General features: G+C 30.4%; 2 protein-coding genes and 1 long non-coding RNA gene across 5 annotated transcripts; 1 reads left to right on the top strand and 2 right to left on the bottom strand.

Annotated features, from left to right (window-relative positions):
- Positions 1-2,365: 2,365 nt before the first annotated feature.
- Positions 2,366-4,632, top strand: LOC129975351 (alpha-tocopherol transfer protein-like). Its single transcript, XM_056088414.1, has 3 exons — positions 2,366-2,604; positions 3,534-3,724; positions 4,588-4,632. Exons 1-3 carry the CDS (start codon positions 2,370-2,372, stop codon positions 4,630-4,632), a joined length of 471 nt encoding a protein of 156 aa, XP_055944389.1. The 5' UTR covers positions 2,366-2,369.
- Positions 4,633-19,256: 14,624 nt separating this feature from the next.
- LOC129976166 (uncharacterized) lies at positions 19,257-22,407 on the bottom strand. 2 transcript variants are annotated; one of them, XR_008785094.1, is made up of 4 exons: positions 21,993-22,407; positions 21,738-21,891; positions 20,914-21,221; positions 19,257-20,303 (listed from the first exon to the last, which is right to left on the bottom strand). It is a non-coding gene; the product is annotated as an uncharacterized LOC129976166 (long non-coding RNA). The 2 variants fall into 2 exon arrangements; XR_008785093.1 differs by having other exon boundaries at positions 22,005-22,407.
- Positions 22,408-32,689: 10,282 nt separating this feature from the next.
- Positions 32,690-57,546, bottom strand: LOC129976142 (organic cation transporter protein-like). Of its 2 annotated transcripts, none has more exons than XM_056089553.1 (11): positions 57,481-57,546; positions 53,099-53,375; positions 49,764-49,890; positions 46,643-46,746; positions 45,709-45,863; positions 44,252-44,420; positions 42,597-42,744; positions 37,543-37,631; positions 36,005-36,219; positions 34,885-35,066; positions 32,690-32,882 (listed from the first exon to the last, which is right to left on the bottom strand). In XM_056089553.1, the coding sequence occupies exons 2-11, from the start codon at positions 53,371-53,373 to the stop codon at positions 32,739-32,741; spliced, it is 1,608 nt and encodes a 535-aa protein (XP_055945528.1). In that variant the 5' UTR covers positions 53,374-53,375; positions 57,481-57,546; the 3' UTR covers positions 32,690-32,738. The 2 variants fall into 2 exon arrangements, with proteins under 2 accessions (XP_055945528.1, XP_055945527.1); XM_056089552.1 differs by lacking the exon at positions 57,481-57,546 and adding an exon at positions 53,468-53,544.
- Positions 57,547-72,089: the final 14,543 nt, after the last annotated feature.

Raw genomic sequence — 72,089 nt, 5'->3', positions numbered from 1 at the left:
GATATTTGTCAGCGAATTTCAAAAATCATGTCTTAAAGTCACAAAAGATAAACTCGAAATATATGCAAGCATTGCTCAGAAACTGTTTTGTATATATCGAAGCTGTTTATTTGGAACAAGTTTTTAAGAACTCCAATTAATGTAATATTTGATTATTTTTAAAATTTAATAGCACTTAATGAATGCGTTATTCGTTTCTGATTATGCCCTTTTAATAATTCGTCGTGATATGTTTATTATTCCTGAAAATTTTAAATAAAGTTTCGCACAAACATCACTCGGATGTATTAAAATAAAGTCTAAGTAAAGAAGTTTGACTTTTAAATCGCTTGCGAAGTTTACAGATAGAAGCATGAAGCTTTGAATCTTATGAAAAAGTGTACGAAAAACATTTTAATATATCTTCTTTCCGCTACAACTATCAGAAAAATGCTGTTTTCTCTTTAGGAATAAACAAAATGAATGAAAAGAGTTTGGACAAAATTTCAACTTTTTCTAGGCATAAGTCAATTAATTTTTCATTTTTATAAAGGGTTCTTCAATTTTATAATATATATTATGAGCTACAGAGAGATTCCTCTGGATAACAGATAATAGGTACAAATATCCGAAACTAGGAATAATACCTTTTATGAGAATACTAATTAAAATTAACAAATTTTAGACAATTACACACATATATTAATAAATTACTAGCCTTAACTACAAATATGAACAATTTGTAGAAAACGGGCCATTACAAACTTTCAAGACAAATGCAATTTTTATAAGCGAGATTTATTCTTACCTAGCCCAAATACCTGCTAGATTTCATAAAAATCGGTGAAAAATGCCGCCACCAGGTCACAAGCCAATCTAGTCTTCAGCCTGTGTTTCGTTAATTAAAAAAAATAATATATATAAAATTCAAAGTACTGAATGCAAGACTCTATAAACCTCCTGAACCCCAAATATATACAGTTTTCCGACAGATTCCGTGGTCAAGACGAACCGACAAGAAATATTTTAGGATTTTCTTAAAGTAGATATATTTAATGATGCGCTTAACATTCCCTGTAATTGAGAATTTTTAATGAAAACCGGATGTTATGTAAAATAACAGGGTATCACAATATCAGTTGATGACGTACCCTAGAGAAAAAAAAAATATTGTTATGGAAAAAATGAAATTCAGTGAAAACTCTACGGGTTTCACCTGCAGTAGGTGTAACACAGTCAACAGGCCTTAGTAACAAATAACGATGTTTATTAACACGAATGCACAGACAACAAATACTCAGACGAGACGTACACATGCAATACACAGCAGCACACTTAGAATAAACAGAGGCCCACAAATAGTAACCGAAAGTAAATAATCACAACAACACATAAAGCGGCCAGACAGAACTCAACAGGAATAGAGAATCCACTTAGCTAATCCCTAAAGTCTCTCCAAACGCCCGCTATTCTTCACTGTGTCCTAACTTTAGCTGTACGCAACTGCTGACTCACTTCGATACGACTGGCGACTCCACATACGACTCAGTACTGCCTTAATAATAAACTCCAAGACACGTCGCGTAGCTTAATTAACAATCCACGAATTGCTTGAGCTCCAGTCAGTGCTTGCGCTGCTCTGTACTGATCCAACTAATTCATCTTTGATTCACTATACGGCTGTCCTCGGCATGAACTGCTGAGCTTCTATAGTTTCTGGAACAGGGCAGAGAAGGCTGTCGAACAATCAAGGATAATTCGAATGCTATTGTTCCTAACACCAAAATTTTTGAATATTCTAACATCATCCATTTTGTTGCAGAAGTCATGAAATGGTCATCAAGTTTGTCACCAAGCCCGGGGTTTCTATAGTTTCCACAATTTCCGGAATAGGGCAGAGAAGGTCCTCGAACAATCAAACATAATTCGGCTCCTATTGGTCTTATCGCCAAAATTTAAAAATATTCAAGTATCATTCATTTTATTGCCAAAGTCGCCAAGAACGGAGGTCATTGATCGGATACCGGATCAGTACCTAAGAGTTGATAGTTAAACGTTCTTTCCTACGATTGAACTAAATGTGCTGGAAAGCAACAATACAGGTTCGTAACACTATTTATTCAACATCGTTTCACATTTCTGAAGCAATAGATAGAATGGGAATAGGGAAAAAAGTATCAAATAAGTAAATATATAAGAAAATATATATGCGTTCTGAATCAAAGTTTAGAAGAAATTAGAGATGCGATTATTAAGACTAACCAATCGATTCATTATTTGGATTATTTATTATTTTGATTATTATTATTATTCATTATTTGGATTCATTATTATATCGATTTACAGAAACCCATACATATTATTTCTTTTTTCACGCAGCTGATAAATACATGGCTGGTATCGAATTCGAGGAGGATTTCCTGCATTTATTTTTAAGGTACAGAAAATACAACTCTTCGCAGGCTTTTCAGGCTCTCAAGAAATTCGTCAACTTTCGAAGAAATTTCAGCAGCATTTTCCAAACCGTCCCAGAAGTGTATTGCAAAGAGACTCCTTTCACCAAGTTTATGTCTATTCTTCCTTACAGGTGTCCTGATGGATGTGCAATTGTTCTCTGCGAACTGGGTAAGTTAACTTCATTTCTTGTTCACGCAGATGTTAAGACGCATAAGACACAATTTTTATTTTAATAAGAAAGAAAAGATAGCAAAAGATTCAGAGAGAAAGATTTAAAATATTTTCATTGCTGCAATCTTTACCAATCTTAGCAAAAGATTCAGAGAGAAAGAATTTCTTTTCTGGACTTCGAAATTAATTATTGTTAGATTGAAATTTTGATAAATGTTTTTGATATCTAACTTAAATATAGAAAATTTTAAATTTTATAAACATGTATCAATAACAAATACTTTATTTCATTGTACTGAAACAAAAAAAGAAAAAAAAACATGAAATGACAAATTAACTGAAAAAAAATGATTGAAAGAAGAATATTCCATATTTATTTGAAATTTGAATGTGATAAAAAGCTGCCATTACGTTCATCAAAAAGAAGAAAAAATCGAATTGAAAGCTTTTTATGTCCTTCGGAATGGATCTGAATTTGAATTATTAGATTAAAAACAGAGCTTTTCAATTTCTTTAAAAACATAAATATGAAGCAAATTCTTATTTGCAAAAAAGGAATTTTAAAATTTAGCATGGTTATTAAATGTTAAAATTTTTTTTTCTTATTACCTAATTTAATTTTTTCAAATTTAGGTAACCCAGATAAACATTAAAATTATTGATCCATCATAAAAGAAAGCTCCATGGTCGAATTTTATTGCTTCTATTCTATATAATGAAAACATTCACACATTAGGCCTTTTAACTTTTGAAACAATATCAGGAACGAGAGACAAATGGATATTTCATCAAACTGAAACTTTTCTTTTCTTCTTTATGTTACTTTTTATAGAGAAGGCTTACATCAAACATAAGCTGATGTGCATTCTTTATTGAGAAAAAGTAAATTCTTTGTTAAAAATTTACAGTTATCATTCTGATTGCAGGCAAGTGGAGCCATAATGAACTTTCAATCGAGGACATTAAAACAATTTGTATGTTTTCCTTTCTCCTGCCACTTCGACACCCAATGACACAAATCAGTGGATTTAAGATGATTTACGATTTTACGGATACAGTCAAGCATCTTAGATACTGCACTCCACAAAATATTAGTCTGATATACAATGCCAGTTTTGTAAGTATGTCATTTTTTAAAGCTTTTTAAGTTATGGAACTTGATTTAGAATAATGTTGCTGAAATGAGTTTTCACAAGAATTAAAAGACGCAGTAGTAATGGCAGATCTCAGCAGAGGCGCTCTAAGTGATTAATGAATATGAAAATCGCAAATTTCAGGTTAAAATGTGAGAACATTATTTTTTTAAGTCAGGTGGTATCAATCCGACAAAAAATATCATGTTCTGACATGATTAATATTTCGAACCTCCAACATTTAGGGAAGCGATTATTTATGAACAATCAAGTTCTAAAAAAAAATTTTTCTCGATCCCAAATTTTTTCCCATGAAAAAGCAGTTTCAGTTGTTTTTAAACGATCACGTGATTATCAAATTACATTACAATATTTTTAAAACAATGGTGTTTTTTGTGTGTGAGTGTTTGCCCCTATCTGAAAATCGTTCAAGCTTAAAAACTTATCTCAAAAAATGATTTATTTATTTTTTTACGAATTTCCGGTTTAAACTGCTTTGGAATGTACAGGTGACTAGTGCATTGCGCAATCGTCACTCTTTAGAATAGCGATGTTTTTTACATCTCAAAAACGTTCCAAATCCAAAACTTCTTTACCAACTGGAAATATTGAAAATTAATATATAACTTTCGATACATTCTCTCGCTGTTTGGAGTTTATTCCCATTTTCTTCTTTGTGTTTCTTCTGGCCAATAGCTGCTGTGACCTTGCTCTTTATGGACCAGACAGGAGAATCGGATACAACCTTTTCTTTTTCGCTTTTAGGGTTTCTAATAATTCTAAAAGCGAAAAATTGATGCCTCAAAAGCGAAAATTTTTTGCTAATTTTCAACCCGTTCATTTTCAGACTTCAAAGATCCCCAAAGCAAAACAACATCATGTTCTCACATGATAGTTAGGAATAAAATTTATGTTTGATATTAAACTTTATAATGATATTTTTTATCAGTTAAGGCCTGTGGCTCTTCTAGTTAGATTTGAGAGGATTTAGAATTTAAAAGATAAGTGAATGAACATAGAGGTTAGTAACGAGATTAGTTTAGTAGTAGTTGTTGTTTTTTCTACCTGATTTTTATAAACCAGCAGAGAAAAACACATTTAAGAAATAAGAAATTTTATATAAGATATCGCAGATCAATTTATCAAAACATCACGAAAAAGCATTTATTTCTTTCAGTCACAGAAACTGAAAGTATACGTTAAATGACAAACTTAAATCTATGTTTCTTTTCTGTATACTTTTTGAAGATTTATTCTGCATCATTTAGCCAGTTCTTTACTTCATCACTTAAACGTTAACAAAACCAAACATGTATCACTTGCTTTATCTTCATAGTAACAAATAATTTTTTCGCAATCCAAATCATTTGATCACTTTAATGAAGTATAAACATTAATATTTAATCTGAGTAATAAAACATAATTACCTAAAAATATTTTTGTTTAGTCCACTTATCCTTAAATATGACGTAAACTCCACTTCAATAAACATTAAGACTCTCCATGCTTTTCAATCACAGCAATGAAATGTCACTACAGAAAAATTATTAGCGTGAAATAAAGGATTAAAAAAATACACAATAATCTCTGGTACAAAACCAATTCGATTGGTGAATAGTGCTAGAGCAAATGATAAAAATTCATCTTCTGATACTTTTCTTACGAAAAACTGTCTGATCTTTTTTGCCATTCTTTCAAATTCCGCAGTTTATATTATTACATTTCAATTTCTGTTGGAAAAAAAACTATTTCAATCGCTATTTATCCAGTACAATATTATTTCTCTAATATGTTCAAACATTCTCGCTGTTTCATGGCATTCTTCAATGATAAAAGCTTTCGTAAACCAGATACAAAAAAATACGCATTATCAAATCCACTCAAGTTCGTCAGATAATTGAATGAACGGATCTGAATATTCTGTCAGAGCGTATGTTCTCCATATATTTGATTTTTTTTCTCATTTATATGCAATACTTTTCTTTAATGTACGTCATTAAATAAAATACTCTAATACATTAAATAAACCATTCTAACCTTCAATAAATTAGACTTTGTATTTATTCCTTGCCAGACTCTTTATAACTTCATTATGAGGCACATGAAAATAACAGTCGAATTTCAGGAACAGTTATTAAATTAATTTCTAAATTTCACATTTCACAAAAAAAACACGAACACGAAAATACACGACGACACTCAGAATACTATCTAATAATGACCCCTCAAGAAGGACCATGGAAAATATATCTTGATGTTAATAGGTAATACCATCTGTTGTATTAAAACAGAAAGTAGTAGAGTTATGTAATCGCTACAATCTCAGGATTCAACGGGTAAAAATTCAACCTTCTTGGGTGGTGGCTAAAATTCGGTTAGTCACGCCTTATCTGACCAATACACAATACTTTTTTCAGTAATTATATGAAGCTACGTCTAAGAATACATTCTTATTTGCTAACTTCCTGGTTTGATTTAGAAAAATTTGTTGTGCTTTTGTTTCAGCCCACTTTAAATTATGTTTAACTGTAATATTTATTAATGTTAACAAAATCTGACAGATCAAAAGCAAGCTCAAATCTTGTATATCTGACAAATACAGCGCATTGCGCAGTGTAAATAACACAAATTTTTAAATTATTTTCATTTCAATTTCATAAAGTAAATGTATCTCAAAATTCAAAACCTGCATACGGTTGCTGTGTACCAAATTGAATATATTTTTATATGTAAATAAATGAAAAGGAGATTTTTAGGATCTTAAAATTACTCACCATTGATAAACGAAATCATGATATCAACATTCATTCAATTCATTCTGTACCACTAATTTATATTTTGTGTTTTTATAATTTTATTAAGATATTTTAACTATGCCCATATAACTTCTGCACTCCCAACATATTTTAATGTTTCTACAAATAACATCTATCAAAATAATTCTGTTAAAGATTTTCAGCTACATTTATTTCTTTAACTAGAACAACCTAACTGAGATAGTCTTCATTCACAACAAATGCAAAAATATAAATATATTCTATCCTTGAGTCGATGCATAAACTTTTCTTTTTTTTAACATAATTAATCAAAAGGAATGAAAATAATTGTAAAAAAGAAGGAAAAAACAAATATTAAGACAGTTCACAAAAAAAGGAAAACGCAGGCTCATTATATATTCGATGTTAAATTTGGTATTAGAGGTATAAAAATGGAATGGAGAAAATAAGCTAAAATCACTTATAAAACGTTGCTCGAAATAGGATAACAAACTCTTAGCTGAAGGACGTTATTCTTTAGTTCAGTTCTAATCCCTTAATATTCTAAAATGTGATCAGAAAATACAGAACAATTAACAAATTTCAAAAAGGAGATGGGTGGTCCTAATCTCACGAACTCCATCGCCACAACAGAAGTCCATATTCTGCTGCATATTTTTAAAAGAATTTACGAATCCATGCTCTCTCATATGAAACATGCAGATGTATAAATGGTAAATTGTACATGTGTATATATTAAAGATAAATGTGACTAATCCAGTGATTATGTATAATTACCTATGTTTATGTATAATTACAGATGCTTATATATAATTAATCTTTGATTATGTATAATTACCTGTGTTTATGTATAATTACCGATAGTTATATAAAATAAATCGTCGATTATGTAAATTTACCGTTGATTATGTATAATTACTCATGATTATGTATAATTATCGTTGATAATGCATAATCATTAGTTTATTACATTAACCATAACATACAGTGGTGGCCAAAAGTCTGGACATTTTTTGAAAGTTTCATATTTTTCAACTTTGCATGCTTGTAGAATATATTAATTTTCACTTAAATACAAATGTTTATATATGAAATTGAAGGTAATTTAATGTAAAATTTAATAGCAAAAACAGTATTACAATATCTGTATTACAAAAAAAGTTACGCTCATTTTAGTAAGATGTATCTTAGATTTGCATTTTTTTAAAGTGATATTTACACAATCAATAATTAGTAGGATAACCCTTATTTTTTAAGACAGCTTCACAGCGTCTTTTCATCGACTGAACGAGTGTTTGGAGTTCATCTTTCGTAATCACATGGTGCCAAGAATCAATTATAGATTCAATAAATTGTCTTTTATTGGATGGACACTTTTTTCGTACAAGAATTTTCAAACGTCGCCACAAATTTTCAAATGGATTGAGATCAGGGCTGTTCCCTGGCTATGGTAATATATGCATGCCTTTATTTTGAAACCATGCTTTGCATACTTTTGCTGTGTGGCATGGAGCTGAATCCTGCTGAAAAATAAATGGTGCTTTGTTGGGGAAGAAATCCCTGATGGAAGGTATCAATTTTGGTTCCAGGAGATTTCGATGTATTTTTTGGCATTCAGGATGCTATCAATCACTTGAATTCGGCCCACACCATCTGCAGACATACATGCCCAAATCATGGCATTTGTTGTTGTTTTTATAGTTGCTTCAATGCAATCAGGATGAAGCACTTCACCTACTCTCACGTCTCACGTATTTTCTACCATCACTACCAAAGAGCGATATTTTAGTGTCATCCCTCCAGATTACTTGTTTCCATTGATTTTCTGGCCATTTAATGTGTTCTTTTGCCCACTTAACTCGTTTTTCGCGTTGCTTTTGATTTAAAAATGTTTTTTTCCTTGGAATTCTAGCTTGTAATCCAAATCCTGATAACCTTCTTCCTATTGTTCTTGAACTTACTGTAATACCCGCTGCATTCATTTCACATCTAATGGCATCTGATGAAATTTTTCTATCTTGAAGGCATAGCCGTTTAATTTTTCTATCGGCAGTAGCACTTGTGCATTTTTTCCGCCCTTATTTGGCATTATTTTCCACTGATTTCGTTTTTTCATAACGTAAACAGAACTTTCGTACACCAGAACAAGTCACTGAACCACCAACTTGTCTTGCAATTTCAGCATAAGAGAGGCCATTTTCTCACAATATAACAATTCGACATTTTTTTTTTTGTAGATGTCCAATCAGTTCTTCTTGTTGGTGACATTGTTTAAAATTAGTTTAATTAAATAAAAAGGACTTAAAATATTCAAAAACAGCAATACTCTATTTAATTGTACTAGTATGCATCATTCCGCAAAATATTTCCACAACAATAACTTTTACTATCCAAATAACCTAAACTATAGTTACAGACATTTGATGGGTCCTCAGAACAGTGTTTGTGATTGGCTAGTAAGCTTTTATTACAAAACACATCATTATTCAAAACGATTTGTGCTTGTTTGCTCTACTAAAACGAGCGTAACTTTTTTTGTAATACATATATTGTAATACTGTTTTTGTTATTAAATTCTACATTAAATTAACTTTAATTTAATATATAAACATTTGTATTTAAGGAAACATTAATATATTCTACAAGCACGCAAAGTTGAAAAACATGGAACTTTCAAAAAATGTCCACACTTTTGGCCACCACTGTATATATTACGCCATAAGAATAAAAAATCGCCAAGAGATTTCACTTGTTGTCATTTCTGCATCTTCGTGTTTCACCATTTCAACTTAAAGATAGTTTTATTTCTGAGTCTAACTGTCTTTACTCTTGTGCTTTCTTCCTCCTTTAATAGATTGCGCACTGAATTTTGAATCATTCCATATATTTAAGCACTAAACAATTTTATAGAACTGCCTCCCTTGCCGTTACAAAGAATTCCATTGCATTAATAAATCTGCTTTTCTAACTGCTACATGGGCTATATTGAAGCATTTTCTTCCGAGAAAGATAAGAGAGAGAGTAAGTATGAAATAGATTATGCTTCTTTTATATATTACTAGATATTGCTATTTTCGTAAACGGTTTGTCCATTGCATTATTTTTTTTCCCTTCATTAATATGTACACGATAATATGTCATTAAAGACTTTTTGGTGAATGCTTTTCAGAATCATACGTTTATTGTTACAAAGAAGCAGAAAAAATCAAACTTAAACCAGTGCGAGTTGTCTCCCCAAAAGTTTCTCGCGTATTCTGTATTAAAGGTGTTGTGGCGAAATGGTATGAGTGAGGATAGGTTATGGTTCGCAGTCCAGTAACATGACCATGATACAAAAGCAATTGCCCGTGCAGCGTAGTTGTTAACTGGCTTATAAGCTTTCACCTCAGTGTTATCCCTCTAATTCCGCATAAAATTGGCGAACAACATTTACAAAATATAAATTTTTAGAGTGAACTTTGTATTTTTACAGAATGTATCGTGTAATGTTTTGAGAAATTTTTGGTGATTAATCAGAAACATGGGGTTAATAGTATCTAAACATCGAATTTCTATTTTAGATGCGGGTTTTTTTTCAACCCATTAAAACCAAAATTTGATACAGAATTACAATTTCAGTCTCAAAATTTCTTATTAAATTTCGCATGTTTTTGTCATTGCGTGTTTGAGTTATCACGTTTACGTATCTGTCAAAATACACATTGACCAACGATTAATCCTTTGAGAAATTTGGTTCCAAATTTCATCCTATGCCCTTATTACCTAATATTATCTTAGATTTTAATTCTGTATACCAAACTACAATAATTTAGCTCCCTTTGTTTTACAGTTGCCTTGTTAACTTATATCTGGTCAGTTGGATATCCAGCGAGTAGATTTCACTCACCATTTGACAAAAAATCTACACATTTGATTGAACCACATAACGAATTTCATCCGTCCAGTTCAAAGCGTTTTTTGAGTTACCGTATTCACAGAGAGACCGATGACAAGCGAACACAGTGCCAAAAATATGTGTTTCTAACTCAGGGAGATATGAAAAGCTAGAAATTCGTCAAAGTCATGAATTCGAATTTTTTGGTGATTGCGATTCTTTCTTTGTACATCATATGGGAGAAATTTATATGTATTTTCTATTTTTTAGATTAGTATTCCAATTTTTTTTTAAAATATGTATCAAATATTTTGAATTTTTGACTCCTATCCATTGAAAAGATAATTTATTATAATTACCTCACCAGTATTTCATTGGGCAGCGTTTTGTCTTTAATATTGCTTTGATTCTATTTTTCAAGGGCTCTGTGAGATTTTAGTAAGTTATTTCGGTGGTCTGAAATCAAATTTGATGTGTAAACTTTTCCAGTAGTTTGAAATAGGATAAATGTATATTTTAATATCTAATGTCTTTTTTAACTTCATTCAGTAAACATTCTGTGAGGTTGCGATTTGGGACTTGTAGAGACAGTAAAGGGATAAGATAATTTCTAACTAAGATAATTTCTTTTCATGTTCAGGAAACAAATTTTATTCAATACGGGGATAATGTCAGTAAGTATGTATCGTCTTTTCAGAACAATTGGATGACAAATTAAAAATAGAGGCACATATCAGAATGTACTTTACCAATAACGATGATTAAATATATTGCTTGCTTTATGAGATGGTTTTCACGCATGTCAACAGTCTCCAATTATATCAGATGACATTTTCCAAACCATTACTTTTCTTCAACTAACTTGAAAGCTGTAACAATTGTCGCAGAGATCTTTCTTCATTTCTGTTGCTGCCAAATTTTCACTCATCGAATTTGCTCGCTGCTATTAACTTTATATTTATTAGATCACATAAGTTCCAACCATGAAATCTTGAGCCCCTGTACTATTTTTTTTTAAATCAAATTACTTGCCAACAGAAATGGTGATCTAGCTTTAACTTCTGCTTCTCATAAGCATTTGACTTCTATTTTTCATCTCCTTCTTACGCAACACATTGTATTGTCAGCACAATTATCAGAAATTTTTTTGAAACGACCATTTCGGTCATCTCATACATGGATATTAAGTTGTTGATGATGACTCATTTGGCAATACGAGGAAAATTATGTGCAGTATTTCATTGAGTTCTAATGGTGATTTAATAAAATTCACTTTATGATAGAATGTTTTTGACATATAAAATTAATGGATGGGTTTCAAAAGAATTTTGAATTGCACTCATTAGTAACCTTCGATTGAAATCTAGATTTACCAAAAAGTATACTTAAATAAAAATTCTCTAATTTCGTAGAGATTTCTTATTTTTATCTCCTGGCACATTGAAACAAGTAGAAAATCCCACTTTACCATCCGCCATCTACGTCTTGCCAATTGTTATAGTTTTTTTAATAGTCACATCTACGCATTTTCTTGCAGTTTTTCTTCCATTCCAAGCCTGAGGATCTCCTGAATTACTTTCCCAGCTCCGTAATTCCCACTCAGTACGGAGGAAGCCTGGACAGTTATCACGATTCAGAATTGATGCAGAAGCTGAATGATGAAATTAATAATTATCCCGAGAAAGGAATGCCAAATTATTTTTAATTTTAATTCAACTCTTAGTTCAGTAGAACCAGTTCGAAGTATTTGGAATAAAAAAACTTTCGCATAGTAATATATATTTATGTAAAAGGGTATTCATTGTACAAGATTCTATTAGGTACAATATTTTTAAATACTGCAAAACATTAAAAAGTAGCTAATGGAATTGTCTATTACAGTTTTGGTATTTTTATACCCCTTTTATTTACTTTGGTTTGTTTCATGTTGATATTTTCATATGATACTCTGTAATCGACTTTTCATTTTACTTGACAGTGTTTTAAAAGTTTATATATTTTTATATTCTTCATGACATTTTAATATTTGAATATTATAAGAATTAATTTAATCAATCAACTAATTAATTTGATTAAATTTTATTTTCTAAAAATGGTCTCCATCTAATTGATAACTAAAAAAAATGATTCACGGAATCTACTCCCGAAAGAGAATTATAAATTAAGAGCCAAATGTTGAAAATAAATAAAATAAAAATAATTCTAGAACAATAAAAGTATGTTTTAAAAACATTCATTTAATAAATTTTTATACTTAAATTATTCTAAAGCTTTTTTTAATAACTTATAAAATTATCTGTAACCAAAATAAAAATATAACTTCATTTCATAACAACTTTTGGAATCACAGACAATTGTGGATAAGAAATTTAATTTTTGTAAAAATATTTTTTCAATTATTTCTTTGCTTATATATTCATTAGATTTAATAATTTTGACATCGAAAAAAAAAAGAAATAGTCAAGTTTGTTGTTATTTTTTAAAGGAGCGTTAAAATTTAATCTTTTAATTAATTTTTTTCATAAATTATTGTAAAATTTCAACACTTTTACTTTATTTTGCAGCAACTCTGTCTACATTGTAAAACCAGCTTGAAATTTCTTAAACAAAATTATTAGAGTTTTTGACAACCGAATACTATTAATATAAAATAAATGGCATATAAAAAGTTCACGAAAAGAATGTGTTGCCACGAAGAAGAAAATTCAATTCCATATTGCTAAATGTTTATTGAAGTTCATTGGCCACCGGTTTGGGGCCTTCAGCTGCATTTAGGAAAACATTTAGGCTTGTGGTGACAATGAAATCCATGGAGGGGGAGAAAAAATTTACTTTCAACAGAGAGCAGTTTAAAAAAGGAAAAAAGCTGTAGGAAATAAAAGAGTAGAAGGCAGTCGAATATAATTGTGAAAATGATACCGAGGTTCAAATCACGGTCCTAGCGTAAGAAGAACACAATGTTAAACTGAGCGAGCCACTGATGCCACTGTAGTGTTGTAAAAATTAGTCTTATTTTTAATATCATCAATCAGGAGAGGCATATGCTAAGCATCATTCTTATCATTTTAAAGAGTTTTGACTAGAGTGTTAAAGTTCTGATTCTTTTAGAAAATGGCATTAAAATCATTAAAAGTTTTAAATTTTTAAATTTTAATAAAGATAAATTGTTTATCGTAACTCAACGAAGCTGTATTTACATCGGGAATTAAAGAGAGTAGCTGAAATAAATAAAATTACACGGCAAATATTCTAGATATTAATAATCGAAAAGACAAAGTAGGTGTTTAGTTATGGAATGCACAGGCAGATGGGTCAAAATATTTTAGTAACATACGATATACTATGTGCGCTGCCCGATTATCTGAATATATATATATATTGAAGGTAAATGATTTTTTTATCGATTTCAAAGTTTTCTATTGAGAATAAACCATTATTTATGAATTTTGCAAAATGTTAAAATATATTTATTTATCTTGTTTGAAATATTTTTACGAAAACATTCTGTCTCTTGTATGTAACAAGATAATTAATGAAATAATTTTATGATGTCAATAACATAATTTACATTTATCATCATATAAGTTATACATGTATTTACTTTTCATGCTTAAAAATAAAATTATAATTCAAGTATTAAGTGAAGGAATATTTATTTTTGTGGGTGATTTATTTTTAAAACATTCATTTTTGATTGATAAAAAAGAGTTAGACATTAGTTAAAACTGTCCGTAATTTTATTTAAATAATTCTTTAAAACAAAAACGCATTCATATCTTATTTTTTTTAATATATATAATTCAGGTATTAAGAGAAAACACATTTATTTTTCCATATAAATATTAGTATCATATTAATTGAATTTAATGTTAATTTAATTTAAGTAATTCTGAACATTTAAAAAAATGCATCCATATTTATGTCTTCTAAAAATGAAATGATAATCTAAGAATTAGCAGAATAAATATTTATTCTTGCATAAAAAAAAAACAGATTAATTAAAACTGTTTGTAAATTGTTAGATTAATTTGAAGTAAATAAAAAAAGAGCAAAAACTGTTAGCCCAGGGTCGAACTCCGGTCTCCTGAATGCTACGCCAGCGTCTTAACCACTATACTATTCACACCTCGGTAGCAGTGACACATTATCAGTATATAAGCTATGTAGAAAATTTGAGAGTGATTTTCTCGAAATTGACTGGTATTGTGCTTTAATATTTTCGTGAGTGAACACTCTAAATGTGTACTACCATTATACTAAATCTCATCCCGAACTCAATTTTCAATCTCGTACTTAACACCTTGTTAGCTTCTTTCTCGATATTGATGGTTCGAAAAACCATCAGCTTCGCTATCCTCGTGGTTTCTTTTTTCCTGTGTTTTCCATTTCCCTTTTTTTTTTTTTTTTTTTTTTTTTTGAAGAATTAGAGGGAGCATGAGGGTGCGTTCAAAGAGGGTTGTTCAAAAAAGAGAGAGTGGGAAAGTAGGAGAGGTTATATATATTCGAAAAAGGAACTGAAGCAGCAGCATCTATATTTCTTAATAGTAATAGGTCATGAAACATATTTCAAGTAGGAATTTACATATCGAAAATCATTTTTTAAATATCTTATGAAACAGAAGATATTAGATAAATTGGTTTGTTTAAATTTTTCATTTCTTTTGTAAAATATGCTTATGAACCTTTTAATGTTTTCCCTTTTAAAAAATGAAATATAACTTAATATTTGTCACCTCATGGAAAAACTGTATCTTAAGTGGTAAAGTTCCAAACTCAATTCAGAGCAATACATCACAGCCATGATTATACACATAGGATCGGGAATGGGCATGTTTTCATTAAAATAAAGCAAACAGTTTGGAATGCTTTTCATATCCACCGTACGGTGGCGCTGCACTGCATTCTTCACGATCAAACTCGTCAAATACAAATATTTAATAATGATTAAAAGGTCACATTACAGCACTACCTTGTTTAATCAAAATTATATGCTAGATAGAATCTTAGAAAGACTGTGTGTTAAATAAATCATAGTATTTACATATTATAATGGTAAATTGTATTTTTAATCCAATTTGATCCATATATTATTAGACTTTTAATAATATATGATTATTAGACTTTATTCTTTAATTCACCTAGCGGGAATAGATGATAATGAGCAGGCTAATAAGACTGCCAAATCAGCAATTCCTTTTTTTAGAAACACCCAGGCCTGCATGCAATTTGAAGATAAATACCTACATGCATGCAATGAAAAATAACATTGCCTTTACATCAACTGGCAAACTCAATGAGATTCGGAAACTAAACAAACTTTATACTTGGAAGTCTATCATAGAAAATTGGCCTTTAAATAATCGAAAAATGACAGTTTTAACTCGATGGAGAATCGGTCACATTGGGTCGACATATAAACATCTATTATTAATTGATCGATTGTAGGAGTTCACTTCCATTGTTGCTTGGTAGGGACCCACATAAGAACTTTTTTTTTCTTTTTAAAATCTATAGGATTCTATTACTCAATTTGAACTTACTGTCACAGTTTTGTTTTGACTTTTTGTAATTTGTCATCATTTTACCAATAGTTATTTTTGTATCATTTTAATAAAAACGAAGTTCACACCTTGCCTAGCAAGACTATCTCCATAATCCTGTTAAGCTATGAACCGACTTAGTCTGAATACAAATTGTTGTTATTAAACTTTGAACTAGAAATAAAATTGTATTAACTTCATGGGGCCAATCTCAAACAAATTTAGCATTCAGATAGTACAATAAAACATTTAATATGCTTTTAATTCAATATCTTTTGATCATTAGATGTTTGGCGAAGTGTAATCTTCATCTTGGTACATATGCCATAAAACCTGAAACCATTTAACATTCAGAAAGCATACTAAACCATTTATTGTATTATAGCGCCACCTATTTCCAAATATTTGCGCTAACTTTTTTATTTACTAAATGTCAAGCGCATCATCTGAATGATTTGTAGTTCAAATTTTTAATCATTTTGGGCAATAGAAAGCATTTTTGTGTCCTCTGAAAGTGGGGAATTTCTTTCCTCTTAATTCTATATATGTAGACATTTTTCAAAAACTCTGTTTTTCCAATATTTTTCAGAAAATGACACAGATAACTGTCTGAAATATTTACCGGTTTTTTCCTTATGCACCATAAATTTAATCTACGTTCTGAAAATTTCGATCATATAAAAAATAGAAAAAGTATTTTTCGGCATTCAATTTTTTTTAAACGTTTATTTGCTTAATAAAGTTATAACATTCATGGCACATTTAATATGCTTTTTTTATGATATGTTTACCTTCCAAGCACCTTGTGAAATTTACAAAATGTCAATAAAACAACTATATTTGTAATTACAACAGGGAAAAAATAAATTTTCTAATGAAGTTTCAGTGAAAATGTTGTTAGCTTTTAAATTTTAAGCAATTTTCATCTACGTTTTAATGCACATTTGCAGTTACACCATTCATCCACCACTAGAAATTCTAATAAATGTATTACTCTGATATTTTATGTAACTAAAATATTGAAATCTGAACTAAAATATTTCAAGTTACTCCCACTGTTTTCAAAATATTCACAATTTTATTTGGAAACAAAAATTTTATTATAAGCCATTGAAATTTTTTCACTAAAACCCAGAAAGGGAAATGAGTTCATAACATAGTTAGAGTCAAGTAACACATTTCATCAAAATTTCAATTCAGAAGTTAAAATTCATTTTTAAAAGGATGTTTACCACAAAAGAAAAAAAAATGCAGTGTTTTAGAAAATCAATTTAAAGATATTAATACAGCACACAAAATTTTATCGCTTTAGATTGTTAACATTCTTGCCACATTCTCATGTGAAGGTCTCTTTTTCTTAAAATTAGACTAATTATATTCTTTTTTAGTTGCACACACTAAATTTGTATAATATGGTAACAACCAATGATTGACGCCTCTATATTTGAATTTGCTCTTTTCGAAATCACATGTAGTTTTTAAACATCTTTGGATCAGACGATAGTTCCAAGCACATGAGAATGTATTATACATCTTTAGATAATTAATTAATTAATAATGCTGCATTATGTGCCTCTTGCTCGTTTTTGGTAAATGGAGGTTTCTTTTGGAGAAATAATCCATTAAAGGCTATTAAAATTTTAATGATTGTTCTAAAGACCATGGAATCATTATTGTGGAAAGTTTTATTCCTAAGCGTTCAATAAGTTGTTTTCACATCTGAATCGGAAACACATCTGAATCCTAAGCATTTTTTAAAACTAAGATTGCTTCTTATGTAAAATGATGCTTAAAGTACAGAATTAATAGCCAAGGCAGTAAAAGCAATGTATTTATATTGGAAAATTTGGGAAGAATATCAGAAATAATCAAAAGTGCAAAAAAAAAAAAAAAAGACTGAATTTTTTAATTTTCCTAGCATTTAAACTATCAAAAAACATTTCAACTAATTAAACTATCAAAAAGCATTTCAACTAATTAAACTATCAGACACTTTGCAATTATTTAATATTTTTATTAAGTACTTTATTTATTATTAAAGTAATTAAATAGACAATAAAATATTAATAACTAAAATTAATAAACACAAAAAGCAAATAGCAAAAAACAATAGAGCAAAGAGATTAGAACAAATTGGAAGAATAGAATTTTAAAATTTGTAATGAACTTTTATTATCTAGAAAGGGTATCAAGATCATAGGGTTTAATTTATTATAATTAGGCTGCAAAAAGACAGTCTAATATAAAATTATACAACTCATGTTTAGAACAAAAAAAGCCAAGCTTCATAAATTTCCAAATACTAAGAAGTAAAATATGATTAATTAAACAATAAAATGATAAAATTTATACAGAGATAACTTGAAATATTAAAATTAATGTAGATTCATTACACAAAAGAAAATTCATTAACATCAAGAATGAAAAAGTTAGATTCTGAAAGATTTGAGCGAGAAATGTATCAGGTTTGTAAAAAGCATGAATTTTCCAAATAAAAAAAAAATCTACCTTTTGATTTGAATAGTACAAAAATTATACTTCATTATTACTGCAATATTTATGACAAATCTTTTTTCTTTAAAAAATGTTTAGTGTATTCATAAAACACAAACACAACACTAGAAAACTCTTTCTGACATTTTCCTACATAAAAATCAATATTACAAAACATGTTACAAAAGTAAACAAATGATGCAATGTAATATTGGTAACTTTTAACTAAATTATAGTTGAATGAAGCTAAAATATAGCATTTATACTTAAAACTCCACTTAGGGAAAAACTCTAATAAAGAAGAAAATGATTATATTTATATGAAAAACATAGATTTACTAGAATAATAAAATTATACCATAGAAAACAGTGTTTGTTTATATTTTTATAGCACAAATTTTGAAGAAGTCATAGTTTAACTATTTAAAAACACAATTTATTTCTAGTCATTTTATAACAAATATAACTTACAATTGATTCTAATATCTTTGAAAGAAAAAAAAATATATTTATTATACTTTGAGAGCATTAATATAAACTTTGGTATCACATATTAAAAAATTTCTATGAAGACATAATGATGCAATTTCATAACAAATGACAAGAAGCCAGCCTTTCAAAAACATTCACAATATTAAGTTTATTTAACAAAATAGAAAATGTGAAAATAGAAATAAAGGTTTTTCTATCCCTCAATAAATTCTAAAAACATATCCAGCAACTTAGATACTAATTCAATATATATATATATTCACTGCTGACATTATCTATATACAAAAACAAGAAAAACATTTTTCTCATAAGAAATTTTACATTCCAAGTAGAGAAATATACAAATAAATATTGCAATAAATCTAAAATTTTTAATGGTACATTTTGTAATAAACATTAACTTTGTAATAAACTTAATTGTTTAATTGTGTGTAATTAATTTGTGTGCATATAAAAATTGAAAAAAAATCATTCAAAGCTCTTTTTAAGAAAACATTCTAATGTTTTTTAAAATTAGGTGAATTTAATTTAATATTTATGGTGAGAATATGCTTTATTATTTTGGGAACTTGAAGACCTTTAGATGGACAACCACATGTTAGAAGTTTGCTGCCTGAAGTAATTCCAATAGCTCTTCGAGAAACAGAGCAGCACGCTTACAGGTGCTCCAGCCTTTCTCTTTAGAGGAACATTACTGCCAAGAGTTGCCAACATTGTTTCCAACTATCTTTCAGATGATATTATTTCTAGACCCCTTAGAGCCTTTTCCAATATTGTAGGGAGAAAATGGTTGCAGAAAACCAGTTTTTACTTTTGAAATTAACTACCACAGATTTATTATTAAACACAAACTTATTTATAATTTTTAAAATATCTTTTAATAATAATAATAACAATTTTAAAAGAAAAAAAACTAAATTTTGTTTTCAAAAATATATCTGATTATTAATACCTAGAACTGGAAATTATTTTATCATACTCTAAAACAATTTCAAAGATTTTCCCTTTTAACTTCTATATAATGAATTATTAAATTCATTCGGTAAGATTCTCAAGTTAGTCAAGTGACATTATCTTGTACATCTCTTTATGATGGAAAGTTGGTTCTTTTAAAATATTCATAACTAAGGCAAAGACTTGTTTATCTGATTCTTCTGTCTACCTTTTATGATGAAGATTCCCACAAATACTGCTCCTGCAACACAAGTCGCAGAATGACTTAGCAGAACACAGGAACTAGCTGAATCGACAAAAATGATATCTTGAAATATTGGTAATCTGCGAGATCTTTTCATAATAGGGGTCACCATTACAACAGCAAAAGGATTTTCTTCACAGGTAACTTCTATATTCTATTTTCATAAGTTGTTGCATTTTTCCTCATTTTCTGAAATAAAAAGCATGCTAATTTCAATGGTGTAGAAATAAGATTTTTTTTATTTTTTTTTTGTTCATAACATATAAACAATCATAATCAGCAAATATCTTATGTAATTGCAAGAGCTCGTATAAAAGATAAAATCTGATAAGCAATTTAGGAAATAATGATTTAATGATAAGAAACTCAAAATGTATTAGTGATCTTCCAAAATATATAATAAGAAAATATAAAATAATAACATTATTTATTAACATTAACATTTATCCAATATAAAAGTCCATGAAACACATTATGCAAGCATGACTTTTCTAAAATATCAATCTAAATACAATTACCTAGTATAGCTCATAAAATAATTAATAATAACCTTTATATTTATTCTCTCTTAATTTTTAAATCATATCCTAGCTCTGAAAGCAATATGCACTTTATAGGTCTTGTATATCCTCGTATTTCAAATTATAGCAGAAATGTTAATGAATATATATAATGCCTTAATTCATGATAAACGCAGATATAAAATATAAAAATTAAACACTACTGATGATGAAATAAATACTGCATATCTTTAAAACAATGGCCCACATAGATCTTAAATTTGGAATTTACAACTTACCTCAATCACTCCAGACCCATTTCAAGATATCCGATGAAGAAGTCTCTATTTTTCATAGCAATATTCAATTGCTCTTTAATGGGATTAATCCTACTATTTGCCAGATGACTTGGATGGAAATTGGATTTCACCTCCGGAATTTCTTTGTGGTATTTGGTTGCTTCTGCAGATCCCATACTATCACTAAAATAACATTCGAACTTTTCTTCTGCAGTCATTGGCAGGAAAATTTTTTTATAAGTCTCAGTAATCATAAGAATGTGTTTATGAAATGGAATATTAGTGATTATTCCAGCTAATCATCCCCTCTGAAAAGATTCAAAGTTGAGTTTCTAAACTGATACACTTTTATCAAATAAATGATCTGATGCAGATAGTGGATTTAGATTAAAACCCTAAAATCATTTATTTGTAAAAATAATTCTTCAAATAAAGCATTTATTCAACATAAAATCAGAATAAACTCCAGTTTATTTTCATTATGGAAGTTGCCCTAAATAATTATTTTAAATCAAAATACTGAATTCATACAGAATTTTATTTTAAGCATTTTTAATAACACAATTATAAACACACATCAATTTTTTGGATAGAAATACGACTTAACATTTAACACATTTCTCACACTAGTAACGATAATTTGATGGTATTGTCAAATTCGGAAAATGAATATACTATAATGAAATATAACTGCACTTGAAAAGATAATAAACATAAAATATCCAACAACATTTATAATAGATATAAAATAACTAAAATTAATTCAATTTAAATAACTTAAGGAACAGAATTAATAAAGTTAATTTTAACCATAAAAAACTTACTCTTAGAAAATCATTTTCCGCTCTCATGCGTGTAGTATTTAGTTTTATCTTCACCATAACAGAAGAAAGACTTTCAGCATTTTTTGAAATTCCTTTCTTATTCTTGGTAAATGGCACCTTACTGAATTAGCTAAATTGGAATACAAATTTTTTCCTGTAATAGTGCAAATAAAAAGCAGTTTATGAGTCCGAAGAGACGAAAAATATATCTCTGTTAAAAGTTAAAGCTAAAATTAATTTCGAAATTCAACTTACTAGCAAACATACCTTTTTCCTGAAGGTCATAATTTCCGACTGTTTCACTTAGAATTTGTTGAATTGCCAAATTCTTTCACACATCCGTTGATATTATCCATGGGCTTTAAGTTGCACCTAGTGGAAACTATTTTATTGTTGCCGAAAAATTCATTTCGAAAATTCGATGGCAAATTCTTGGCTGTTATATTCAAATGAATATGCTCAAAAAAAATCCATTTAGTCCCGAAATAAAACGTAGAAGAAAAAAAAAATAGAGAAATAGAAAGAATCATACAACTAAGCACAATAACATATCCATTCTTCGAAAATTATGAAGCTCAGTGCTAGAAATACGAACCAAAACTAGTTCGAAGTTCGCAAATAATGATATCATACTGCCTTGGCAGAGTGAGCGACAGTGTGATAGGCTAGGAAATGGTAATATGCCCCCCATTAGAAATACCATTTATTAAATCTAAGGAATAGACCTGCTATGAAAGATCAATGTTTCTAATTTATACAATGAACCATCTAAAGGAATTTCTAAACATACGAACAAAATAATAATTGTGATCTAGTCAACCATTAGCTAAAAGTTGAAATTATAAAAAATTTAAAAAAAGTAATTTTAAAAATTTAAGAATGCATAAAATTGGATGGATAATAATGAGGCTCAGATTGTAAATATTAAGGCATTCGGGCCATTTTGCATTAGGTTCAAATGTTTAATGGGAACAAAAAATAAATTTTACGAATTTAAATAAAGAAATATAAGCCTTTTTGAAAATGAATTTTAAAACGCAGTTATTTTTAGCAACATACCGATTTTTCTTCTTTTTTTTTTTTTTTTTTTAATTGTTTAAAAATAGTTTTTATAATGAGCATTAAATTACCAAAAGTTTTGATACAGATAAAATGGTTGATTTTTCTCGAAAAATTGATTAATTAACAAAACCTTCCATATACAAGCTTCTTTACAGCCTTGTTTCTAATAGCAACTTCTTCACAAGTCACTGAAGCCAGATACTCATTATCTGATATAGCGATTATGCAACTTACTTGCGTTTGGTTTTGCACTAATGCAAGTAAAGTTTTTTTTTCCAACAATATCTCTATAACTCAATATTTGAGATACTAATTTTCAGCATTTTTTAATAAACCAGTTGGATTGGTCGATCTGAATATTTCTCGTATAATATTTTTAAAATAGGGTCTCCCCCACCCTTCTCATATAAAATTGCGATCCTTGGTGAAACATGTGAATTCTGCAAAGTTTAGTTCAGAAAGTTAAAAAAAAAATTAATTAGTTTGCGATATTAAATCTAATTCGTAGATTTCTGACAAATATTGAATGAAAGCCATTCACTAAAATTTTTAAGTGTTGCTGTCCCAAAATATATGAACACAATAATTAGAAAGCCAAAAAGCTAGACAAGTAAAATTTGCATTTACATTTACGTCTGAAGTGAAGATTTATATCAAATTTTGAACCTTTTTCTCCGATTAGGATTTGACTGCCGGTCTGTTTTTACAATTGCATGCAAACTCGGTAACTCGAAAATGCAATTACTGAGATATATGAAATTTAGACAATGCAACGTTTTCCTACAGAATACAGATTTTTTTAAAAATAACTCCAAATAGCAAACTGAAAATACTACCCTATATCTCTTATCCTTATATAACGTTTTATTTCTTATATACTCTTTTGCAGCAGAGAAGCTGCTTTCTAAACCATGGACTGTATTATAATGCATTAAAAAAAACACTATTTTAATTTTATAGCTTTGTTTCAGATGCGATACTTAGGACTCCTCAAATTTTACCAACGCTTAACAAGGATTCGAATCGATCTATCAAACTGCACAGCTCAAGAACGTTTGCGCGATCGCAGCGCCACTTTAACATAATTAGTCGAGGGATTCAACATATACTTCATATGTTAGATAAAATACTAAAGAAGTTCGTTCAAATAAGAAAATAAATTAAAAACATTTTTTTTTTCCAAATTAACACATTTTATGGCGGGGGTATTGTAATTATCAAAAAATTTCGAATAGAGATTTCGCGGATCTCCACATTTCAGACTTCCCTGAGCTTGAAAAACATTTTTGGATTATGTCTGCCTATCTGTATATATAATAAAGAAAAAATTCCTTTGTGCTGGGAAAATGAAATTTGGTATAGAAACTTATGACCAAGATTGTAGATTTCTATCAAGTTTTAAGCAAACTCCATTGCCAAGAAGTCCGCCTGCCAGACTTGAGTACAAATGATGATAACTAAAAAAATGTTAAAGAACTCAGTAGATAAAATTACATGTTTAACACCTATAATGTATATCTGTATTAAGTTTGGTCCAAATCTGTAAAACAGGTAACCGTTTGTCCATCTGTACTTTCGCATATATGTAAACGCAATGATTTTATCAGTGAAATTAGATATATTATTTCACGACAATAACTCCAGTTTATTTGCAAATTTGGACTTGAATCAAATTACATTCAATTAAATTACATCAAATTTGCATCTAAAGTACTTATTCACATGATAGATTCAATCAAAATGCTAGTTACACGTCAAAGATCTATATTTCATCACTTATGTTCACCAATATCATGCAGGTTATTAGCGATCTTCTACCAAAATTTTTTGTCGAGATGAAGGGCAAGACCTCTATGGAGAATATGCAAGAAAGTTTAGGGACACAACTCTCGCTAGTTTTATATGTACTTCTGATCGAATTTAGTTATTTTAACACTTTAGGCTCATTTTATATATTTCTTTAACACCTACAACTGTTTGCTTTGATTTTTTTTCTCTTTAATTAATTGGTAAAATATACGATAAACTGGGGTTTCGACTTCCATCACTTATCCGAAAATACATCTGGGTGCAAACTCGCACCAGTCGCAAAATAATATACCGAATTTTACTTATTTAAACCGTTGCGATAATATTATAGAATGAATACAGATCGATAAATGGGAACCCGTTTCACAGATGGCGCTTTTCGAACCAATAAAATTTCTGCTCAGTAGTTTTTTTCTTCATTATTTTGACATTTTTCATGGCATTTCGACTTGACTGATCATAGAAAAAAATCCATGTCATATCACATGGTTAGGTAAAGAACATGTTTCGCACTTTGGAGCTTACATTAGAAAGAGCACATATTCACATTGAAAAACTCGCTCCATTTCGGATCTTTTGATAGTTTCATTATTGCATCATGATAACCGTTGTGTAGGAGGAAGGGCACAGCAGGTTTATCCCTTTGGTTTTCAAGAGCTGATAAACAGTTTCGAAAGCTTGCTTCTGATCTTTTAGGCGATTGAAACAATGAATCGATACGAATTTAGTCAGTTGCCCCTTTCACTTTCCAATGGAAGGTTTGAATCGTAATAAAAACAAATTCCTTGTAATTATTTTATTTTTTTACAAAATGAGATTTTATCATAAAAATTGAAATGATAATACATACATGAAATTAAAAAAAAGGTTTAAGTTGGTGAAAGATAATGATTTGTGGATTAGGCAAAATAAATTATCTGACTTATCTTGTAGACTGGGTATGTGTGTTGTTTGGTTTGTTAGATGCAAATGAACTGCTGCTACATTATCAAGAACTTTCATGACATAAGTTCACCGGCATAAAAATAAATTACAAAAAAATGGCGTCATTGTATATGTTAAACTTACAAAACATATAGATACTAACTCAATGAAAAGAATTCTACAAAAAGAATTTAAATTTTAGAATTATATGTAATAAAAAAAATATCTGGTTTAAATTTTAAAATGCAATCCGACATGCATATGAATATTCTGTCTTATTCTAGGTATCGCAAATGAACTATTGCATCCATTAAGAACTTCCATCCTATGATGTGAAAAGGTTGCAAAAAAAGGAGAGTATCATGGAGAGTATTGCATCCATGGGTATCCAGTTCATAAAAAGTATGAAAGTATTCAAATTGTAAATTATAACAAATATCTTGAGTAAATATAAGAATACATGCTGATATATGTTAATGCACTTTTTTCGTACGTCTAGATATTGTTACGGAACTTCCTCCACCATGTGCGTTAGTCAATTGGTTCCTCCAACAATAAATCAACGGGTCCTTTTTTTTTTTTTGTAGTGGGTGTGTGGTGTAAAGAAATCAGCAGGTCTCTCAATTGCAAATAACGATGTTTATTAAAACGAATACATAAATACACAGAGAAAAAGCACAGCTGAGACGCACACAGTTGCACGCACTCAGCAGCACACTTAGAACAAGCAGCAGTCCACTAGCAGTAATTGGCAGCTAACAACTACCACAGCACATTAAGCGGTCAGACAGAACTCAGCAGGAGGAGGGAATCTGTGAAGCTATTCTCTACGTTCTCTCCAAACGGCTGCAATTCTTCTGACTCCTCGTTTTTTTCTGAATTCAACTGCCCACTTGCTACTATATGACTGGTTACTCCACACATGACTCGATGCTGCTTCTTTAATAAACTCCAACATTCGGCTCACAGCTCAATTCATCAATCACTTGAGCTCTATTCAACGCTTGCGCTTCACGGGGTTGATCCAACTAATTCACCTTTAACTCGCTATTCAGCTCTGTACCAATAGATGAGTCATACTACCCGACTGTCTTCCGCTTGGACTGCATACCTTTTATAGTTCCGGAAGGTTCCCGATCAATCAAACATATCTCAGTTTCTATTTGTTCTATTATCACCAAAATTCTTGAAGATTCTAGTGTTGTCTGTTTTGTCGCTTAAATCGCCAAATTTGTCGCCGGGGATCACTGATTTGGCATCCGATCAGCATCCAATAGAGCTAAGCTTAAAACGATCTTTCATGTGATAGAACTAAATATGCTGGAAAGCAACTTTACATATTCGTAACAGTATCAGAGTACTCAGACTTGACTTTTCTCTTCAAATACATATATTATGACATGGCTTTTTTTTGTCCGCGCAACAACGTTGTAGTGAGAATTTGTTCCACACTAACTGACAGGAGACACTACATAACTTTAAAAGTATTTCGAATTGAAGTGATCTAAATCTGTTGATATAATCCATCGATATATCTTGTTGACGAACTAACTTCAAACGCTTAAATCTCAAAAGATTGATATGAATATGAATAAAATTACTCGAATTGTCTGTATCACAACAAATACATAAATCAGATTCTTAATTTCGAATTTCGTTTGCCTGACATTTTAATCATATGGTTAAAAAAGGTGATAAATAGCAATACTTAATGGGCTTCAAGGCGAGGGCCCACGCCAAATCTGACAATAATTTAGCGAATTGGCGACAAATTTAGCAAATTTTGTACACAAAAATTAAATTCTAAAGAACGCAAAAAGGCCATATTTCTTTTAGGAACCGAAATTTGAAGAATTTTGAATGATACGAAGCTCTGCTGGAAACCTGTATAAACTAAGAAGTAAAATTCAAATTAATCTCTCTCTGTGTGTAATTTTGCTGGAAGACAATGTAGTGAATTGTGGATACTGAGAACTTTTGTCATAGCTGTTATTTAATATAAATTGCTGTATGCTTGAATTGATAATTTTTGCAAGTGTTTCCCTTCGCTCACACCTTAGTTTTGTTACATTACGTCGTGTTTTCTAGAATATTCTAGAATAAAGCATCTTATCCCATAATCTAATTTAGTCATTTTCAATTGGAATAAATTCAGGTCTACCAACTGAACGACATTTGTAATTTATTTAAAATGGATTGCGCTCTGTATAAAATTAGGTAAAGATTGCGTTAGTGTGTGTGTTTTTTTTTTGGTCAACGTTTTGAAACAAATTATAAGCTCATCTATTAGCAACTAAAAATTTCCCCTGTTGCTTATTCATATTATTCCATCTTGCACCCAACCATCTTTTTCCACGAAAATACCAAGGTTTCTTTGAACTGGTCTACTTATCGATAACTGACTTGATTTTTATTGTGAATGTTTATATACATAATATATAAATAAATATAAGATTATTAAAATAATATGGCTCTAAATCTCTATCACAAATTAATTCTGAAAACAATTTTTAGAAAACATAGATTTCTTGTGAATTTAGAGGATTTTTAGAGAATTTAGATTTCTTGTGAACCAGTTGGACACTAAAAGCAGCTAGATTTTAGTTTAAAAAAGTTATTAGCAAAATACGTCTACCAGGTATTTACCGGTCTTCTAATTGTGAATGAGAAATAAAGAGCAAAAATGTGTGTTTCTAGCCGATTTGTATTAACTTCAGAGCACTTGCAGAATCCCTCAGTCAAAACGCCACTTTAAAAATTATCAAAATTTTAATCTTTAACTTCTTTGTTCCGAAACCACTTTCCTTTAAAAACAAACACGTGATCAGGCAATGCCGTCATTATAACTTTAATGTTTGGATAAATTGGATAATTTTATCCAAATTAATAGTTTTGTTTATTCTTAAAGACAAAAAAATAATGCTAAACAAACGTATCATCAACAATAAGAATAGTTTCATTATTTCATTTAAAGATATTTGTGAATTTTATTTTAATTCAGAAATGAACACTACTTACTTCTATTCTCGGAATTAATCCATTTGTATTCAGCCTGCAAATCAAGGTCTGCCAAAAGGAATGAATTTTATAATTCTGTCGCTTCTCAAGTTATTTTTAATAGCCTTTACCATTGTGGAGGATTGAAATGCGCGAGGATAGAACCTGGTGCCTTGTGGTTCGCAGTCCAGTAACATGACCACGATACAAAAGAAATTACTCGTGCAGCGTAGCTGTTAACTGGCTTATAAGCTTTCACCACACCATAGTTTGCGCAAAAGCTCATCGGACAGCATTTCTTATCAACTCTTTCAAAACAAAATATCTTGCTATATTTGCAAAATTTAGTTTACCCAGACATTCATTCCTTCCTTTTTATCCAATTTCAAATAAAAATAAAATGTGTCTCCCTTAAATTTATTTCATAAATATTTAATTCTGATATCTAAAATTCAATAAAATGACTTTGAGAATAGAGGATATTTCAGATTTTTTTTAAAAATCCCAAAACTGATTAATATGGTGAATTTGTATTGATAATAGTCAACATATTTCTTGATATAGAATTTTTCGATTTATTTTTCCCGTCATTTCCTTGGGTTCAAGAATTTTGAAATCCTCCATTGTTATCTTTTCGATACCTTTTAGAAATTCATAAAATTTTCTGAAATACACAAACAGTTAAACCATTTATGCCCGATTTTTTAAATTTCCAACTAAAAATGTTTCTGGCATGGAGGCTCACACATATCGAAAGAAAAATGCACACAAAAATTGAAAGTGGAATTGTGAGTTTATTAAATTAAATTTAATAAACGAATCAAATTTAATACAGAGAGCATTGGGATATTTTTCTTCTTTTATCTTATTTGATATTGCAGGGGCAAATTAAAAAATTTACATAACTTTTGAAATACTAACGTTCAATTATTAAAATGTGGAATAATCTAAGACAATTATTGCATTTGTGATGAAATCTTATAAGCCAGTTAATAGCTACGCTACACGGGCAATTGCTTTTGTATTGTGGTCGTATTACTCGGCTGCGAACCACAAGGTCCCAGGTTCTATCCTCGCTCAATTCAATCCGCCACACATTTGTTAGCTTAAAGAAAAGTACCACATTCTGCACATTTAATAATAATTTTCTGCATTTGGAATATTTGCACCAAAGTTCATTGCCAAAAAGTATCAGAAAGTATTTATTTCCATTTATATGGACATCAGAAGACAGAACATAAAATGCTGAAAACTTTTGACATTTCTTGGGCAGCTGCCCAGTTGTATCAAACGGTTATGCCAGTGTTTTGGAGTTATCTGAGCATTTATAAGAACTCTGATATCAATTTCGGAATTTTTATCTTTATCTCCTTTAGATAAAGTCGAAGCATTTACAATAGTTAGGTTAAAAAGATGATAAAATAAACTGAATTATAATTTTTTTTATTTCTTATTTTCACGTGGTATTGTCTTTGAAAACGGCTTAAGAAGTCAACACCATCCAAGTGTTTATTATCCAAATGCTTATCTTCTGTATCACTGCTATCATCAGAAAAGCCCTTATCACATTGATTTGTCACGTAATTAATATCAACGGTGCTGTCGAATCCAATAATCTTCACCATTATCTCTTCAGGGCGTATTCATTAATTTCTTTATTTCATTTGCTCTTTTTTATCACCGTTATCTAAAAAAAGTGTTGTTACAACTCGCAATACATACTTTCGATGCACAAAGTAAAAATTATAATGTGTTTCTTACAAAAAGAAATTAAATATTTAAAAAGTATTATCAAACCGATAATTATCTGTAAAAGATTTCAACGAAACCGTTAAAAATGCACGATTCTTTTTAAGTTCTAAAAACTCGTAATTACGTTAACAGGTGTATAAGAAATCGAATAGTTTACTATTGCAGATTTATAAATGGACCTGGGCTGCTATGTATTCATGGAAAATGGAACAAATGATTAACATCTGATTTCTTAAGAAATTTCTAATGTATCATTATTATCTAATCAAATTTTTCAAATTCATAATAAGCATATTTATCTTTTTTTATTATAAAGACGAATGAGTGCTTGTGTTAACTGGTGTGTGTGCTTTGGCTCTCTTCGTGCCACCCCGTTCGACCTAGAATTGCTAAATTTCGCACATGCTTACTTCAGAGGATGGGAATAAAGCATCTCGAAACCATTTTTTTTCTAGAAATTTTAATTAAAAATCACACGAAATTTCGGTGTTTTATCGAGATTATTTTCTAGAATATTACAGCAAATAAATAATTTATGCATTATCTGAAAGTTTAAAAAGTTATCTTTTCCATGATACCAATGTATTAATTATAATTTAAATCTCTGTTTTTCAAGAATTTTTTAAAAACTATCTTAACCATATTTTTTAAAAATTTATTTTCCGTACAAAATAAAAATAGAATTTAGCATGCACGAGCACGTTATGCTTGCATGAGAAAAAAAATTTATGAATGTGTTCCACCACGTCGACTAAAGCTCAATTCAAAAGATTAAGTTGCCTCTCACTGCAAACTAAATTTAGAGAAATGCAATTTTCAGACATATCTAGAAGAAATAAAAAACATGAAGCATAATATTTTCTTGAAAAATCAATACAACAAAGAGGTTTCTGTGACTCTTAAAGTATCTGCATTATTAATTATGCGATTCTATATTATTTAAGATAAACATAGTTTAAAATACATGATATATCCACGTTAATCGGAGTTCAATAGTTAATTTCTGAACCGTGAACAATAAGAATTCATGCCTGTACGATTTAATTTAATGAAATTCAGAAGAGCAATTAAAAAAAAATGGCGCAGCATGGCCAAAACCTTGGGCCCTTGAGCCAAAAAATCAAACAAAAAAAAAAGATATTTATTAAATACAACAATTAAAAAACAGTCGATACTACGGAAAAAAAATAACAGTTACAATTACAATTGCAGATGATTTTTTGTGAATATTAATAAAATTACATTTAAATATATGCTTTTATAAGTATCAACAAAATTACAATTACACGTCTGCTTTTATCAGTATAACCAAAATTGCAACTGAACGGTAATGGTTGCTATTATGATGGTGATAATTACATAGTACCATTTTTCGATGAAGATTCGATAACATCTAATAAGTTAGTTTAGTTTAGTTATATTAACGTCCCGTTTGAAGCAATACTAGGGCTAATTTGGGACGGGCCTCGTAATTTTGAACCGCGGTCAGATGACGAGGACGACACCTGAGCTGGAACCCCCTCTCCATACCACACCACACCACACCAGCGGGAGGACGTTTGGTCATGACGGATTTAATGTGCAACAGACCCCCTTACACGACGGTTCTAATAAGAAAAGAGGATACAAAGGAAAGAATTTTTTTTGTTTTAGTTTGAGGGTTTTGAAGCCCCAAAATGCACGGGCAGAAATTTGGCGATATATCACTTTAGAGGCATCAATTTTTCGCTTTTAAGGTTATTATAAAATGACAAAGAAGGTTGTCATATTTGGAGATTTATCACCAGCAAAAAATTACGACTTTTTAATTTTTTTTTTTTTTTTTTTTTTCTTTTTTCCCCGAGTTGAAAAAGAAAATTTTGGTGCTCGAACGATTTTGAAAGGGGGGGGGGGCAAAAGACATCGTTTTCGAAATATCGACACATGTATAATCTGATAGTCATGTGATTGTTTAAAACAGGTTTTTAATTAGTTTTTTAGTGAAGAAAATTCTGGTCTCGAGAAAAAATGTTAGAACGCGATTGATTCTGAGATTGTCGGAAACCATCGCTATTCTATAGGTTCTTAATTACGAAATATGAGTCATGTGAGAACATGATGTTTTCCTGTCCGATTGATACCACGTGAGTTAAAAATAATGTTCTCGCATAATAACTTGAAATTTGCGATAGCAATTTTTTTTTCACTTTTTTACATTTTTTTTAATTTGGCCAGAGTAATCGAGAGTATTGTTTATATAACACTACATTTTTTATACCGAGTTATATATATAAAATACAATGGAAAAAGGATGAAATTAAAATACACAAAAGATTATTCAAACAAAATAAAAACAGTACTTTATTGGATAAATTACTTAGAATTTTTCTATAAATTTGCAACTGAAATTTTTTTTCTGTAATAAAAAAATTCCTGCTGTTAATTGCGTAGTAATCCTGATTAAAACAGCCTTGAAGGCTACCTGGCTATTTCAGACGCCTCTTGTAAAGTATCAGGAATTACGAGATTGTTCGTTTCTGGGAGGAGTAGAACAAGAAATCCAGCTGAGGCTGCTAAAATTCCGAAGAAGAGTTGCGGTACAACAGGATGAGTAGCCTTACCCTACAAAATAAAAAATGTACGTTGATATATAACATTTTAAAGAGATGAACGTAGAAAAATTTGAATACACTGAAGGGCACAGAATAGAAATTCTATTTATTCAATAATTCTAATCAGGATAAATTGTTCTTAAACTATTAGAGCAAAAGAAAAAAAAACGAAGAAAGATTGACAATAACGATTTATCTTTAAGCTAAATAAGTTGGTTCAATAAATATTTTATTGGAGAAAATAAATCTATTTTCAATAGTCAAGTACTGATTATTGTAATTAAGAAATTTTTAAAATTTGGAAAATATTAATAAATACTGTTTGTTTCAGTATTCTGAGACAACCACTTCTCGACGATTGACCTTGACCTTCTTTGACCTTGATTTTTGCCCAATTAGATTTTTTTTTTTTTTTTGTTATTGTGTAAGTGAATATTGTGTCGTTTCTGACTGCATTATTTTAATTCAGTCTGCAGGTAATCCGGGTTTACTTTATTGTTAAATGTAAACATCTCTTCCTTTCATGTTTCCTCTCACCCCTATTTTGACGAATTAAACCCATCCTAATGCATGCGCAAAAGCGTGGAGGGTTCTAGAATCCGTTCAAACAAAAAGTAATTGTAATTACTCTGAATACCACAATGCTACATAATGAACGACACAATTCACATAAACGTATTTCAAACTTAAAAAAAAAAGACCATTTATTTATATTTCTTGAGTGAATACATTGCTACCTAAAATTAAATGTATTATGTGGATACTAAGTATATTTAGTGAGTAACCAATTCAGAAACAAGTATTTTTGTGCAGTTTCCAGTTTTGATTTCGAACTAACCAAAATAAATTCAAATCAAATGATATTTTTACGTTGCGTTATTCCAATGATGCGCTTCTATTGAATCAAATATGTTTGAATTAAGTTCCACAATGTTAATATATAGAGAATATTTTTTTTTACTAGGCTAATGTAGTACAAAAATTTGAATTACATTTGTGTACATTTTATTCTTTTTGAGTTATATGAGAACTTTTAAAAATTACACATTGTATTTTTCATTCTCTGAATAGAATTATACATAATGTTAATTTTTCCCTTTAGGAGAGGTAAACGCACTGGTAGCAAACTGCATATTCATTATTTTTTCGATTTTCTACGAAGTAAACATTAAAAATACCATAGAAAGTAGCAAGTTCAATGGTCTACGTTTTGAAGAAAAAAATTGAGAGAAAAATAAAAATCCTTTCGAAATCAAATTTACTCTCACAAATTTCTTGCTTCATCTATTTTTTTTCTCCTTCTGATAATAATGAACTACAAAATGCTGATGACTATTGAAATTTAAGCATTAAAATTTTCAGATTTCTTATTTTAGCTTTTCTTGAATTCTTTCGAACTCACAGTTATTCACAGTTATATGCAACCTATTTACTCGTACTTGTATATAACTTGCCTATATGTAAAATATTTATTAGCTTTTAGAAATTCCCGCCGAATTTAAACATCAATTAAATTTGATACTATTGTTGCGTTTGTGTCTCAACAAAAATGGAATGCAGACAAACTCCATAGGTTCATATTTTCCATGTAGGTCTATATTTTGTAATTTGCCGTTAACTAATATTCGTTATCCTCATAGTAAAAATTTAAGAAATGAATGTAACGATAGAAGGATTGAAGCCAGCATATCATCTAGCACAAGAAAATCCTGAGAAAGAGAAGCTTACAACACCAAATTGTGTTAAAAGTACTCCTGCGCCACGGCCAGTTAAGATTCAAACCAAGGAAACTGTGCCTCAACCTTATCTTAAATCAGCTTTAAGACAATTTCGAACTGATTGAATTATTAAGACGCCATTAAGATTCAAAATTTAAATTTTAACGATATTTACTTCCTTAGCTTTTTTTCCCACAATATGCAATTACTACAAGTGGATTTTTTTTTTGTTTAGTAGAGTTGATTGTTTCAATTCGTTGATAAGCCACATTCTGCTCTTATATCTATACTTACTAATTCTCTGACGAAAGGAGCGATGATAGAGCCGATTCGAGCACTCACTGACGCCGAGCCGAGCCCAGCATTCCTCACCACCGTGGGGAATATTTCAGCGGTAAATACATAAATGATACCAAAAGCACAAGTGATGCAGAATTTTCCGAATAACGACAAAATGCTGCCGAGCCACCATGGATCTAAAAGATATACAGAAAGTGAATCAGAAAATAGCTCTCCATTCATCAACATTGATGAATGGAGAGCTAATTTTTAAATAGTTCTCCATTCATCAAAATAGTTATCAGTGTTTGTTTTCGGCTTAACCCAGTACGAGGGGCTTTTAAGTTTGGTTTGGTTTAATGGCTCTAAAGTCTTGTGTGGTTATATTGCGCAAACATTTTCTTGAAGTTATTTATCCAATTTTTGAAGTTATTCAAACATAAAAAACATAGCAAAATGAAAAAACGAGTAATAAAGATAGCTTAGCCATTCCTGCTTCATGTAAAAAATGAAAAGTAGTTTGTGAGCTATCTCATAGCAAGTTTTTTAAAACCTATATCATTACAATAAAATAGTTTTGACTATATATATCAAAATTTGGTCAATGCACAAGTATAACTTTAACACATTATGTACCGCATAGAAAACGCTAAAACATGGAAACTCTCGCCTGGGACTGTATGTTTTTAGACAATTTGTGCATTATTTAAATCATTATAACTACGAGAAAACCGATTTTTTTTAACATATATAGACCAGTACATATAGTACTGGTACATATATAGATAAAATGGAAAAATATTCATATGTAACTAGTATGTAATTCGTATCTAAATAATTTCTGCAAAAAAGCTCGATTTTACAAAAACTTGTTTTTTGAAAAAGAAATTTGCTGTTATTTATGCAATGTCCCTTTCTATTTTTATAAAGTAATATAGAACTTACTTAGCTCAAATGTTCATAAAATTGTTAGATTTCTTTTTTCGAACTGAATTACTTGTAGAGCAAGAATTAAAACGATTCAGCATTTCCGTTAAAAAGATTTTTAGCACAAAAGTTTTCCATTTCAAGATTTATGATCAATTATTCAAGATATATATAAACAGTCTGGTATATATTCAAGATATATACAAACCGTCTGGTATCGGGTACATTAGCAGACAAGCTGTTCCTGCTGCTCCCAAGCTGATGGCCAGAGGATTTCTTCTGCCTTTGGACTTGATCAAATAATATGTCACCACGTACGCCGGCACTTCTACGAGACCGTACGCAACATAGTTCACAAAAGGATCACCTGCTAACTCATTCGTGTTGTATGTTATCCCATAGTACACGAAAGCCACCACGCACCTAAATTGGAAACAATAGAAGGGAAAAAAGCACTTTAGTGTTTCGTATTAGAAAGTTAAAATTACATACAAACCATACGAGTGCAGATAATATTTGGATTTACCAGCAAACAATCTGAGAAAGATAATATCGCAACTTAATTTAGATTTCGATTCTAGATGTTATTTATAATCCATTTGCCTTGTCTGTTATGGATAATAAAATTAACAAAATATCTATTTTTAACTTAAGTTAAAATGTATAAGTAAACAGGATGAATGCATGTTGTCATCAATCATATAAGAATGGTAAAGGGAACATAGTAGTTTGTGTATTTTTTTTTCGTGTGAATTTTAGCATCTATTTATTAATGAAGTACGTAGAGTCTTCCACATACGAAGAAATGTATGCTTTAAGATTTTTTTTAAATTTTATATACATGTGGTGAAAAAGTTCGTTAATCACCACAACATAAACGACGGCACGACGATCAAAAGTACGTACAAAAGATAAGCGATTATCGTTTTATGCAAGATGATGCTAGACCTCACCGCGCTCAGCAAAACTTCGATCTCTTAGCGGAATATGTTCACCATAAATTGATCGGATTGGATTCCATTACAAAAACAGGCAAGGTTATAGAGTGGCAACCTTACACCCCAGATTTTAACCCATGTGACGTTTCTTTTTGGGAAGGTTTGAAAGACACAGTGTATCTCACATAGCCCTCAACATTGGACGACTGGAGGGCATCAATTGAAACAGTGGTTAAGAAAATTGGAACATAAGTTTTGCAGAAAGCAATTGCAAACTTCGATACCAGACTTCGCCATGTCATTTGTTCGAATGGCTGACATTTCAGAAATCTGTTGTATTGAAACTTCTCAATAAACATTTTTTTTCCCTTGTTTTGTCCTCTTTTCTTGAAGTTTTCATTACACAAGCTTCACACCTTAAGTCGACTATGACGCCACATATTATACAACAAAATACTCGTCTTGACGTGTTCTATCCGAATCTATAAATGTTTGACACTGCATGCCTTGTGGGACACTTTGTACTTTTATGGTTATACATAGTATTTTTGATTCATTTTTATGTGGTAGAATATTCTAAATTTTTTAAAAATATCTCTGTATTATAGAGCAATGTTTTTAAATGGGGAATGCCCCTTACATCTGCACCAACCAAATACTGGTTTCCCATCGGTATTTTCAATGTCAGAAAAATGTTTAATGCTAATGAAAAATTCTCGCTATAACAGTATTTGATATCGGAAACGTTTTCGATAAAGAAAGTTACATATTTCAAGCGTCAGCTTATATGAATAAAAATAATTCTTACCACATATAAAATACTATAAGCGTATTTCTCAGGAGCCCTGGTCTCAGCAATTGCAAAATATTGGCGTTTGAGTCTTCCTTTTCTTTTACCTAGAAAAACATCGTATCCGATTTCAAAATTGTCGATCTCAAATTGTCAGATGAATTAAAAAAAATACATGGATTGTATAATAATATATGAATATATGTATTATTGTTTCTAATTTTTCTTCAAAATAGACAAGAAAGTTGAACTCTTTGTCAATGTAAAATGACATAACAGCCCTAAATAAATACTTAATGCAATGTTCTAGAAATATATAAAACTCTTTGTATTTGAATGTTTTACATTACAACAAATACTGTAATAATGATAGAATTTTTGTTTAATCATATGGAACGTTCAGTCCACCGATTGGAGTAACTCGAATTCAAACGCGTCCAAAATATTCTTGGGAAATATTTTACTCTAAATAAAACTATTGTTGATGTCGTGGCTGGTTCGTGAGTGCTTTGAATAAATAAGCAAATAGAAAACTTAACAACAAATTTATTGCAGATTCGTTCGAGTTACTCTGCTCAGTAATTCCTTCTCCTCCAAGAGCAAACATTCGAATGACATCACTCTTTTAATTACACTCGCGCTAGTTGTCTAGCGCCATCTATGAGTGTTTATTTCCTAACGCTTCAAAATCCAATCACTAAAGTTGAACTTCAGGAAAGAACATACTCTTCTTCATGAGCACAACAGCCCCTTGCAGACCTTGGCTGCCTCAACTGCGCGCACTTTCTAGCTCTTTCTATCCCCCGAAATTCCTATCCAGTTCTTTATCCTCAGAACACTCAGATTTCTTTCCACAGCATCTAGCCACCTTGTTGGCGGTCTTCCTCTGGCTCGGTATCCAATAGGATTTTTAAAAGTGGATATTTTGAGGGCACTGTTTTCAGGAGTTCTCCATATATGGCCGAGCCAACTTAACCTATTGTTCCGGATAACCAGTGTTATCTGTGGTTGCCTATAGAGTTTGTATAATTCAAAACTGTATCAAGTTCGCTAACATCCTCTCTAGTACTGGGCCAAAAATAGTTCTAAAGATCTTTCTCTCGAACTGAGAATGCTGAATGTCCAAGTTAAGAGTCCAAGTTTCACTTGCATAGAGCAGAACAGGCATCATAAGAGTCTTATAAATTCTTAGTTTAGTTTTTAGACTCATTAAGTCCTTCAAAATCTATATCATATTTCTTTTTCACAAAATCAGCGAAATCTGCTACAAAAAATTCCTATATTTTTAGAAAGAATTGATTCACAAAACCATCTGCGTTTAAATCTTACAGAGTGGAATAATTTTTCTACAAAGCAGAGTTGTATGAATCATTGCAAATTATATTTCAAAGCAGCGATTATCTACTACGAAAGAAATACGATAACCCTGCCAATTACAAACAATACTCTCTCAGCAGGTTTTGCAGTCTCATTGACATGGCAGAAAAACACCTAGTAAAGTTTTCTATTGGATGTAATTTTCGAAAAATATTTATATTAGTGCTTCTTAGAAATTTATTAAGAATTGTTAATTACAACGAAAAGTGACATCTTAAACTTTTTTCAAAAACTTATAACAAATTATACGTATTGGCTTGATGATGTCCGCGTTACGACTGAAAGAGGGGTGCAGTAGTTTCTAAAAGATAAAGATTCCTGAGCACCCGAGAGCAGAATTCTGATTTCTAGCTTATATGAAGATGACACTCACTTGCACAACCTCTTTTTACAGAGAGGCTCTTTCATACACCTGACAAATAGAACACAGGGGAAAGAGCAACCATGCCCGAACCCGGGACGCCCAGATTACGGGAAAGACGCGCTACCCCTAGGCCAGGACGCCGGCACTCATTAACTTCAAAGGGTTAATTTAATCTTTAGCCTTTCGCTTGTAATTTGCAACACGACTTTAAAAAAAAATTGAAACAGGAGAGAGAATTTTTTTTTAAAGTTGTTTTATTAAATTTGGTTCCATCGCTAATTTCTGGAAAAAAATGAGTTGCTTTTTAACGATAAAATCTTAGACTTTTAATATCATATATATTTTCGTGTATTAGCTTAGAATTTTTAAAACTTTTCTGAAGCCGGATTCCGTAGTTGGCTTATTTACGGAAATCTCTAATTTTGAAAAAAAAAAAAAAAAATGTTAGTTTTTTTTAACCGGACACAAGCAATAAATCCTAAATATCGCACAAACGTATCACTTCTTTTATTTCTTAAGTTTAGAAAAAAAATCAATATTCAAACGAAGTTATTTTGTTGAAATATTCTTTGCGTGAAAATAAATTTTGTTTTCAGAATTGCTTATTACTATTTTGTTACGTCGCCATCAAAATTACTTTCGAATTTGCTTTTCATGTCGAGATGTTATGCTCCTTTTTTAGAATTGTCCTGAAATATTAAAAATTGAAATGAAATATTTGTAATTTGAAATTTACAGCATAATAATTTTTCTTCTTGTTAAAAAATAATATAGAAAACAAAAGCAGCAAAGATACAACAGATCGCGTGCAAAACAGCACGTAAATAGAATTAAAAAATGTTAATTTCAGATAACGTTACTTGCATTAAAACTACCGACACTGGAGTCCGGCGTTTTATTTTCCAGCGACTAGATTGAAAAATACCCTGCGGTTTCAACTGCTCGGCGTTATTTTCTGTTTGGACTTCATATTGATTTTTTTTAATTTCTATTTCGGCTTATATACGAGTTTTGAATTTTGGGTGATTTTGTAAAGAAAAAACGCACCCATCTTATACACGGCTCGGCTTATACTCAGAAATATTATTGGGTTTAAATTTTCAGTATTACCTTACTTTGAAACTTATTTTAAATCGTATACTTGGCCTTGATATCTATTAGTAATCTCTAAGTTTGTCATCAAACAGATTTAATATTCACTCATACTCTACATGATGATCACAAATTCTTTTCTAATTAAGAAGAAATATTGTAAACAAACTATCATAATTTAGTATATGGTTGATTCGAAACCTTATCAAGACGTTTATAAGGATTTTAAGGAAATCACTTAAATCAGAAAATTTAAATATGAGCGCTCTTGGTAGTTCGAAATATGTTTAGGTGTTATTTCCATTTTTGCCAAATATTGTCCATCATTTCGGTTGCCACTCTATATAGAGGAGCATTTCTGATCCTAACTGAGTGTATGGATATTTTCAAATAGCATTGCAAACTGTTCTTAAAATAATCCAGAAACTGACAATAACCAATAATAGCAGATTTGAATTATTGCAACCGAAGAATATACTGAATTCTTACCTTCGTTGACCCCTTTTGGATTGCAATCGAATGTCAAATCAAATATTTGTATATTAGTTACGCTATCGGTAGAACCAAAAATGTTTATTGCTTATCTCCCTTGGAGTGAACATCAAATCAAACCAAGTAAGAGATCGGGGAAAGAGGGGTGCAGTAGCTTCTGAGGGTAAAGATCCCTGAGCACCCGAGGGCAGAAGTCTGACTTCTAGCTCATATGAAGATGACATTCACACACTCGCGTGTACAACCCCTTTTTACAGGGGAGCTCTTTCTCATACCTCACAGATAGAACACAGGGTAAAGAACAACCATGTCCGAACCAGGATTCGAACCCAGGACGCCCAGATCACGGGGAAGACGCGCTATCCCTAGGCCAGGACACCGGCATGAAAATTATTGCGTAAAAATTATTCTGTAGTAAAAGTCTTATGGTATTATAATCAATGGTATTTTAGTAATAAATTTTTTGAAAGTGGGAAAATATTTTATGGCCAACTTGTTTAAATCTAGAATTGTTTCATGCAAAGTGAAGCAACAAGAAAGATTATAATGGTCAATAAATTTTACTTGTAATATTAATGTTATTTCTTGTTTACAGACTGATGCGCGTGTATCCTGAAGCACTGAAAAATTTCCCATTGTGACGAATTTTCTCTTTAAATTAGAGCAAAATATGTTCACATCTGCATGTATATTTATAGACGAAAGCTTTAATGAAAGCTGATGATCGATAAGATTAAGTAACTCTACTTGATCTTTACGAATGTTTCATATCGTAATATTTGTTCTTGCATACATTGTAAGTAATATGTTTTAATATAAATTAAACCATGTTTGCCTTGAATAAAGCCGAATTAATAATGCGGATATTGTAAAAGATCATAGAAACCTTTTTTTTAATTTATTTTTTAGAAAATATATTTTACATTTATTTCACTTCATACAGACACGTGCTGAAAATTGCACTCTTATTGATTTAATTTCCAGTTAACTTATTTTTTAATTTGAGCTTTTATCAATGGAATGGCAACACATTGATAAAAACTCATTTTTTCCTATGCACTCATATGTTGCTCGTGTAGGTTAAATTTAATTTTTATTTTCTGCGAAATAAATAGTTGAAATATATAAATATTTTTTTAAAAAAATTCATTAAAAATAGAAATTTTATTTATAAGTTAAATTATAGTAACATTGAAAATATTCTTTTTTTAAACTTTAACTTGAAGTAAAAATCGTGTTTGTCCGATAGCCTTTTTGGAAGTTACAGCGGAAAAACGCAGAAATTTCGCTTAATTTTTAATTAATTAAAAATTGGAAAAAATTGCTCCCATGTGCATATTTCCGACCTCCAAGGTATACTAGTGCCAAATTTTGTCGCTGTAGGTTGAACGACAGTCTATGGAGCGCCACACACACACACACACACACACACACACACACACACACACACACACACACACACACACACACACACTGAGCTTTATTATAAGTATATAGATAATATTATAGCCTAGAAAAATTTATAGATTTGTTTTAAATCAGCTATTCATTAAAAACACACAAGACAAAATCCCTGAGCACAAAAATTTATATTACAAACCCACAATATAATTCGAAAGGATTCAGATAAATCTTCATGCTTGGGTAAACATATCAAAGTAAAATTATTTTTCATTGAATTAAATAAAATTCAAGCATTACCAAATAAATAAAGTTTACAAAGCAAATTAGATTACCTAGTTTTTACCTTACTTGTCTTAGATATGGTATCTTGCAGTATCGGCTTTATATCCTCAAAATGAATTCCATTAGTTTTTGCAGAATTTGAAAGTACTTGCATCAGTGCAACTGTTTTCCCGCGGGTTAATAACCATCGAGGGGATTCAGGAAGCACCCTGAAAAGTTTGAGTTTTATTCGATTAAATCGCAATGAAAAGTAATTAAATTATTCATACCCTTTTCGGAAAAGTTGCATAGTTTATTCTGAAATCTTTATGTCCTTAAAAGAAATATTCAAATAAAAAAAATTCAGTACTATCAGGGGAAAGAAAATATAAATATGAGTATTCATTCTATTTTAATTTGTATATGAAAACTGTATACAAAAACTAATCTTGTTAAAAAACATTTTTTTGGAATAATTAAACCTTCATCACTTGAGGATCAGAGAAAATTGCAATATTCCTAGTGGATGCTTTTGCGTTGGCACAGCATCAGTCATCTCCGTCCTCACAGCATAGTTGCCAAATACTACATTGACACCAAATATTGTTGGAGACTCGGCATAAATTAAACCCAAATGTTTGCATCAGATCCAGGCGTATTAGCACTGGGCGCTTCTAAAATAACTGCAACTGTTTGAATAAAAAAGTAAAATCTTTGAGCAGTATATTCTCAATTTCTTTTTAAATATTGATCAATACCAAATTAATTTCAAATTTTACCAATAATTTTAAAATAGCGTGGCTTTGGCAGCGATAATCGAATCAGTTCTGTTCAAAGAATGGTCGTAGTGTTTAAAAGCGACTAAAAACAAGATGAATTAATATTACATAGGTAATGGAATAAGTTCAGAATACATGACACATGTTTCAAGGTTGTTATGTCACTAATGTGACCTTGGCAGTCGTCCAAGTCCCACTGTTTCATTCTCACTTACGGCAAAAATAATTATGTCACGCGACAAACACATTGAAATTTATTCTTGCCTTAAAACATTTGTTGGAGAGAATGTGATGCTATAGGAATGTAATAGGGAGTCTGTGCTTCTCTATAGCGTTAATAGAAGATGTTAAAAGTGCTTAAAGGTAATCACTCTCAGTTGAAGATGAACTCTGTATCAATGATTGCTATAAAGAGAGTAAAATCGAACCCTGCTTCAGTGATATTAAAAAAATAACATCGAATCATATTAAGAGACCTATCAGAAATATTGAACTCTTCATTAAGTGCCACTCACGCATTACTCAGAGTAAAACTGTGAAAGAGGTGTGTTAGCACACTTGGGGTCCAAGCTGTGGAATTTACCCTGTTCTTTATTTTTATTTAAAAATTAACATCAGATTTCTCTCCTCCCTCTTATAACCCAGATTTAGCCCAAAAGATATTTTCTCTTCAAGACTATGAAGCGACATCATTAGGATAAACATGTCCCAACATCAGAAGCAGTGCTAATGTAGTAGAGGCAATTTTAAGAAACCTGTAAAAATTTGGCTCCCAGGATGGGTTTGAAGACTATAAAAAAGGCATGATAAATGCACTGCATGCAATGATTACTTTTTGAGAAACAGCAAAGCTTGAAGTATAAGTATCGCTAATTATTTGTAATTAATTTATGCTCATTTTTATCGAATAGTCTACTTAATAAATACTAAAAGTATTATTTTATTGTTCGGGACTTACCACCAAGATGAAAGGAAAACAATGGACGGAATTGTTATAACAAGTTGTACGTGGAACCAGTCTTTCAGCAACAAGACAATGCCAGGCAGAATCAGGTAACCGAAGACCCAACCAGCATTTATCCCAATGCCATACAAAGATCTATAATCAGGGCCAATAACTTCCATCACTGCAGAAAAAAAAATAGTTCCAATTTTTAAAAAAATAGATACATCTTATTCCACAAACATGGGTTCAATTGTATTTCAGTTTGAATCGGTTCTGATTTGCTTGATAATCTTCAGTTTTTGTAACATAAATAGATTTAATGAAATCAACTTTTAAAAATACACAAAAGAAGTTTTCTTTGTTACAAATGTATACTATTTTTTACTTCTTGATTCACAATTCATTTCATAAACAGTATGGAATTTTATGATTTCTTCTAAAACTCACCACCAAATAATGTACATTGAAGATAATCAAAACTTGATTCAAACAATCAATTAGCTGATGGTTAAGTTACGGAGATAGTAAATGTTGCATTATTGTTGAAAATTTGCAAGCGCATAAAATTTCGAAAATCCAGCACAATATGAAGGAAGTAAAAATCATTTATAACAGCTTATCGTTACAAATAGAAAAGAAGTCAAGTTCCATAAAAGTACATAAAAAGCTACCATTTCGCTAAGCTTAAATAGTAAAATAAATAGATAAAAAATAAAATCAATTATTTTAATCAAAATTTCGAAATAAATATAAAATAATTAGACAATATTTTTACAAATGGAAGATACTGGTTTAGTTATGTTATCGTAGAAATTTTAAAGTGACACTAGAGCTATTTTGGGACGAACCTCGAAATTTTGAACCGCGGTCAGATGATAAGGACGATACCAGAGCTGGTGCCCTCACCTTCACCAAACTTCCACACTACACCAGCGGGAGGACGTTTGACCCGAAAGATTTAGCGTACAGCAGACCCGTTTACAAAACGGCTCTTCGGTGGAATCGGTTCTCGAACCTGAAACCCTCAAGTTCCGAAGCTGGGACTTTATCACCATGCCATCGCGGCTCAGAAAGATATTGAAAGTATGCTTTTATTAGCATGTGATCGCAGGAAATAGTCCGAAACGTTGAGCATATTTTAATTTTTCAATTAATAATTTTCTTGCGACTTTCATTATGGTTTAATTTTCTACCAGTATTTATTATAATCTCATAATTATAATGTAAAAAAAAAGTTTATTTACTGTTCGTTTCAGTAACCTGAGGCGACTACTTTTCGACGATTTTATCTCATTAAGGGGTGACAGGCGGAAGGATGTGTGCATTTCCGGAATTTACTTTATTGTTAAATGTAAACATTTCCTTTCCTCTTCCCTAACACCCCCAATTTGCAGAATTACACCATCCTAACGCATACGCAAAAGCGCAGAGGGTTTTAGAATCCGTTGGAAAACAATACGTTGTCTTACCCAAAACAAAAGCCGTACTGAATGCTCCGGCAGAACCAACGGCGACGAAGAACCTAGCAATAGCAAACATGAAGAACGAGGTAGAGAAAGCACATGCGATTGCCGATACCACAGAAATAGCATTGCAGATAGTTATTACTGTTCTCCTGCCGAATCTGAAAACATAAAATACATCAAATTAATTGAAATTATATTTAAGAGAATTCATATGTCTGTGCATAGATGCCGAAATACAGGGTGGTTATAATTAAAGTTCCACTTTGAAATGGTCATAAAAGGGAAACTATTGGACCAAATGTTATCGAATTCGGTAATAGTTTAAAAGAGGTCATAGGAATATCTTTCCCGCCAAAAAAAATAATTCAAACCTCACCTCCGGGGGGAAATGGCGCTGTATTCAATATTGTTAAGCAAAATACTACATGAAGACATCGGTTCAAAATGTGCTTAATCGTTTCTGAAACATATTACAAAACATGTTCATTTTCTGAAAGCAACTTAAATCATATTACTGCATTCTCAACAGTAGCTCTTAGCATATCAGGCGGAATGTAATTCACATGTCGGTGTATTGAATCTTTCAGTTCCGCTAAATTGTTTGGATTATCACCATAAACAGTACTTTTGAAATAAAACACATTGAACATGCTTTGCAACATACTTCAGAAACGATTCAACAAAGCATGTTCAATGTGTTTTATTTCAAAAGTACTGTTTATAGTGATGTTTTATTAAATTTTATCTTTTTCTTCACTGATATTCGTTCCTTTTATTGTTCAAAATTCAGGAATTTTTCTATGCATATATAATTATAGCTTTTCAGTTATGGCAAAGAAATTAACATTAGCGAATAACTTCTCTTTTATCATCACCAGTTTGTTTTTGACTGAGTAATAAAAATGTAGGTAAAAGAATGTGGAAAAAAAAAACTTACTTGTCGGCAAGATATCCAAACACGGTTACAGAGCACATATAGCCTGCGATGAAAATTGATTTGGACAAAGATATGAACCATTCACGATCGCACACCAAATTCCACTGCAACGGAAAATAATTCGTTCACAAATTGTATCAAGAAGATTTTATAACAAGTGTTTAAAATAGTGCGGGGAAAATAATTTTATTATGACTTGTGGTGGAATGAAGATCCTTATGATCCGTGTGGTGGAAGAAAGAGGACGTATGTTTTCGGGAACATTTCTTTAATAATCACATTTCACACAAAACAAACACGAAAAACAAGACAAGACATTAACGCTCGCACCTTAACAGAACAACACCTCCTTATAATGACAATCGCATTGCAATATGGGATGCATACCAAATCAGATATCGCCATCTATTATCCAAAAGAAAAAATAGAGTACTGCAATTGCTACAAACTATTTTTCTTATCTCACTTACACACTAACAATAATAGTCTGCAATACATAAGGTATTCATTTAAAAAATTGAAAATAATAAAGAACATCGATAAACTTTTGATTTGATACAATCTAATAGTTAAAAGGTATTGCAAAAATGAAAAAAAAGTTTCTTAGTATAAAATACCCAGATTCCAATTCAAAATTCGTATATTTTCATAACACTTAGTGGTTGCTTGTAACGGTAAAAATAATTTTGCAGAACGATAACTTTAAAAAACAATTGCTATGAATTTTTCTTTTCTTGCTAAAATTTGTAGAACATTAAATAAATTAATGTGTATTTCTTTATAAAACAAACGATCTACCTTTCAAGAAGTTTTCGTCAATATTTGATACAAATTTGCAATTTTTGTGTATCTCAATACTTCGCTGTTCGGAATGTTCGGAAATGTTCGTGTTCGTCAATATTTTCGCTGTATCTAATTACAGCGATGGAGATGTTTGCATTCATACTTTTCGGAATAAAATACATCTCAAACAAGAAAATTCATGGATATCTAGGAGTTTGATTTTTTTTTTCCTTGACGATACATATTAATTTTTCTTAATATGCAGCGTGGTTATAATTGAAGTCCCACTTTGAAATGGTCATAAAAGTAAAACTTCTGGACCAAATGTTTCCAAATTTGGTAATAGTTTAAAGGAGGGCATGGGAATTTCTTTTCTGAAATAAAAAAAAAACTTATTATGCAGGGAAAGGGTGCTGTATGCAATATTGTTAAACAAAATAAGACATGATAAACCAACATGTGCATAACATTCCTCCTTGATATGCTAAAAGCTACTGTTGAGAATGCGTTAATGCGATGTAACTTGCTTTCAGAAAATGATGGAAGCCAAATTGAACATGCTTTGTCGAACGAACACTTCCGATATCTTCCTGTCTTAGTTTGTTTGACAAAATTGCATACAGCGCCATTTTTCCCCTGGTGTGAGTTTTTGAACTTTTTTGAAAAGAAATTCCTATGAAATCCTTTAAAATTTACCAAGTTTGATAATATTTGGTTCAGTAGTTTTTCTTTTATGGCCATTTCAAAGTTGAACTTTAATTACAACTACCCTGTATTTAAAACGTGAAAAAAGCGCAAATAATCAAAAAATTATAAAATGTAACAGCATTTTCCGGAAGCATGGAATGGCATGGAAAATCTAACATGGAAGAAGTTGTTGCGAATAAAGACTGACGACGTGTTTGCTTTGTGAAAGATTGCTGCTAAAAAATTGAAATCGATTTATAAATCAAAGGTTGTAGCGATGGATATAATAATCGTACTCGTCTTCTGCTAATGTCCTCTGCGTATACGAGTGACGCCAAGAGGGGATTATATAAAACAAGAGATGGATAGTATTTACCACTCTTCTCTATTTTAGAAACTGTTCCATTTAGTACTTTTGAATTTCAATTTAATTTTAATTGTATTAAATAAATTCCTTTAGTTCACGCATTTATTTTATCGAGCTCGTCGGCAAAGGTTGGGGTATAAGTTAATGCTGTCATTGACGATCAGCATTACAAAGTAACGAAAATTTAAATTGTATATTTTACAATTTTTATTTTAAATCTCACTTATTTTCAGAGAACGCATATAATATTTAATTTACTGCGTACGTAATATTTAATATTGGATGTAAGCGAAATTATTTATATTGCATCACTGAATATTTCGTAGATAACAAGCTATTTCTTTCTCTTAAATTCTATTTATCTTTATTTCGAGACAACATTAAAATGGATCTACAGGGTGGTTATAATTAAAGTTCCACTTTGAAATCATCATAAAAGGAAAACTACAGCACCAAATGTTATCAAACTTGGTAATAGTTTAAAAGAGATCATGTAAATTTCTTTTCCATCAAAAAAAAAAAAAAACTCGCCACCAGGAGGGGAAATGGCACTGTATGCAATATTATTAAACAAAATAGGACATGAAGACAGTGTTTAAAATGTCTTCCATCGTTTCTGAAATGTGTTACGAAGCATGCTCAATGTGGCGTCTACCATTTTCTGAAAGCAAGTTAAATCGCATTACTGCATTCTCATCAAGAGCTCTTAGCATATCACTCTGAGTATTCCTCTTACTGAATGATGTCTTTGCAAAGTACGCCAATCAATGCCATTTCATGCATAATAACATGTAACGAGAAAAGCATGGTCTTGAATGGTTAGAGACATTATCGATTCGTAACAATGAGAACTCTGACAATCAAACTTACTTTTATTTGGAAAACCAAATGATGAGTAAAGCGCATCTGCATAAATCGTTTGCTTCTTCCTGCCGTAAGCCAATTACAAGACATTGCGGTTTTATATAATCCCATAAACAGTTTCATTTCAGAAACGATTAAGAACATTTTAAACCGAAATCTACATGACTTATTTTGCTTAACAGTATTGCATACAGCGCCATTTCACCTCCTAATGGTGAGTTTGATTTTTTTTTGGTGGGAAAGAAATTCCCATGACCTCCTTTAACCTATTACCAAGTTTGATAATATTTGGTCCAGTTATTTTCCTTTTATGACCATTTCAAAGTGGAACTTTAATTATAACTACCCTGTATATCTCCAATGAATTACTCAATAATCTTGTTCAAACGAAATGATTTAAAAGATATTCATCCTACTTACTTCTCCTAGAACTGTAGACTTATAAACAGAATCGTCATATTCCCAAGAATCGCAAGAGACTGTCTCATTTTTCATTGTAACGCTGAAGGAATTCCACGCCATTTTTGAGATATTCCAATGTTTATATCTATTAGAAGAAAAAAAAAATATCAAAATTCCATCATTTTACAAATTATTATTGCACTATATAAAGCAAATTTTGAATCTTTAAACTATATATTTTGCAAGTTTTATTATTACAAGCAACAGCATTTTCACTAAGAAATTTTGAATTATCGTCGTGTAAATATGTTGCGAAGAAAATTATTAATTTTAATTACGTTACAAACCCCTTTGAGCACATAAGCACGTTTGTCACTACAAAGAATTGAATGAAGTGTAAAAAGACTCAAATGAAACTAGAGACTAACACACTAACAGCTGAATGCTTCAAATTCGATATTTGAACATACTACTAATTGAATGAGAGTCCTATACGATTACATGTTTAGAGACAGGAAACAGTAGAGATGGGTAAAATCTAATTTGGTAGGTACGAATCATATGTGCAAGTTACGCTAGAGAACGTCTTGAACTTGCTAAAATAATATCCATATAAAAGCACAACAATTGAGAACTAACTAAAATAATATCTAAAGTGTTATACTCTTATATGGATTAAAAAATAATGCGTCACAATTAGATAATCTCATAGATTTTTTTTTAGTTTTAGTTATATTCTAAATATGATGGATATGGATAATCGCGTTTTAAAGCTATGTTTGGACGAACCTCACAAATTTGAACCACGGTCAGAGGATTAGGACAACACCTGAGCTCACTATGGCTATGTTTGGACGGACCTCACAAATTTGAACCACGGTCAGAGGACTAGGACAACACCTGAGCTTACTCCCCCCCCCCTCCCCAAACTTCCATGCCACGCCAGCGAGATCATCTTAGAAGGAACGGTTGAGAATTTTGCATGCATACTGCATCTAATTAACAAGTAAAATTTGGACTTCAAGAGGTAAATTTATATTTTAAATTAAATAAAATAAATTTGAAATAGAATCTTGAAACACAAATTATTATTTGCATAAATAAAATACTTTTTTTTACTATAAAGTGATTTTGTCGCATTATGAAAGATTGGTAGGAAACTACGTGAACTTTGTTTCTATCCCTGATAAAGCAGGTTTGAATCTATGGGATATCAAACCTGTTTCTATCCCTGATTGATCCCCATTGGAAAATTAATGCGAGACACACATTACTTTTGCACTGCTATTAAAACAAATAAAAATTTCCAAACAGATCGTTCAGACACTGCAATGAATAAACGTAAAAAATCGTCATATTCCAACAAAGAAAAAAAACCCAAGCAAATAAGAGATGAATACAGATTTTATATCCCATAGATTCAAATTTAGAAAACAAACTCTTACCCGCATGATTAAGTAAAGAAAGATTAATACAGACGTTCCAAGTAATTTAAGTAATTAAAAACAGTAGTAAATACAGTAACACATTAAAAACAGTAACACTTTCCAAGCAGAAAAATACATTAAAAATATTTCCTCACGTTTTCATCTTTGTTCTAATCATTCGAATTCAACTGAAATCCGTTTCACTGCTTTTTTATATTATTTGCTCATAAAAAAAATGTAAAAAAATTACTAAAATTACTAAAAATGTAAAAAAATGTGTTATGAATACCACAGCCATACGCAGAAAAGGGAAAAAAAGGAAAGGACAGTACTAATTATTACACATTTCTCGTTGTTGGCATCTATTTTCCAAAATGCGTGCGCATATATGTATCTTAAATGTCAATTTATTCACTGATAAAATGAATTTTCAGGCTATATTGAAAGAAGCGAAACTTCAATCGTAAAATGGAAAGATTGAATCAACATTCAGCATATTCTTAGAACAGAATATTTCATAAAATTATATATTGCAGAAAATCAGTTGCATAAATTTTACCTAAATTCAAAGAAAGCACACATGCGCTATTTTTAAAAGTCACCGAATAAATAATGTTTCCATGTTCAATTCTATCACGATGTGCGCGATGTTTAAGGAGCTATAGGACCTTTAGCAGCTAAAACAGACCTCTTAAGTTGTTCAAATAGGATTGTTCATACTGTAAGAAAAAAATTTTAAATTAATTTATTTTTCACCGCAGTTTTATAAGACATTTAATCTTATAATTATAAATTTTTCAGTCAATGAAATGATTTTCGTTGATTAAAATATGTGAAAAGAATAAAACGTACTCTGTATAAATATTCGAAGACAGAATTTGTTTGTGAGAAAAGTTTTTCAGAAAAAAAAGCGACTTATTTTAACAAATGTTATACAATTTGCTTCAAAGAATACAGCTCGATAACCATGTAAAGTGATAAATATTTTAATAGATTACTGAAGTTCTTTTACTTTTTATATTTAAAAAAACAAACATTTTTAGCATATTAGCGAACACTGAGAAAAGTATCCATAATATTGGTTTGATGTCGAAGGATTTTCTTTATTAGATGTGTATAAACATACCTGGAAAATTTCATGATGATGCGATGAACATTTTTGTTTAATCCTGCACGCATTCTCTGAAAATGTAGCATTTAAAAAAATAACTTTAAAGAATGTTTCTGAGTGAAAAGACTACAGGGACCGCGTTTTTGACTATATCTCTTAAACTAATAAACATGCGCACTTGTGCAATATCAAAAAATATTTAGAAGGGTTCGGGCTATCAAATGAAATAAAAAAAATCAATGAATTAAAGATTTAAACGATCCTGTACCCCCTTCTTGGGCCCCTGTGGCCTGGTGGTAAAGTCTGGGCTAAGGAACCGAGGAGTTTCAAGTTCAAGACCCGATTCCACCGAAGAACCTTCGTGCAGGTGGGTCATTAAATGCATACGTTAAATCCGCCGGGACCAAACGTCCTCCCGCTGGTGTGGTGCGGAAGTTTGGAGAGGGTGTGCCCCCTCAGGTATTGTCCTCGCCACCCGACCGTGGTTCAAAATTGCGAGATCCGCCCTAAAATAGTCTTAATGTTTCTTTAAGAAAAGGGACGTTAACATAACTGAACTACCCCTCCCCCTTAAGTTGAATGCCAGTGATGAAAGAATAAAAAGCATAATGCCATTTGCAGTTCAAATAGACAACAAATTCTATCTTCACAATACCTGAAAACAGAGAAGCTACTTTTTCTTATGTTTTGAATAAACGAAATCAAAGATTTTACTAGCCTATTATAAAAAGTATAATGCCATTCCGGTTAATAATAAACCGGAATGGCATCATCAATTTAATTGAACAGAGCCCTCCCCCTTGCGAATGTCTCACCTTGAGCACTGCTTGTCATTCGGAGGCAAAGCCATTTCTTTCCATTCCTCCACAGTCAGGCTGGAATTTGGGGGTCGGGCGCACCAGTAATCCAGATTAGGAGCAAAAAAAGTCATGGCCAGATTATGACATGAAAAAGGAATAAAAATTCCAATGCATACCAACAGAATCCTCCTTTGCCAAGGCCCTTCACCCCTCACCAAGTTCATGAGGTCTTCCTTCCCCTGGACAGCTTCATGAAAAGGATTGCATTTTTCTTTGTCAAGTGCCGCCATTCCTGTTAGAATGCAAATTGAAAAAAATAAAAACATGTTAGCATAAAAAAAATAACATGAAAATGGGAGATAATTTTTTTTTGCCACAAACTACTTTTTTGAATCATCTGAATGTCTGTGGTGACTTAACAAATTGATCATCAGATCCAGGGTTGTTCATTAATTTATAATCCATTATTTCCAAAGATCCTGTAAAGAAATATTGTCAGATCTTAAAATTGTCAAGTCCTTAATTCAATTTCAATTGTTCATTTTTAGGATTTTAGCAAAGTTAATAAATATGTAACATTTGATTTAGAGCAAAAGAATTACATTGCATCTTATGTACTAACAAGACTTTTTCACAATTGCGATGCGTAAATTGTTGGCACCGTTCCCAACAGACGCTGGTGAGTCGATCAATATGCGTTTAAAAATTGATTTGTCTCCCTCTTATAGGACTGGGTAGCGACTGCGTGTAATAATATTATGCTATAACGTGAGGAGAGATTTTCACTTTCACTACAGAATTTGGAAGATAAAAATTTAATTTTTATTAATCGAGAAGAGCAATCTGTGCTTAAAAGACTGATAATAAAATATTTTTAAGACACATCATAAGTATTTCATTTTCTACAATTTTATTAAGAAATGATAATGTGATAAATGCGCTTTAGCCGAAGCAAAGGAACTAAACTTGACAGACTAAAAGAAAGATGCATTCCCGAAATCTTCACAAAATTTAATCGTGTAGAGTAATTAGTGGTGAATTTTAAAATTATAACCCTTTACACTCGCATGGTAACTCGCTTACCATTCAAGACGGCGCAATTAATTTTGATTGTTAAAAATACTTTCAAAGTAGTAAGATGCAACTTAATTAAATGGAAGAATTCAACTTTAAACAATTATATATATTTATTTCTCGAAGAAATAAGTCTTTGTATTAGGTGAATAATTATGCATCGAATTGCTTTTCCGAGTGCAAAAGGTTACTTACAGTTACAAAACTGTTTTGAAGAGAAGCGCTTTACCCGATTACCCGAGATCTAAGATCGGGTTATAACCTTTAGCCGATTGTAATAATTGCTCTCTAAAGGGCATCTCTCCCAAGAGCACTAAAATATCTATTAATCTCTTCTTCCTTTAATAGTGTAAATAAGGCGGGACAGGCATAACGTGTTCTGGACACCATTACCAGAAGGTGCGAAAGTAAGCTTAAGAACTTAAGAGAACTACTTATATTTAACTTTCTAGCCGACGAAGTATACATTAAAAAATATAATAATCATCACAAAATTGGATTTTAGGCGTATGAATTTTCACATTTCAAATATCTCTGATCTGAAAAATTCCCTTTTCGGGGCTGTGTCATTGGATCCATGCGTGAGAGTCATAAATAAAAACCATTGACAGGCGGAAGGAAATTTGTCTCATAACAAGGAAGTTGTTAATTTTTTTCAAAATTTGAACAAAAACTATCTTAATGTAATTTGTGATCATCCATCCGTTTATATGTGGACATTATTCATAAAAAAGGTAGGAATAAATATAGAAAATATTTTAAACCATCCAGTTATAAATATGCATAGAACCAATTCCATCAAAGTTCTGACTGATTCTCGGTATAAGAACATTGCTACTCAATGCAATAAGAAGTAAGGCATCATTAAAATTCTAGATCTATATAAAATGTCAATTCAAATCAGATGTCTATGAAACGAATGTATTCTGTTTTCCTCACTTTACTACAAAACACAAAATTCATCTTATTGTATTATTCATTACACAAACGAACGCAAGAGAGCATACTTAACATACTTTATCTTAACTCTAAATCCTAAGATTTTTAAAAATTAAGACTAAACCGAATCCAATCGGATTCTCATTTCCAAAATCCAGTCTTGCAGGCGATGAATTTCACCTGCACAAGGAATCCAGACGTCTTTAGCCATGTACAGAATATTAAAAAAAATTGATTTTTTTAGATAACAATTTAAATTTTGCAAAAGTAATGAAGTATTAAGTTACATAAAAATATATTGACAAATGAAATAGATACGTATTAGAAGCACTTATTTTTCAGGGAAAATATTGATTTCAATTTTTCACTTCAATGAATTTTCTATTCATTTGAAATTGTTAACAGATCTATCAATCTTTTTGATCCAAGATTCGTACATTGTACGTTGATTTAATCCAGTTTTGGTAACTATTCTCGTACTGGTATAATGTTGAAAATATGCAAAACAGCGAATATTTTTGGATTGGAACGATGTTTCTTACTTATAAAAAGGTTTTCTGAAATGTAGAAATGGATGGATATTAAAATGTATTTTCAGTTTTTTGCCACTGAAGAACTGCATAGCAATTAGCTGCTCATGTGACCAATAAAGCCTCAAAAAGTTTTGAAATGTATTTGTTTAGAAGGAAACTATACTTATGTAGCTTAACAACAACACTTTTTGTTATATCATATAAGAATTTCCATTTCATGTAAAAAAGCATTTGGATTTACCATCCATACCTGTAATAAATATGTCAAATGCGAACAAAAAAAAATCAAGCTAAATTTGTTTAAAATGATAAGTTAATTTTTGCTCTTGCGTGAATTTTTTTCTCACTTTTTTTACAATTCAGAACTGGAATACGAGTCAAAAATCGTAACATTTATCGCATCAATCGATATTTTTCAAAATCGTTTTCAATTCTCACAAAAAATATGCATTATTTATACAATTACTTATACAGTTTACATTTATTTTAAAAAGAATTTTATATCACACAAATAAAAATACAAATAATTGAAATTCCTTAATTTTGATCCCAGTTTTTTTTTTTTTCGCACAATCAAACTTGGCTAACAATAACTTGCCCCACAATAAAAAGAAAAACACATTTATCTAAATATTCTAATTAAGAAGCTATTAAAAGCTATAGTAAGACATACACATTTTAAAATTGAGATTTTTATTGATACTGGAATTTTAAAACTTATTTTTGGGGCATTTTTCATGTTAAGATATTATGAAGAATTATTATGATCTATTTCAAAGTGTTTTTCATACTTATATTTTAAAAAATCTCCCGTTTTCAGCCTAGTTGGTACTATGCATTTTATGAAATGCTACATTCCAGTTGAATATTCTGAAACTATGACCTTAACTATCATTCAATTAATAAGTAATGAGATATCGGCTTTCATAAATATATTAAAATGATGAAAGTTAAAAATAGTTTCGACCATTTTGTTTTAAGCAATCAGAAAACATTTATTAAAAAGTAGCAATAATTTTACATAAAATATTAAATACGTACAATCCTTACTGTTTCTAAAATGTACTTAAAATTGCAATAGATGATTTTCAAAAACTGCCGATAGATTTTAATTCAAAATCGTCTGCATCAAAACAACTATTAAATTTTGAAAAATTAATTAAAATTTGAGCAAACGCTGCTCGAAAAATTAAATTGATATCAATGGAATACTAATTTTTGAATTTTATGATTGTATAAAAATATTTCTTGGGGAATGATTTGTTCTGAAGTTACTGAAGAAAAATCTCAAAAATATGTTAATTTCTAATTAATTGGATACATAATTAAATCATGTACTTCGAAAAGTTGACAATATTCTTTCTATTGTCTTAAATTATTTCAAGTGAGAAAATTTTGGATGAATTTAGTTTAGGGTGAGATGTGGAATATACCGACATAGCTAAAATGCCTTTTGTTTACATTTAAATTAGTAAGATTGGATTTATGTTATTGAAATCTATTATCTCATAATATTATGTAAAAATTGCGATACAAGTACATAATATAGAATAAATTTTTAAGTTAATAAGCATTAGGATTAAAAGTTCTTAATAAGGATATTTCTGAATATTTTTTGTAAGATTAACCGTAAATAAAAAAAATGGATTTAATTATCTGGCTTTAATTGATATTTAATAGAAATATTTTAACATAAATAAATTTCTGAGAGTGACAAAGTTCGACAAATTTGCATGATGAGAAATATTTGATTAAATTAAACAAGGAAGTTATTTTACAAATGCTAAAAGGTATTTTTTAAAGATATTTTAAAGAGAAGAAAAATAGCAAATCAGAGAAAAATATTCATACCTTTTGAAGTAAATAATTTAAGTTGTTGTAACAGTTGATGCTTCTAGGAGTAAAAGTGATCAAAAATAAGAGTAGAATTATATAATAAAGTAGCTACCCCTCTTGCATTAAGAGCATGAAAGCACAGGAAATTATCGACAAACTAGAGCTTCTCTCTTCTAATGGATCATGTCCGCTGTCAAGTGACCTTAAAAACGCAATTCATTTCCAAGGTTAACGAATGAATATGATATAATCAAAACGGATAAAAAAAAAGGATGAAGTATTTTATCCTAAAATGCTGACAGCCAAATACATAGCTTCATTTTTATAATTTTTTATAGCAAAGCGTCATGGGGTATTTTAAGATGTTGTATGAATTCCCGGAATAGAGAACCGTGATTCATGGTAAACTGAAACTATTGTTGGATTCTAATCTTACTCTAAAGTTTAATTTGATTTATTTTAATTTTATTAAGAAGCTTGATGAAGCGTTTTGAAGATAAATGTGGACTATTTTTGGGATGGATGCAATATCTGGGGGTATCTGATGGCCAAGTGTTAAGGGAATCTGATGGCCTAGGAATTCTGGATCCTATGACTATGTTCGAAATCCGATTTCACAGAAGAACTACCATGTAAACAGATCTGATGCACACTAAATTTATCCCTGCGGCTGGTGTGTCAAGGAAAGTTCGGGTAGTGGTGGTGGTGCCATTTCAAGCATCGCTCTCGTTATTTTGTTGTTTTTATCCCAAATTACAGTCCGTTTTAAATTAACTTGCATCTAGCTGGGCATAAATATAATAAAACTTCGCCATTTGAAAGTGTGATTGATGATGATCATACTTTCTGAGCAGATATATATATACAGTGGCTGAAAAAATTGAGAGTACACCTTACTTTTACTTCATAAATTCGACTTTCAATATAAATAACACATTAACGAGAAGTGCAAACATAATTTTATTTTTACACATGACAAATGGTTTAATTTTGAGTAAAAATAAAGAAAAATAAGAAAAAATAAGAAATTTCTAAATTGAAAATTTTCAGAAGCATTTTAAATAAACATACGCAGAATTTTGCCTCAAAAAATTGAGAATACACCAATGAAATGTTTGCAATATCACGCATAGAAATAAAGTGTCACTATTAAATTGCATGTCTTTTGGCTTTTATAATGGCCTCTAATCGTCATGGTACCAATTCGACCCATTTTTCTGGTATTTGAAAATATTTTACCCCATTCTTTATGCACCACTTGTTTTAAATGGGTTTTGTTTCTAATTTTGTGTTTTTGAACCTCTTTTTCGGGTATGACCCACGAATATTCAATGGCATTGATGTCGGAGTACTGTGGTGGTGTGTGTAACTGCTATTTACAATGAAAAAGACACCATATTTTGAAGTTACGTGTATTCTGTTTGGGGTCGTTGTCTTACTGGAAAATGAAATTTCCATCTAAACTCAAATTTTTAGCACTTTCCTTTAGATTGCTGCGAAGTATATCCAAGTAAACCGTATCATTTATAATGCCATCTATAAAAATTAAATTTCCTACCCCGGATGAAACCATGTAACCTCAAATCATCACGGAGTCACCATCATGTTTAACTGTAGGATGTACATTTTTTGGTTACAAAGCAGTATTAGGCTTTCTCCATACAGTAAGATGGTTGTCACTGGCACAAATGTTGAGGTTTCTTTCATTACTAAATATAGATTTCTTCCAAGGGTTATTGGTCTGCAATTGATGAGTTTTTGCAAACTTCAAATGCTTTTTCTGAATTTGCAAGCTGGTGAACGGTTTATCTCTAACAATGCTACTTTTATATCCAGCTTGTTTAATGGCATTTAGCACAGTTTCAGCACTTACACTTCTGCCTATGATTTGAAAGGTTTCTGCAACAAGTTGGATGTACCATATGGTACCAGCAATCTAAAGGAAAGTACTAAAAATTTGGGTTTAGATGGAAATTTCATTTTCCAGTAAGACAACGACCCCAAACAGAATACACGTAACTTCAAAATGTGATAACTTTTTCATTGTAAACAACAGTTACACACACCACCACAGTACCCTGACATCAATGCCATTGAATATTCGTGGGGGATACACGAAAAAGTGGTTCAAAAATACAAAATTAGAAACAAAACCCATTTAAAACAAGTATTGCAAGATGAATGGGGTAAAATATCTTCAGATACCACCAAAAATGGGTCGAATCGGTACCATGACGTTTAGAGACCATTATAAGAGCAAAGACATGCAATTTAATAATGACACTTTCTTTCTATGCGAAATATTACAAGAATTTCATTGGTGTACTCTCAATTTTTTGAGGTAAAATTCTGCGTATGTTTATTTAAAATGCTTCTGAAAATTTTCAATTTAGAAATTTTTCGTTGATTTTGCTTTATTTTTACTCTAAATTAAACCATTTTTTATGGGTAAAAATAAAAACTACTTTGCACTTCCCGTTAATGTGTTATTTATATTGAAAGTCGCATTTATCAAGTAAACGTAAGGTGTACTCTCAATTTTTTTGAGCCACTGTATATATATATATATATATTCAGAGCAGCACTTGATATCTGAGCAGGCATATGGTTTCCAAAATTCTATGCCAGACTAACGAGGTACAATTAAGGGGGGGGGGGAGTTATGCTCTTGTCAAGAGAATTTATTCACTTCGATCTTACATTGGATCATGGACATGCAATCATTGAGTTACAAAATTAAGATTCAAATGAGAAGTCATCAGTAATTTCATTCTATGTGGTGAAGCATTAGCTCAAATGCAGATATTCTCATATCGATATGGCATGGGATTTACTCAATGAAAATCAAAGATGTAGTTTTGGTCATATGTATCTCAGGGTTTGTCCCCAGAAAAATTCCAGCGAAATATCAAAACAGAATGTTAACACTGAAATTCATATAAAATCTATTTGAAATCGAGTTAAGATTTCTTGACTAACTAAATGTAAAAAATAAAGAATTGAGGATAGCTATAAATATGAATTTCTCTGTGTTTTATCGAGCAGGATATTATTTTTATCAGTATAAATATTAAGTATAAGTCATATCACATTAAGTATAAGTCATATCACAGACTCTTAGACCTTCCCGAAGGCACACGGATAAGTAATACTGAATTGTCGAACCACCGCAACAGCAACACTGGCGGGAACTGTGGTTGAGTCCTAAGGGCCATCACCATCCACTGCACAATCCTTCCCGAAGGAAGTATGTCCTGTCATCGATGGGAGAAGCCAGAACTCCACTTTTTCGTGTACCCTCCAGGGTGGCAAGATACAATCACCATCCCGGAAGTATATCATCCTCATTTCGAGTCCTCCGGCCCCGGGAAAAATATTTAAATATAAAAAGAGAGTCATTAGAATTTTTTTATGTTATATTTCTGTTAAATTTCTGAATTTTATTCTTTAAAAATTTATTAAAAAATAAATGCACAATTATTCAGTTTCCCAGTTATATATATATATATATATATATATATATATATATATATATATATATATATATCACGAGAAATGATAATTGAACATTAAAATTATTTATTTGCAGAGCATCATAATGACAATTAATTAGATAACAGTGTGAGAGAACTGCCATGATGTTATTTAAGCGACTTATTTTTCTTACTAAACTTCAATAATGTTACGGCAGAATTCGCTTTTTAGCATTAATACAATCGAAATCAGGAATTAAAACAACAGTTTTTATTTATTTTAGTTCCGTTTACATATAAAAAATTTGCTCAATGTTAACTTTGAAAAAAAGCATTAAATGTGAAATTAATTTTATAATGATACTAAACAGTTCATATTTTATTTTTTGTTTTTGTCTTTTAAATTTTTAATTTATTATTATTATATGCTTCATTTTATTCTCAAAATTATTATTAGATGTTATTACATGTGGGTAATCAAACTGAACGGAAAAAAAACTTCAAAAATTTTATAATATAATATCGACAACATTGAAGTTTTAACGAAATTTTAGAAATCTAATAATCTAGAAGTTGAGATAAATATTAGTTACAAATTTCATCTTTATAAAAAAATAAAACAAATTTATTTAAATAAAAAAGACATAAATATAGAATTTAAAATTTTTAAAAATTTATTTGCATATATCCCGGTTTATTTTACATACAGTGGCTCAAACAATTGAGAGTACACCTTACTTTTATTTGATAAATCTGAATTTCAATATAAATAACCCATGACCAGGAAGAGCAAACATGTTTTTATTTTTAACCATAACAAATGATTCAATTTAGAGTAAAAATAAAAAAAAATCAACGAAAAACTTCTAAATTGAAAAATTTTAGAAGCATTTTAAATAAACATACTCAGATTTTTGCCTCAAAAAATTGAGAGTACAACAATGAAATTTTTCCCAACATCTCGTATGGAAACAAAGTGTCACTTTTAAGTTGCATGTGAAGTCTTTTGGCTCCTATAATGGCCTCTAAACGTCATGGTACAGATTCGACCCATTTTTGGCGGTATCTGAAGATATTTTATTCTATTCTTCTTGCAACGCTTGTTTTAAATAGTTCTCGTTTAAATTTTGTGTTTTTGTGCCACTTTTTCGAGTATAGCCCACGAATATTTCATGGCATTGATGTTAGGGTGCAGTGGTAGTGTGTGTAATTGCTGTTTACAATGAAAAAAACACCACATTTTGATGTTAGGAGCATTCTATTGGGGATCGTTGTCCTACTGGAAAATGAAATTCCCATCTAATCCCAAATTTTTAGCACTTTCCTTTAGAGTTTCCTGCGAAGTATACCTAATTAAACCATATGATTTATAATGCCATCTATAAGAATTAAATTTCCTACCCCTGATGACTTAGCCACCACCATGTTATAAATTTTTTGGATCCAAAGCAGCATTAGGTTTTCTCCATACAGTAAGATGGCTGTCACTGCCAGAAATTTTGAGTTTTCTTTCATTACTAAATATAACTTTCTTTCAAAAGTATTTGGTCTTCAATTAATGAGTTTTTGCAAACTTTAAATGCTTTATCTGAATTTGCAAGCTGATGAACGGTTTCTCTCTAACAATGCGACTTTTATATCGAGCTTGTCTAATGGCATTTCGCACAGTTTCAGCACTTACACTTTTGCCTATGATTTGAGAAGTTTCTGAAGCAAGTTGTAAGAACCATATGGTAGCAGCAATCTAAAGGAAAGTTTTATAAATTTGGGTTTAGACGGAAATTCCCTTTTCCAGTAGGACAACGACCCCAAATAGAATGCACGTAACGTCAAAATATGGTGTCTTTTTCATTGTAAACAGCAGTTACACACACCACCACAGTACCCTGACATCAATGCCATAAAATATTCGTGGGCTATACGCGAAAAAGTGGCACAAAAACACAAAATTTGAATGAAAACCTATTTAAAACAAGTGTTGCAAGAAGAATAGGATAAAATATCTTCAGATACCGCCAAATATTGGTCGAAACTGTACTATGACGTTTAGAGGTCATTTTAAGAGCCAAAAGACATGCAACTTAAAAGTGACACTTTGTTTCCATGCGAGATGGAAAATTTCATTGGTGTACTCTCAATTTTTTGAGGCAAAAATCTGAGTATGTTTATTTAAAATGCTTCTAAAATGTTTCAATTTAGAAGTTTTTCGTTGATTTTTTCTTTATTTTTACTCTAAATTAAACCATTTGTTATGGGTAAAATTAAAAACATGTTTGCTCTTCTCGGTAATGTGTTATTTATATTGAAAGTCAGATTTATCAAGTAAAAGTAAGATATACTCTCAATTGTTTGAGCCACTGTATCTAATGCAATATATCTTGTTCCAAAAATTATTTCAACAATGTAGACAATGAGATAGGCAATGTTTGCTACGACGGCAGACTTTCACTTCCACAAACAGCAAGGGCGATTTCGTTTATCTTGCACCTGTTACCAGTAACAATGGTATTTGTTAATATTAAAAGCACTATGAGTAATTAAACTCCTGAATATAATAAACAATTACGGCTCAAAGGAGAACATGATTTCTCTTCAGCAAAAATCTTGTCCCAATTAATTTTCATACTTAAAAAAAAATGCTTCTGTTTCAAAAAAGAATATTATTTTACTTTTAATGGACTACGATTGGAAGGAATTTTTTTTAAAATGTTATAAAATTCTTTTATTTTTTAATTTTATATAAAGTAGGGGAAAAATGAACCGTGAAGAAATTTAAAAATTGAAACCCAAAAATATTTTAAGAATTAGATGAAAATCCGAAAATAATTGTTTTTTGTGGGGAAGGGAGTGAGAGCTAAAAATAGGTAGAAAGCAAAAAAAAAAAAAAAAAAAATGAAATACTCGTTAAAAGTTTAACGCGTGATTCGCTTAAACTTTTGTTGATAGTTTAAAAAAATATATATTATCTAGTTCCAGAACTAAAAAATAAATTGTATTTCTCGTGATTTTTAAATACTGTAGTAGAAATGATAAATAGAATATTCAATATTTTTTACCATTATAAATCATTGAAATAATTGTAAAATTGTTTTAAAAGATATAAATATTTACTACGTAATTAAAGAATTACAGAATATATTGAGAAAATATCTTAAATTCGAACGAAAAATATGGAATAAATTTTAATTTAAGCGATTATTAGAATGATTTATATTTGAGAAAATAGATGTTGGAGGCATAAAATTAAATTTAATCGAACATAATGAAAATATTTAATTTAATGTAACTTCGCAAAGAATGAATGTAGAGACAAAACTCAAAAAGCTTCATAAAGAAAATAGCTCCAACTATCAGGATATTCAATGAAAAATAAAAATTGTTTTTAAACCATAAGCGACTCTATTACTTTTTAGTTTATTTAATCAATAGTTGTTCCTGTTACAATTTGTCAATCATTTACTTTTAAAGGTTTTTTTTTTTTTTTGAGAATTTAACAGATTTGTTCAAACAAAAATTCTTTGTCCTAAACAATTAAAACATATTTCCCTTGCTCATGTAAGCCTTAATTTTTTTTAAGTCTTTGTTTGAATTTGAGCAATGAAGTTATTTTGTTTTTAATTCCATTCTTAAAACATTTCTTTAAAACTATTTAAAAAAGCTGTCAGTAGATGTGTATTAAAAATAAAAGAGAAATTAAAAAATAGTCAAAGAGTAATTCAAAATCTCAACTCAAAAAAAGAGATCCTATATACAGTGGCTCAAAAAATTGAGAGTACACCTTACTTTTACTTCATAAATCCGACTTTCAATATAAATAACACATTAACGGGAAGTGTAAACTTGTTTTTATTTTTACACATAACAAATGGTTTAATTTAGAGTAAAAATAAATTCTCAAAAAATTGAGAATACACCAATGAAATTTTTGCAATATCACGCATAGAAACAAAGTGTCACTGTTAAGTTGTATGTCATTTGGCTCTTATAATGGCCTCTAAACGTCATGGTACAGAATTGACCAATTTTTGGTGGTATTTAAAGATATTTTACCCCATTCTTCTTGCACCACTTGTTTTAAATGCGTTTTGTTTCTAATTTTATGTCTTTGAACCCCTTCTTTGGGTATGGCCCACGATTATTCAATGGCATTGATGTCGGGGTACTGTGGTGGTGTGTGTAACTGCTATTTACAATGAAAATGACACCATATTTTGAAGTTACGTGTATTCTGTTTGGGGTCGTTGTCTTACTGGAAAATGAAATTTCCATCTAAACCCAAATTTTTAGTACTTTCCTTTAGATTGCTGCAAAGTATATCCAAGTAAACCGTATCATTTATAATGCCATCTATAAAAATTAAATTTCCTACCCCGAATGAAGCCATGTAACCCCAAATCATCACGGAATCACCATCATGTTTAACTGTAGGACGTAAATTTTTTGGATACAAAGCAGTATTAGGCTTTCTCCATACAGTACGATGGCTGTCACTGCGAAAAATGTTGAGGTTTCTTTCATTACTAAATATAGATTTCTTCCAAAAGTTATTGGTCTTCAATTGATGAGTTTTTGTAAACTTCAAACTTTTTCTGAATTTGCAAGCTGGTGAACGGTTTCTCTCTAACAATGCTACTTTTATATCCAGCTTGTTTAATGGCATTTAGCACAGTTTCAGCACTTACACTTCTGCCTATGATTTGAAAAGTTTCTGCAACAAGTTGGATGAACCATATGATAGAAACAATCTAAAGGAAAGTGTTAAAAATTTGGGTTTAGATGGAAATTCCGTTTTCCAGCAGGACAACGACCCCAAACAGAATGCACGTAACGTCAAAATATGATGTCTTTTTCATTGTAAACAAGAGTTACACACACCACCACAGTATCCTGACATTAATGCCATTGAATATTCGTAGGGGATACTCGAAAAAATGGCTCAAAAATACAAAATTAGAAACAAAACCCATTTAAAACAAGTGGTGCAAGATGAATGGGGTAAAATATCTTCAGATACCACCAAAAATTGGTCGAATCGGTACCATGACGTTTAGAGACCATTATAAGAGCCAAAATTCATGCAATTTAATAGTGACACTTTGTTTCTATGCGTGATATTGCAAAAATTTCATTGTTGTATTCTCAATTTTTTGAAGCAAAATTCTGCGTAAGTTTATTTAAAATGCTTCTGAAAATTTTCAATTTAGAAATTTTTCGTTGATTTTTCTTTATTTTTAGTCTAAATTAAACCATTTGTAATGTGTAAAAATAAAAACAAGTTTACACTTCCCGTTAATGTGTTATTTATATTGAAAGTCGCATTTATCAAGTAAACGCAAGGTGTACTCTCAATTTTTTGAGCCACTGTATATATTTTTTTATTTCAAAATCGTCTGCGCTAAATTTAAAATAATGATGATGATGATTTAAAGAAAAATTGTTTAGAAAAGAAATTAATATCGTTAAAGAGGTAAATTTTCGAATTATGAAATGATATAAAAATATATTTCTTGAGATCATATTCTTCGAAGTTAATGTAGGAAAAAGAATTTTGTAAGCAAATTATCATAACTTTAAGTCGCTGTTCCTATACTTATTAGATATGATGAAACCTTTATTTTTTTTACTTTTGTCTGTACAATTGACTTATATTTGCTTTGAAATGTCGTAAACCAATTAAATATTTTAATGCCAAAAAGTTTTTTTAAGTTATCTCTATCTCTATCTATTATCTATACTTATAAAGCTCCACAACCGCGCTCGCGTTTGTGTGTGTGGTTATGTGTGTGTGTGCGTGCGTGCGTGCATGGGCGTTGGCACTTTATAGGCTAAACCGTTTGACCTACGGCTACCAAATTTGGCACGCGTGTACCTTTGAGACCGGAAATGTGCATCGGTTTTTTTTAAATTTTTAATTGGAATTTTAATTAACTGAAAACTAAACGAAATTTCGGTGTTTTTTTGTTGTTTTTTTTAAATCATGTGAGAACATGATATTGTTTTCGCTTGAGGTTTTTGGAGCCTCAAAATGTGAAGGCAAGAAATTGTTGAACCTTTAAAATGTGAAAGCAACAAATTAGCTATTTATCCCTTTTTTATTTTGGAATTGGCTTTCACACTATACGTTTTGAAATATCTATCGTCTGCTAATGTAGTTTTATTTTTAGAGTCGGCTTTCACAGTATAGTTTTTCCATTATCTATCTTCTGCAAATGTAATATTTCCCTTGGAAATCAGTGTTATTTCCTAACTCGAGCAAAGTTTTTTAAAAATAAACCAAAAAAGTTAAAATATTGCTTGTTTAATCGATGAAGATGGTTGTGCAGGGATAATTTCAACTAATTAAAATAGAGTTGTTAAAAAATAATGCAGAAGGTTGTCACATTTGGCGATTTATCGCCAACTAAACTTACAACTTAGTTCTCAAATTATACATTCTCTGAATTCTTACGAATTGTCTTAATTAATTTAAGTCACTAACCAGTTTAAACCGGTTTGAAACAATCACGAGACTATCAGATTACACACGCGTCGATATTTAGAAAAACGATGGGTTTTTATAGACATATATATATATATATATATATATATATATATATATATATATATATATATATATATATATATATATATATATATATATATATATATATATATATATATATATATATATATATATATATATATGTTTTTATAAAAAAAAGTTTTAGGGATACGAGATTCTTTATATAATCGAATAAAGAACATTTTTTTTTTGTATAAGTTAAACACAATATTAATGTCTTTCAATAAAATAAATTTTTAACTGCATCGAAATATTAGAAGCAGGAAAGCCATGTTGACTCAGTAAATTGATTATTTTGCTTTTATTTTTATATTAAGCCTTCAGAGACTCGATGTGTGTATCATGTATCAGCCTTCACTATTATAATCTAAATATCATTTCTTTAATCAGCTTTAAGACAGTCGAAGTAACATTTTAAGAGATCTGCTAGCAGATGAAGTAAGTAGACGATTTTATACTTTTTTAATGCTTCGATTACTATTAATTTATTGAATTAATCCTTAACTGGGGAGGTGAAAGTTTAGGACTTAACTGGAGAAGTGCGATCTACGAGACGTATTTTCTTTGCATTCAAATTAAATCTTCTAATGAAAGTATTGGTATGAAAATCAGCCATTATATTGTGCATATATTTTTCTTGATATTAAATATCTTTTAGAAATTTTCCAAAGTGAATTATCACTAGAAAAATTATTTATAATTTAACATAATGTGAGAATCAGTCAAATGCGAACATTCGTCGAAAAAATCTTCTGTACAATTATTCTCTTCATTAAAATCACTTTTCGCTTCATTTAAAAGTTTCTGGAGCTCATTCATAACAAAGATCAGTTAATTAGATGATATTTCGAGGACCAGATTTTCGAGCCCTATGTTAAGCCTTGTATAATACTGAGATAAAAGGGAGGTGCGGTTTCACAGACGACGTGCAAAGAAATAGCTGAAATATTTTTAAAAGCATTCACTGAAACTGGTTTGAAAAGTGCGCATGCAAGGAAGGTCATGAAACAGGAAGTGACGGTTTCAATCCATTCGTTTGAAATAAAAACAAAATAAGGATGACCGAAAGATCATCCTAAGAGGTCTGAGAAACCGCATCTCACCAGTTAAGGGTTAATAGTAATTAATGCATAATAAATGAAATGATTACATTGTTATTATTATATGAAAGACTCCATTGTTTGTTTGTTTGTTTCTTATGGCACTTGCCACTGACAAGCCCGCTGTTACGAAGACAGCGATTTAAGCCTGAGGGGGAACGTCTCTTATTTTTTATAGCAGCGCCAACTAGGGCCAAGAGTACGACTTTGCCACTCACGCATCATTCATTCGCTTGCACAACCCCTTTTTACAGGAGGGCACATTCACACATCTCACAGATAGAACAACAGAAGAACAACCATGCCCAAACCGGGACTCGAACCCGGGACGCCCAGATCACGGGTAAGACGCGCTACCCCTATCCCAGGACGCCGGCGAAAGACTCCATAAAAGTCTTAAAAATCATAAAAGAGACACGGAAATATTTTAAATCAATATTTTATTAAATAAGTGTTTGAATTTTTAAAAAAAAAAATATTCTAAATAGGATCAATTTAAAGGATTAATTCTCTTTAAAATTAGATCCACAAATTCTTCGCTTTTCATTTCAAACTTGTTTTACTCTAACTTGTTTAGCTCTGGTTTATGTCTTAATCTGTACATATTTCTCGTGGGTTCTTGAAGTATTTTTTTTAAATGAATTTTTCAAGTTTAAATTTTAAACATTATGAAATAATTTTAAATTTCTTATGAACGTTAATTTAGTTTTGTTTTGAATTTACTTAATTTATTTAATTTTGAATTTTTCATATTTAGTTTAGGAAATGTAATAAGATAGGTAAAATAAGGTTAATTTATAAACTGATAAAAACTAATCTATCTATTTGTTTAAACATTACTTCATAAATAATATTGCGATACTGAAAGAAGAAAATATATATTTATTGTTCAAATAGGAAGAAGCGTTATTTTACAAAATACAGCAGCATTATTTACCATAAATTTTATTTACAGTTTTCAGCAACAGTACTTTCATAGATTGATCTAGAATAAAATCGATATGAAATACAGTGAATACCATCTTCTAAAACATATTTTTATCCTAGAAAAAACACAGAATCATCAACACTAATGCTGATTTCATTATTTCAACTTAAAATCTAATGTTAATGACATAATTTTAAAATCATTTATATGCATTTCATGATTAATTTTTTTTAAACTTCAGATCGCTTTATACTTTCAGCTATCTTTTTTGCATCGAATATATATTATTCGATTTCGGCTTTAAACTACAAAATGCTTTAATCGGTTTTCCTGAAAGATCGATTCATTAACAATGTTTAATTTTAAATGCATCAAACATTAAGAAAATAAACAGAATCGTTTGAAATAATCCGCCAAAAAATGTTAACCCTAGCCTCATTACTGTTGGGAGAAAAAAAACTGAAGCCTTACTCAATTGGCGGTGGGGAAAATGAAAGATTTTTTTGGCGGGAAAGTTAGTTTTTAATTAATAATTAAAATTCTAATTAAAAATTCGAAAAAAGGAACTCCAGGTGCACATTCCCAACCTCCAAGGTATACATGTACCAAATTTGGTAGCTGTAGGTCAAATGGTCTGGCCTGTAGAGCGCCAACACACACACACACACACACATTGAGCTTTATTATAATTATAGATATATGACTTTTATCATAGTTAGAAAAGTCAAAAATCGGTGGTAATTTGATCAGCATAATTTTTAATGGAAAGGAGTCTGTATTCATATAAAAGAGATTTAAATTTTCACCATAAGTTTCTTTAAACATTTCATAATATAATTTATACATATAAAGTTTAAATAATTCAAAAACAGTATAAATAATGTAAATAGTTTTATTTAAAAGTAAATTTGTCTTTCTTTTGATGATGTCGGGTAAACGTTACGAGGTAAAGGGAATGCAATAGCTTCAGAGGTTAAAGACTCCTGCTCATCCGAGGGCAAAAGTCTGACTTTAGCTCATACGTAGATGACACTCACACACTTACTTGCACAACCGCTTTTTACAGAGGGGCTTTTTCACACACCTCACAGATAGAACACAGAGGGAAGAACAACCTTGTCCGAACCAGGACTCAAACCGGAGACGCCTAGATGTCGGGGGAAGGCGCGCTACCCCTAGGCCAGGGCTCCGGATCTCTTTCGCTTCTTGAAGAGAAATTAAAGTCGTACAATGTTCATTTATAATAGAAAAATTATACAAAGATACTTGATAACTGATTAATTCGTTCACGTTCAGATACTGCGATTTTTACATTAATTTATTTTCTTATGTTCATGGAAAAACGATCGAAAAAAATATTAATCATTAAATAAATAAATAAATTATCGAAATCTTTTTTAGATTCTTTTTTTATCGTATTAATTCTACATATGGTTTCAAAAATGGATTTTGTTTAAAAGATATTACACTGTAACTCTTTTTCAATTTTAACCTTTGCTTTATATAAAATTGTAAGTTTAGATAATGAGCTACATAATGTTTCTATTAGATAAATTTGGGTCAATTTTTTTTAGTTTTATTATTCAATTTAGAATGTATTTAAAGGGTATAATGTTTGTCTTTTTCAGTCATTCAAAAGTCATTAGCTCAGTTTCAGAGCGTGTATTATTTTAATTGCTTGTTGTCGTGGAATATGCCGTGCGGTCCCGCCATCTTTTATTTCTTTCTGCAATAAGCGCAAAATATGCAAAAATGAAACCGGTTCACCTAAATATCAACAATATTGTACAAAAATGTGTTGACTCTAATGCACATCTTAACTCCATCTTACAACTGAATGCTCCACAAACACTTTACATTTTCAGGGAATGAAAATGTAAAGTATCTCTGCATTGTCAAGGAATTTTGCTTTATATTCATTTTAAATTGTTGCGAATTAATTTATTAACATAGTAGCGGCACATTTTCAAACTGTTCTTCTTCCTTATCTGATGCAAAAATAAATAAATAAATAAAGATCAGTGTCGGCTAGAGGATTAGAAGGTTCTAGATTTGAGATCCTATTCCACCAAAGAATCGCCATGTAAGTGGGTCTGGGACACATTAAATATATCGGAATGCTCCGCCAGTGTGAAGAGGAAGATTAGAGAAGAGTTGACTCTCTCTTGTGACAGACTCTCTCTTGACAGCCCAAGTGTTTTCTTCGTCATCTGACTAAGGATTAAAATTATCAGATCCGTTTCAAAGCAACTCAAGTGTTATTTTCAAACAAGATGTTAATATAACTAAACTAAATCTGCACAGTTTTTGTTAGTGCTAAGAACAATGGAAAATTATTGAACTCATGAAAAAATAAACAATAAATTAGCAGTAAAGTAAAAACAGTTTCTCTCTTATATTAGTTAGCTGCATTTAATGATCAGCTTTTTCTATGGGAGCATCTATAAATTCATTAAATCTTTAACGCATAACATAATGATGCTTAATACTTAACTTAACGATCTTTAATGTTTAATGATACTCAGGGTTCTTTCAACTTAATATTTTTACCCATCGGATTA

Source organism: Argiope bruennichi, chromosome 7, assembly GCF_947563725.1.
Source record: "Argiope bruennichi chromosome 7, qqArgBrue1.1, whole genome shotgun sequence".
Classification (NCBI taxonomy): domain Eukaryota; kingdom Metazoa; phylum Arthropoda; class Arachnida; order Araneae; family Araneidae; genus Argiope; species Argiope bruennichi.
Note: the sequence above shows the minus strand (reverse complement) of the source record. Positions and strands in the feature narration are given on the sequence as shown.

Bases quoted from the DNA above. Each gene is read 5' to 3' on its own strand.
- LOC129976142 (XM_056089552.1), bottom strand. The intron at 36,220-37,542 runs GTAAGAATTATT...TTTCCAATTTAG, and splicing joins CTTATAGTATTTTATATGTG to GTGCGTGGTGGCTTTCGTGT. The intron at 35,067-36,004 runs GTTTGTATATAT...TATATCTTTTAG, and splicing joins AATGTACCCGATACCAGACG to ATCCATGGTGGCTCGGCAGC.
- LOC129975351 (XM_056088414.1), top strand. From the start codon at position 2,370: ATGGCTGGTATCGAATTCGAGGAGGATTTCCTGCATTTATTTTTAAGG. The intron at 2,605-3,533 runs GTAAGTTAACTT...TTCTGATTGCAG, and splicing joins AATTGTTCTCTGCGAACTGG to GCAAGTGGAGCCATAATGAA. The intron at 3,725-4,587 runs GTAAGTATGTCA...GTTCATTTTCAG, and splicing joins TGATATACAATGCCAGTTTT to ACTTCAAAGATCCCCAAAGC.